Below are 72,089 nucleotides of genomic sequence, written 5' to 3' on the forward strand. Positions count from 1 at the left end.
CCAGGCATATCCAGTTATAGCAAGAAATTCTTTTTGTTCTGGCTTAAAAGCACCACACACCACCGCATGGAAGACGAGGGGTTCTCTGTCTTAGTGAGGAGCCGGGTGGGGGTAACCCCCATGTTTCCTCAGCACATGCTGGATCCCTTGGCGCTTTTTCTATCAAGGCCTTTGGGTTCTGTTGAGTTGCTTTATGTTGGCGTGGAGGACCGTTGGGCTCCACTGCTTAAAGGGAAAAGAAACTTAGATAAAAATACCTTAAGAAATGAGGCCCTGGGGTGGGGGAAGCAGGGAGGCTACAGCGCTCAGGGTGAGCTGTATAGTGGAACTCCTAAGGAGTCTGGGATTTGGGAGAGAGGGAAGGTCACAAGCTAGTTTTCCATTCTCGAATGCAGAGGCCATTTTGCACATCTCAAACCAGACACCTTGTTTCAGCATAGACGAGAGCATTTATCTATCAGGAGGGAGTTGGGAAGAGAGTGTGCGTTACCAGAGCTGCTGTGTAAAAGTGCTAAATGGACTCTGCACGAGATGTGCTCATCGAGACAGTTCAGAGCTTTGCTAGGGTTGTGGCTTGGACATAGTCTTCGAATTTCCCCTTTACTTTACGACCATTTGCTGGTATCTGTGCCAATAACTGAGACGTTTGAAGCTATGATTAGAAATAAAAGAACGGTGTTTTACCTTGGGTTCTCTCCTGCCCAGAGCCATTCTTCAAGAAGCATTCTTCATGGCAGCATCTCCTTCCTTTTCCTCAGGAGCCTGCAGGGACCATATTTTCACATTGCCTCTCACACGGCCTCTTGTTCTTCATGAGCCGAGAAAGAAGGTACGAATCGGTAGACTTCTTGCGATTTTGTAACGTGTGCTATGGTTGGCTCTTTAGTCACTAGCCTGAGGTGTCACTGGCCATGGTGGGCAGAGCCTTGGAGAGCAGAGCCTTGTGGGAGGAAGTGAGGTCATTAGAGTGTATCTTGGCATGAAATACTGGAAACCTGGGCCTTCCTTTTTTGTCTCTTGGTGTCCTGGTGCCTCTCTATACTTCAATCACAGTGTGATGTCTTGTTAGCAGCCCAAAGACTGTAAGATCAACTGACCATGTGCTGAAACCTATAAGGTAAAGTGAATCTTTTATTCTTCAGTTTTCAATACTCTCTCTCTCTCTCTCTCTCTCTCTCTCTCTCTCTCTCTGTGTTATGTTCACATGTGTGAATGCAGTCGTATTCATGCCACAGTGCATATGTAGATGTTAAAGAAAAACCTCCAGCATTGGCCCCTATCTTCTATCTTGGCTTGAGATAGGGTGTCATCCATGCTGCATATACCAGGCTAGCTAGCCCACAAGCATTTAAGGATTCTCCTGCCTCTGCCTCCTGTTCATTTAGGAGTGCTGGGATGATAGGTGCGTGCTATCAATCTAGGTTTTATGTGGGTTCTGGAGGTCCAACTTCAGTTCTTCATTACTTCTGAGGTAATGCTTTACCCACTGAGACATCTCCCAATCTCCTTTAAATTTTTTTTAAAGTGTATGTGTGTATGCCTGAATGTATGTGCACCACACATGCAGTGCCCAATCAGGCCAGAAGAGGGCGCCATATACCCTGGAACTGGAGGAGCAGGCTATTGCGAGACACCTGTCGTGGGTGCTAAGCTCTTACTCCAGATCCTCTGCAAGGAGACCAATCGTCTGAACCTCTGAGACATTTCTCCAGCCCTAGTTTCTTATTTTTTTCATAAGTCCATGTGTTTCAGGTGTTTTTTTACAACATCAGAAAACCAACACCATGTTTCAGCACGGATAAGAACATTTATCTATCAGGAGGGAGTTGTGAAGAAAGGGTGCCATAACAGGGCTGCTGTGTAAAGTATTAAATATCATGAACGTATACTTTTAAAAAATTAATTTTCCTCCTCCTCTACTTTGTGTGTGTGAAGGGGCTGGACCAGCAGCTGTGAGTCACTGGATGTGAGGTGTTGGGAGCTACATTTGTGTCATCTGTGAGAGAAGTGGCCATTGTTTCTCCAGCCCCATGGTGATGCCTTTTAAATATCCGTTAAAGTCCGCCAAGAAGCGCCAATAGTGGGGAGCATCTTCAGTTAGGGTAGCCTTTGGCAGCTTCGAGCTGGGAAGTCGTCCATGGTGGACCCAGAACTACCTTAGAAAGTATTTCTGCAAAGGGTCACATTTTGCCTCTTCTGTTTATTGCATCTGAAAGGCATTTTCGGCATAAAACTATTATATGGGTTTGGATTTAGCATCACAGTGACAAGGAAGCCATGATGCTCACCCCATCACCAAGTCTGCCAGGAACTGGAGAGATTCTAAGGTCATGGATTGGCCCCCAGATGCTGAGGGGAATCACAGGCTAGCCTAACCTTTAATAATCATCTGTGAAGGAAAGCTGCTTTCAAAAAATAATTTATTCAAATACTTTATGCCAAAATAACTCTAAAAAGCATTCGTTTCTGAGATGCTCCCGAGCAAATACGCACTTAACTACATGAGCGCATCCATTACGTCATAGCTTTTTTTTATTATAGACTTTTTATCCACATGAATGTTAAAGAAACTACAACAGAGTTAAATACCATTTTTGATAACATGATTATATTCTTAATTACACTCAATATTAAACTGTAAAATATTTCCAGAGGAATACAGTCTTCATACAGCAGGCAAAGTACCAGAGAGGAAGGGGCTTTGTGTGTCTGTCCAGCTTGCTATGAAAAAGCAGGTTTGTCTAACCGTAAGTCCCCATTCCCAGGATTGCTCTTGTGTCTTCTTTCCACTACGAATCACTTCTGGAAAAGCAAAGGACAATTGTATGGCGCTGCAGAGACCACATGAACATTCGTTCCTCACCTAGCACCTCTTACCCTCTGGGATCAGCTATGCTTTAAAAACACAAATACTCCAACTTTGGTTCCACCAAAAAGATGTGACAAGCATCGACCGCTCTGGTTGGCTCCCCCCTCCCCCCTCCTAATGAATGACCACCACAGTCTATTTTACATGGTCGCCCATGCTGCCGCGAGGTCACTTGTCCTTGGCTTCTCTCGAACCTGGTTCTGAGGCCCAGGCCCCGTCAGTTTGCAGCTCCTCTTTCTGCTAGGTCCGAAGTGCTCAGTGGTGGGTCGTATCTTACAGAACATAGGTAAGTGGGTGTGTCGCCTGGGAGAAAGCAAAAGCACATGACAACCTAAGCGTAACACGGCCAGATAGTGAGAGCAGCTAAAATGATGGAGGAGATATTTTTATTAGTTTCAATACATTTCAAATAAGTGTGTGTGTGTGGGGGGATGTTGTATATGTACACGTATAGATTGTTGTGTATGTATGCACACAAGAGTACATGCATGCTTTTGAGTATGTATGTGGAAGTCACAGGTTGATGTTGGTCCCTTCCTACCTCACTCTCCACCCTAATTTTTGAGGCAGGGTGAACCTGGGGTCTCTGATTTAGCTAGGCTGGATGACTAAGCAAGCTCTGCTTACCAGTCCCTTGTCTCTGCTTTACCAGTGCTGGGGGGTTCAGAAACACAGGGCTGTATGATTGAGAGGCATCCCAACTCAGGCCCTTATGTTTGTGAAGCAAGCACTTTGCTGACCTGGATACATTTTTTAAAGGTAAGTGTGCTCCTTATCTCTGGTCTTTGTACGCTGTTAGATTATGTATCTCTGCTGATTCTGAAACAAACTAGAACAGTTAGTGTTCTGCTTTGCCTTGCCTGCTTCCAAGCAAAGGCTTCTGGCTGGATTTAGAAACCCCAGTTTGTGGTCGGGCGAGAATTAAACCAGCCTTCCATGACGGAACAGGCGCAATGCGTGCCCCATCGCCTGCTGGTTTTGGTTGGATGCTCTAAGACATTCCATTTTGATTATTTATATTATTATCTTGTCTTGTGACATCAGCAAAGCTGTAGAAGAAGCCTGAAGGATTTGTAATTCAAAATCAGCAGGGGCATCAGATTGGCCCCTTCAGAACTGATGACAAGAGGTGGGGCAGCTTCGGGCCAGAGATCAGAGAAGCGCATATAAGGTTCAGTTCTCAGGCCACACAGAAATAGTGTGCTCAGGTCTCTGCTCATCATGAAGGGTGGAGAAGCTGCTGGCTCTGTCTCAGTGACTCGGATTAGATAAGACAACTGACACAAGGTGCCAGGACAACGGGGAACCATGGCTTTTCTCAGTATAGGTTCTAGGAAGACCTTTGTCCTCTACCATCTGACAAGCCGTACAAAAGGAAGGCATAGCATCCAGCAATATCCCATCCTCTGCAACGTTTTTCTCATTGTTTTAAATTTTTTTTTTATTTTTTTACCTTTACAAGCAAAGTAGAAATACTAGGAATTTAGCAGAGAGACAGATATTCTCAACATGGGGGTAGAAGTCACATTTTCAGACCCTCTAGAACTGTCTCAAGGAGCAGTTGGTGACAGAAAGAATGCAAACAACGGGCAAAAATAGGTGGGTCACCTTCTGCGCCTCGGTGACACACGCTTGAGATTTGGTTTTAATAAAAGTAACTTCAGGGGCTGGAGAGACCGCTGAGTGGCAAACATGCACCGCTCTTGTGGAGGACCGGAGTTTGGTTCCCAGCAGGCTTGCTTGATTACACCTGCTTGTGACTGCAGCTCCCGGGCTCTGACACCTACCTCTCGGTTCTGTGGGCACCTGCACTCATGTGTACCTGTCCCCTCCTTGCATAATTCAAAATAAAGTAAAACTTAAAAACAAACAAACAAACAAAAAAAAACAACCAAAAAGCAGCCTTTTAGAGTAGGAGAAAGAATTCAGCAGAAGCCTGGGATGCAAGAGTGACCTTCAGGACTGCAGACCGAGAAGAGACCCCGCCCTTCTATGATGTGTAGACAACAGCAAAGCCGAAGCCATTGTGCGGGATTACACTGCGTAATATTTAGAGTCCTGTCTGTTCCTCAGCAGTTCTAGTATCCAAGGAAGTCAAACAGACAAGGACTGTGGATCCTGGCACTTTCAGTTGCCAGCTATGCGACCTTCCTAAGCTTCAATGTTTGAATCTGTGAAATGGGGGCTGAAATGGGATCTACCTTACAGACTTAACAGCATCTACCTTACCGAGCTGTGAGCCACAAAGGTAATAGAGCCAAATCCATTTGGTTCTGGATCTGGTACAGTCACTACTAAAGTAACGGTAGATGTTATCGTTACAGCTCGGAGAGCGGTGTGCCACTGTGAATGAGCTGTCCTGTGACACATTTCCCACTTACGCAAAACAATTTAATTATTTCCTGGTGTCGAATGACAACTTGCAAAAGTATGAAGGTAATTAAAAAAATAAACAGTGATAATTACATCAATGCTGACATTGTAACACTTTCTATTTGGGGTAGAGATCCAGGCAGGTTATACTGAGGTCTACACAGCAGCTGGTCGGAGCAATAGTTACAGACAAAGAAGAATACCAGGAGTGATTCTGAAGTGAAAGATGGGCCCAGAGGCTAGAGAGGTGGGCTCAGGAGCTGAGAGCACTTAACTGCTCTTCCAGAGGACAGGGTTCACTTTCCAGCAGTGAAAAGACTCACAGCCATCTTTAACTTCAGGATGACACTTTTGACCTCTGTGAACTCCTGCCCATGCATGGTGCAAATACATATAGGATGCAAGCACACACACACACACAGACACACACAGATACACACACAGACACACACAGATACACACACACAAAACAGAAATGTTTAGAAGCACACATCCACATGTAACCCTTGGACACACACACACACACACACACACACACACACACACACACACAGAGGGAGATGGGGAGGAAGAGAGACAGACACAAATATAAAGATAAAGAGAGCGCCCAGCTAAGTATCCACATGTAACCCTTGGAGACACACACACACACACACACACACACACACACACACACACACACCAGGAAATGTTTAGAAGCGCCCAGCTAAGTATCCACATGTAACTCTTGGACACACACACACACACACACACACACACACACACACACACCAGGAAATGTTTAGAAGTGCCCAGCTAAGTATCCACATGTAACTCTTGGACACACACACACACACACACACACACACACACACACACACACACGCAACGCACATAAAATAGGAAATGTTTAGAAGGGCCCAGGACACACACACACACACACACACACACACACACACACACACACACACACACACACACACGCACATAACACAGGAAATGTTTAGAAGGGCCCAGCTAAGAATCTACACGTAACCCTTGGACATGTTTCTCTCTCCTTGCTTTCCTGAGCTCTCAATACAACAGACTAGCCAAGCAGAACAGTGCCTAATCTAATGGGGCTTGTTTTAGTAGATGTTTTAGAGATAAATAAACTAAACTACCCTCCACACAGCTGGCTTCTAAGCACATAGAATTCATTGCCCCAAAGGGGACAGGCGCCTAGGTTGAAGAAAGGCTTTAAATAAATCCACTGATAATGAATATATTAACGGTGAGTTAAGAGTGTTCCGTGCCTGTGCCTCAACTGTGAGGTCGATGCTAATATGGCTAACTTGGCTCTTCTGCTGGAATTACAGCTACTGTGCCGGCCTGGGTAGACGCTTTAATTTGACACACCATGGAATTTCCTATGTTCTCACAGAGGGCCAAAGAAGATTTGTGGAGCAGCGATATGTTGCTGGGCTTATTAAATGGATTGCCTGTGGTTTTGAAAAGCTTCCTCCCCTTAATATTCATATTGGAATCCACTGGTTGGCATGAACACTGCCTTAAGGGTCACTCTTGCATAAGATGCTAATGCATTAGGCCCTAATTTGGAAACCTGTGGTCACTCAGGAAGACAGAACCATCTCTCTCCCCCGGTGTAATGATTTTTATCCTGTAATCTCTCTTGGGGTAACTCCTCGCAGGCTCTACACACCGAAAGTCTGAGACCAACAACATGGTCGTCATTCTCTGCTTGGCTGGGTTAGCGAAGCAGTTAAGTAACCGCTAATCTTCCCAAAGCACCAGGGTCTACTTAGAGAGATCCCTGTTGTCTGCAAGGATGGAGACAAAAACAGCAAGGGGGGGAAGCATTAGTTACTAAGCATAAATCAATCTCTCTCCCCGCCGCTGGCAGAGATTTCACAACTGTGAGAGTCACTGTGTAGGTGCAAGACCGGCTTTTGGGACAAGCAGGGAAGTAGGATGGGAGGGAAAGGAAGAAAGACTCACTGAAGTTCCTACACATGCATCAAGCCACCCTCTGATGGATGAGTCTCGCAAACACTGAGTCAAACATCCAATACAATATCTTTTATGTCAGGCTCACAAATATGCAAAATCAACTCATGTTGGGGGCAGGACATGGGAGAAACTGGCTGGGAGCAAGGCAAGATTATCATCATCGAATGCTTGAAACTTAAAGCAAATGTATCTTGTAAACCCTGACTCCATTTTGACGGCAGACTTCGCCATTTATTGGACGTCATAATTGCCAAATGAGTGTCATAGGAAGGTTATTTTTAAACACTAACTAATATAATTAATATACTAATATAATTATATAATATATAAAATATAATTAATAACTAAATAATGCTAATATTTTTTCCATGATTCAAAGAAAATTAGTTTGGCATTTTCAGTACCTATTACCACTCATTTGGGTTGTTGTTCTCTTGATTACCTTGATATCCTGATTTAAGATGGACTCAACACTATAAAACAATTCTCATTCACTTTAGTAGTACCGACTCTCTCTACCACAGACTGGAAAGAAACCCAACAAGTCAACATCAGGCTTAGTAAAAATATTTCAGTTGAGAGTCAAACTCACAGGAACCTTTGAGTTTCGCTTTATGGAGATTGGATAGGATACTTTAATCTCTGCTGAGAACAAAGCGACCAGGATGGAGTAGACAACATTGTATCTATCTAAGGCCGTGTGCCTTGGCACCTGCTCCTAGCTTGGTAACACAGATAGAAAATGTTACGTCTCCCCTCCCTGTGTTCCCTGTGTATGGAATGAAGAGACAGCCTAGGAGTGTTTCACGGGATTTGGAGAGACAGATGAAATGTGACGTTATCATTATTAAAGCAAATACTGGAATATACTCCTGAAAGAGTTGGCGGCGGGGCCGGCCATCCGCCCCTGGTAGATGCACAGTGGGGAGAAGAGAAGGGCTCACGGGCAAGAGGAAGAACAATGGACCTCCTTTGTCAGGATTTTCCTCCCTTATAGACTCTAGCGAGTTAAAAACATATGTCTCACCCCTTCTGAAGGGAGTGGATAAAATGCACATCTTGCCCAGAGCAGGAGGAAACGCTACCCTTACCCTTGGGAGGTGGCTCAGTGAATACAAGAATACAGAATACAAGGACTTGAGCTCTGATCCTCCTGTACTTAAGAGAGAAAACCTGGGTCTGGTGGCCCATATCTGTAACTCAAGCGCTGGAGCGAGGGGATGGGTAGAGACTGGTGGATCGGGGTAGCTTGCTGCTGCTAGTCTAGCTGAAGTGGTGACTTCCGGTTTCAGTGAAGATACTGAATCAAAAAGTAAGATAGGGAGCAATATAGGAAGACAGCCCAGCATTGACTTCAGGCCTCCACATTCTGCATGGACAGGTGGTCATGCATAGTTACGTACATGTGCACACATACATCCACACGTGCGCACTCACGCACGAACTTCCACATGCACGCACATGCATGTACATGCACACATACCCTGGACTTGCCCTGACTCAGAATTCTGATCCCTTAGGTCATCCTATTTTCACAGAAACAATCGTGCTTTAGGTTTTTTTTTTTTTTTTTGCAGGCTTACAATTCTAATTAACAAGTGTGTCTTCCTCAAAAGTCTTCAAAGGCTGTTTCTGAAATTCTTGGGCATGCTTTGACTGTAATCAGAGAATTCTCACTGCCTGCTTTCCCTTACGTTTAGATTTTTGTCTTTTTAAATTGTTGCCAGGAATGTGACCTTGAAGCTGGTTTCATTTGAGAGAATTGTTTTGGTGTAGGGAGAGGCCGACTCACTATTCCCTGGACAGAAAGTCTCCCTAGTCTATTTTACTCCTCAGTTTGTGTCACCATGGCTAGTGACTCACGGAGAGTCAGACTCGGGGAGACTTTGGCGACATTGGTGAGAGATGACACACTGCCATTGTTTCAGGGGGGCAGATAGACTCCCACTGAGAAAGACACATCAGAACAGAATGACTATTGTTTCTGAAGACCGGAATAGAGACGTTTTCACATTTAGGAGTTTGTCAGGTCATTTCTGGGAAGTCCTTAGCCGTTCATTTCGGAAGTCAGAGCCTGGGATGACAAACACATTTGCTACATTGACTTAAACACTCCATACAACTTCCTCAACCCCTAGGGCGGGCTATTACCAACACCTCAATAAACGAACACCCCAGCACTGGCAGGAAGGATTATTGAGAAAACCTGCCTCTGCTGGCAATCTCACCTTTTAGCTTTTGCTGAGATGGGCGCCAAGCTTCTCTTTCCTGATCAAGCTCGCTGCATAGGGGATCTGTAAGACAGAAACAAGCAAGGCCTTCAAGCTGGAGACAGAAGCTGAGGGGAGACCCTTCACCCCCCCTTAACAATGCCAGTGGATCTTTCCTGCAGAGAGGAGAGCTCCTTCTGCTCAGCAGTGTGAGGATGCTGGGGTGCAGCATCGGAAAAGCTACTCACAGGCAACGACGAACCGGATTGCTGCTACAGATCTCTGAGGTTCATACGAGGCATTTTCTTTTTAAAGGGTATTAATGGTTGGTATTATTAGCATTTGACAAGTGAGTTACAGTGTTGAAATAGGTCCAACGTCACAAAAGATGAATGTGATTACAAACTAGTTCAAGGCGATCGGTTTAATTAGAGTGTTTTCTTTATAAAAACATGCTACCGTTGTGAATCGCGAAGAAGGCTAAACATAAATTATTACTGCGGGTGAATTCTCAATTACTGATAAGAAGAGCTAGAAATAACCGCACTGAATGGGAGACGTGGTTCATTCTATCTGGAGGGACTTGGGGGTGAGCCTCAAGAGTGGGTTGTGAATGGAAGCCTATCACATTTGATATGCGACTTGTCATTAGAAAATCCAAATGGCCGAGAGCGGACACATACATTATTTACACCTGCTTTTATACTGACCCCGGTCAGGCAACTCTGCCATTGTGCTACCTGCCCTCATCATTATGAGGTTAAATTTAGGACTCTAAATTTGCATCTCTGTTACATTTGAGGAAACAAATGCCCAGCCCCCTCTTTTGATATTTTATTTATTTTTATTTTGTGTGCATGATTGTTTTGCCTGCACGTGTGTGTGTGTGTGTGTGTGTGTGTGTGTGTGCACGCGCGAGCGCGTGTGTGTGCACATAGACTTCATGCAGTGCTGTGGAAGGCAGATGGAGGTGTCAGATTCCCTGGTAATAGTTATAGACCGTTGTGAGCTACCATGTAGGTGCTGGGAATTGAACCTGGGTCCTTTGGAAGAGCAGCCAGTGATCTTAACAGCTGAGTGAACTCTCCAACCTCAATACTCAGTCTTTCAGAATGTAACCCAAAAGATGGCTGTTACATACAAGTAGTAAGAGGAAAAATACAATCATTTTCCTTCACTTAGATAATACTTCCCTCCCTCTTCCTCTCTCTCCTTCCCTCCCTCATCTTTCTTCCTTCTTTTCTTTACAGCTCAGGCTGAATTGAACTTGTGATCCCTCAGCCTCCCAAGTACTAGAATTCTATGTGTGCACCACTGTGCTTGGCTGTGGAATATTTTAACATGTCATTAATGGATCTCGTCACTCCCAGCCTTTTACTGGGTGTTGGCTTTATTCTCTCCACTCATGGGTCCACACATGGACCTTTATCAATAGAAAGAGACCGTGAGATGACAATGCTGCCTGCGGTGACTAAGATAAGCAGGGCCATTTTGCTATAAAACTGGTCACTTGAGTCGGGCAGTGTCCTAATGGACAAAAAGAAGATAAAAATAAGCAACTTGACATTTTGAATCAGGAGCACATCTGATAACTCACAGGCAGCAGTGCTGAAATTAGCAAAACACACAACAGCATAAAGTGTTCAGTGTTCCTCTCATAATGTAGGATGTGGGCCGAGACCATCTAGGTGGCTATGACAAGGGCAGTTAGATAGAGGCACTAGTCACCTCTTCTCATGGGAGGTTATCTTATACCTGTCATTCAGAGACACCCTTGAATGGAGGTTTTCCATTCTGGTGTAGGCTGTAGATAACAAAGGGTCTGGGTGACCTCTCTTGTAAGTTACACAGTATGAGAGTCTTGAATGGAGTTTTATTATTTAGGATAGCAAGATCTGATATCAACCTCTGGGTAAGCTAAGTTAACAGTAAGACATACTCACTTCACTTTCTTGTTTATGAAGGGTATTTAAAATGAGAATCAGATACTGCAGGACTTTATAGGGGCAAGTTACGTGCTGGGCAGTGTAGGAGAGAAAGTCACAGCATCCTGGACTACTCACCGAAGTGAGTAAACCACATGCTAACCCAGAGAAAACTGCAGGAATGACGCTACTGTCAGCCAAGTCTCCCCTCTCCCCTTTCACGGCTCCTCCCCTCCACTCTCCTTCTTCCCCTCCCTTGCTCACATTCCTCTAGCTAGGAAAGACGGGGGCTATCTCCAGACGACAGCACCAGAATCTCAGAGCTCCGGGTTAGACTTTAGATGGCCATGGGGAGTTGTCCTCAAACAAATGCAGGTTCCATGTGAGCATCTTAGGAACAAGGATAAAATAAAGCCAGGCAAGGGGAGGACAAAGAGCGAGCACGTCTGGCCCTGAATCAGAAATGATAAATAAAGATTATCACACAGCCCGCTTGTTCCTTAAATCTATACTAGTTAACGGAGTCCAAGGCACACTTTCCCCAGAACATTTTTACATCTCTGAAATTGGGCGTGTGGTGATCGATGGTGCATTAGAATTACAGTCGGAAGCTTTTTTCCCTCTGTGAATTATTAGGCAACAGTAACTTGTTCAATTGATGGTTTCTCAGACTCTATAGAACACAATACTGGATTTACAGACGTCGGCAAACACTCCTGACTCGGGAACTTCGTATTCTAGGGGAGCTGTTGAACTCCTTAGGCCCATGGAAGCCTACTGCAGGACGTACGAAAGCTCCCTTTTCATTTTGACCAGTGTGGAAATCACAAGGTCTAGATAGAGAACTTAGGTCTTCTCCGATGACCCTAAGAGGTCAAAAGCATTGGTGTCGCACCATAAAAGATATCTTTCTAGTTTGTGCCAAAGGACAGTTGGTTCGAGTTCAGACACTCAGGAGAGTCAATATCTGGAAGCTGGAAACATGAGCAGAATGCCCCACAATGGGGGGACAATGGAGTCATTGTTAAGACACAGGGCACTTGAACACCAGTGGGAAAAGGTCAGAGTCTGTCTATATGGAAGAGTCTGACAGAAGCTTCTATGGAAGTTTAAATTTTCATCGAGGCTTGCAAGGACCTCCCTAACACATATACTTAGCCACAAAAGCAAAGCCACTCAATGTCTCTGAGAATCATTTTGTAAAAATACAAGACGGGAACAGTTCTGTCTTTTATGGAAATTTGGTCCAGTTCTCCTCCCAAGGAACACTAGACAACATCCAAGGAAGGATGGCTGTCACACAGAGGCTGTGTTCTCACTTAGGCGCTGGCTCAGAAGTGCTTGCAGTTCCTCAGGAAAGAGCTGCCATGTTCCCATCACAGGGAAGCGGTAAGCTGATGTTACAAGTTTATTATGAATGAAACGTCAATACTAAATTTATCGCGTGAATGTAATTTTAATTGAAGGCTTTTGGTGGGGTACGTCCGTTTCCCCAGCTGCGTGTGACTGCAGCTTTCTATGACAACAGCAGAGGGCACTTCAAGACTGGCGCATTTGTGGCTTCTCTTCTAAGCCTTGCTGTCAGACAGGTTCAGGGGCTAAGTCTGGGTCTAGCCCTGGATGGATGGGGTGCTCTGTACTGGCAACTGACAGCATTCTTGAAGATCTTGGGGTTTGAAGAGTGTACCTCAGGCAAACCTACAATAATTGCTTTTACAGATGTACTTTCTTAAAGAATGATTGCCAAATTAACAATGAAAAAGAAATCAAGTTTCTGCTATAAATCATTACATTTTTCCAGGACTTAAGTCTATTTCAGTTAAAAGGTTACATACTGAGTAGAACACCTTCACTTTCTTTCCAACCCTAATAGACAATATATTTTACATTTTAAAACTGAACACACTCTCCTGGAGATCCTGTCTCTTATTGTGCTAAACCCTTAATGTTTTCACAAACTTGCTAAATTTTAAGGGTTTTGCATTTGGCTCATAAGTAGAGAAATGCCTGCTCTTTTGTAGAAATAAATCTAGCTTCATGAAGAAACACTTTAAGCATTTGAAAACTCAGAACAGGGATGGCAGAGTTTATTTTTTTTTTCCACACAAGTAGTAGAAAATTCAAATTTTCAGTATTATTTTAAGAGTTAGCTTGTGGCCATTTATAAGTGTTAAGTAAGCTAATTCTGCATGTGCTTTAACGCTAACATCCCGATATATACACACTCGTTTATAAATGCACAAGGAGACTCCATCATTTGACTGTATATCCATTACAAGTTTGTATTCAACAAACTGGAATAAGAAGGCACAGGAATTACAGTCAGCAGAGGATCTAAAAATGTAGGAACCAAAGAAATTCATAATTTTCTTTTTATGGCAATGACACCCGAGATGCTTTCCATGGAAGTGTTTTGAATAGGAACGCCGTGTAACAATGCAGAAGAAATGTGCTGTGCGTGTACAGGAACCATTACCCAAATATGATGGTTTTAATTTATTTTTAATTCTCCAGGATTGCAAGTTAGGCTAGGTTTTTACTTCATCTGAGAAAAGAGTGTATTCTGTGACTCTGCAGCACATAGACTTTGAGTATGAAATGGCCACAGAGGTTTACTTCGTTACCAGGAGGCAAAGTTTGCAACCACATTTATGTAAAGAGAGACTAAAAGCCGGGAGAGCAAATGAGAGAGTGACACTTTGTCACTCCTTGATAATCTTCCTGGATTCTCTGAAGACATCCCCTCGGCTGCTTTACAGATACAGAGAGCTGAATAAGGAACCCGATTGTGCAAACAACATCAAGCCTGTTGTTTCTAAAGTTAGGTAGAAGAATTCCATAATGGGTCCTTCCTGCCCCAAATCAACTCTGACACCGGGCCTATTTGGTTCCAGCAGACATTATTTTGGGAAGGGCCATACCATTCTCTTGGTCACTCATACTGGTGACACACCTCATGGTTTCCAGGTGCATATTCTTATGTGACTTTGGATTATAATATTATCCCCACCAGGTTTGGCCTTACAGAAGCTCCTTTTGGAGAGAATGACACTCAGGGGATGGACCTTGAGTCCAAGTTGGTAGACCTTACGGCGTGTCTGCTAGTTGCAGGGAAATAATAGCACGGGAACTCTCTGGAATTCACTAGTGCGCCTTCCTTTACTGGAGTGAGAGAACACCTGGGACATCAAGACCGACCAGGGAAAAACTGAGAACGAATGGAAAGGAATGGGTGTATTGTGTGGGGTTTGGGAGGGTGATTGGTGCAACAATGTTTCAGGTGTTGAAGGCTATACATGGGGCTGGGTTCTGGAGACAGCCTGGTTTTCTTATTGTAGGGGACCCAAAAAAGAGGAAGAAGGAAAAATAAGCCATGTTTGTTTTATTAATTTTTATGTTGTTTGCCTGTGTCTTAACTTTCCAAAACTGTTTCATTCACCCCAGGAACACTTTACTGCCTAGTGGGGCAAGACGTAATAACATTTGCTGTGTTTAGTAATACCAACTTGTATCCTGCATGTATCTAGAAAGACACTAGACATTTTTTTCTTCTAGCAACACTGCATGATATTATATGAATACACCAGTCTTTCCCCTGTTACTAAAGAAACTGTCAAAGGAAATTAAGACGTTAAAATTAAGCAACTAGCTTTAAAGGCCACCCTGAAATGTACACCCAACTCCTTTCCTATAGCTCATTTTGCTCTATTTATGGTCATCCGGAAATCCCAATTCTTGTTTGTTTCTTGGACTGCAATTTCCGTTTTAAAAACCAGGAAAAAAAAAAAGACACCTTATGTTAATTAAGTCAGGTCTTAACATTCTGTCCCCCTTGCCTCCAACCCCATATTTATATTCTTCCTTGAGGGGGAAAACAATAAGCCTATTCACTGTAAGGAATTTTAGCTCTTACCATCAGAAATCAAAGGCTGAGAAGAGTCAATAACTTTGTTTTCACTCTCTGTGTACAATGTCTTATCGATTAATTAAGACTATCCTCAGGTGCCCAGTGAATTTAAGTATAAACAAAAACAACACACACACACACACACACACACACACACACGCACGCACCAGCACCAACAATAATGATACCACTACCACCACCACCAACCAAAACCCACAAGAACAACACTCTGAGCAAAATCTGGTATAAAGGCTTTCCAATCTTGGAGTTATTAATGAACATCTGAGACCAGAGAAGCCACAGTGGGAATGTCACAATTCTTATAAATTCCACTTTTAGCTGAGACCCCTAAGCAGAAGATGTAATGAATCTTCGATTGCTTTAACCACTCTCAGGAATCTCTGTGAACACGGGCATGCCTCCTCCTTCCATACAAAGAAAGAACTAGCAACCATCTTTCTCAAACAATCCTGACAGAACGACATATTTGATCTTAAGACACTTCAGACATGCTCAGTGGTCTGAGGGTAGAAACAGATCAACTAAAAACATCAAATGACCAAAATTACGACAACCGTGCTTCCAAAAATCGGCACAAATCTTTATCCAGATGCTTTTAAAACAATCTCAAAAATACCGAGTATAAATTATGTTTCCTATTGTTTGCTCTTTGGAAAATGAAGACGCTTGGGGGGCTGATTTAAAACCCTAGGGCTTATACCAAATGTGTCTGCCTGGGGTAGGTTCAGAAAACAAAACCTCAAAACAAGAGCCTTCTGTCTCTCTGTGTCCTCCTGACTACTGCTTCCGTTTAAAGAGATCACTTTTGAGACTAGGATAGAGAAGAATGCTTCCTGTGGAAATGATTTGTTTCTTTTCATCAACCCTAGAGTGCCCGTAATTGGTTAATTGTGTGTATACTCCGCTCTATTGACTAGGGAGGGCCCGGCTGGTGAGGGGTGCAGAGAGCAGGAGCTAGTATCCCTTCTGTGAATTCCCATCACATCCCCACATGGTGCCTGCGAATTTGTGCAGGGAAAGAATGCTGGGTACCTCTAGTTTGCCCACAGAGGCGATGCACACATCTGTGTATTCACACATGGGAGGTAGTTACAGCTAGAAGAAACACACTGACACATCTGTTTACTCTGAGCCTACGTAAATCCCTTGGCAATTAGCATCTCAACCAGCTGAGAAGTAAGTGGACCAAAGGATTGTCGAGCAAAACAGTGCAGCATGCATTGAGGGCTTTGAACGCAAATCAGGGATGTCGCAGACATTTATAAACAGAAAGGCATCTTACGATTTGTAACTGCTGCACCATTTCTTCTCGGTAAGCCAGTTCCCTTTTCATCTGGTCCTGGAAGTTATCTGGGGAAGAGAGAAACACAAGGGAACTCATGAAGATGTAAGATCCAGGTTCAGTGCACATTTGGCGCTCCAAATCCTACACTCCTGGTTTGAGGATTGGACCAACCTTGGAACATCAACAACATGACCCTGAACTCGTAGTAAACAAAATGGAGTATCTTCCGCCCACACAGCGTCGTCTCGGTGTGTCAGAGATAGAGACCCCAAGAGCAGAGCTTCTGAAATTCTTTCTACTCAGGAAGCCGTTTCATCTGAGAAACATTTGTGTGACCCAGGTACGTAGGTGTGAGAAATAGGTCTACGGGAGTTTGTTTTATTCTCTAGCATCCTCAGGTGGCTATGCCTCATCTAGCTTGATGTTATGAGTGAAATGTTGGCAGACTCTTTGATACGCCAGGATATCTTTAGCATTTGTCGGAGTTGATCGATATTCTGATCTTGTAATTATCAATACCGAGAATGTGGTTTTGCATAGATGGGTACCACAAAATGGCAGAAGCAGGCTCAGAGCCATTTCAGAAACTGTTGGGAATTTTATCCTTAATCCAAAACCAAAATTCTTTTATTGATTCTTTTAGGAAAACTCAAGTCAGCAGCTCAAACAGCGATTAAACGAACAAACAAAACAAGCAGTTCTAATACAATATAGTTAAAAGACAAATTAAATTGATGTTTTTTTCCTTTGAGACAGGGTTTCTGTGAGTAATAGCCCAGGGTGTCATGGACTTGCTTTGTAGACCAGGCAGGCCTCGAACTCACAGGGATCCTCCTGACTCTGCCTTCCTAGTGATGAAGTTAAAGGCATGTGCCACCACACCCAGCAAAATTGATCCTGATATGCTGAAGAACAATGACAGGGAAATATAAAAAAATACATGTTTGGGGTTCTTGAGAGATGTCACAAGGACTAGCTGTTCTAGAGGCCCCTGGGGACCCTCATGGCAGCTCACAACTGTCTGTAATTCCAGGGTCCTATATCGTCCTACCCTCTCCATTGGCACTTGACATGTAGTGCACAGACAGATATACAGGCAGAACACCCATATACATAAACATAAAATAAAATAATTAAAAATGATCTTCTGTAACTAAATCATTGCATTTAGAGAGCACAGAACTTAGTTTAGTGATTACGAAATCGAAAACACACAGTTCTTAAGCCTGTTCCTGTAGCGTTTATTGGCTCTGCCTGGCTTGTTCAACAAGCCGGTGGTGGTCAGTGGGGAAATAGCAAAGCACAAGGAGGCAAGCCCTGCCCACATGCCTTGATTCACCATGCGTCTGATTTTCAGCCAACTTTTGGTCATTTAATGTTCAGAAACCTTTTACTGTTGTCCCAGTTTGCCTGATTCCTATGTTCTCTTATGTGACCCCACGTGGGGGTTGTGCCCTGTGGTGTATTAAATTGTAGTCTAAAGTATGTAGGAAGACTTACATGGGTTAAATGAAATCACTAGGCAATGCTATACGAGACTGGCATATTCATGAAAGTTTGTTATGTGCAGAGGGTCCTGGAGTTAATCCCCAGGGATACTGAAGGGTGACTACATTTGAAAAATATGGCTGACAGCACCCTAGAGTCTCCTACCCCTTTAGGCCTCTTCTCCCCTCCCCTCCTCTCCTCTCTTCTCTTTTTCTCTCTCCTCTCCCCTCCTCTCCTCTCCTCTCCTCTCCCCTCCTCTCCTCTCCTCTCCTCTCCTCTCCTCCTTCACCTCTAAATGTGGGGAGGAAGACAGTAGAGGGCCCAGGGTGGGTCAATGAGGGGGTGTGGGGGTGCTGAGCAGGGAAGTAAACAGTATCCTAGGGAGGAAGGAGGAAGGGGCATCTCAGGTGACCTGGCAGCTGTGGCAGAGGGCAAGGGGCAAATGCTGGGAACACTGCAAACCATCCACCCACTCTCCAGCTTTCAAACAGGCATTATGTTCCTTGTCTCTGGACCCTTGTTCCGGCTGTGGTCTACTCTTGCAGCCAGCACCTTCATCTTCCTAAATCCCAGTTCTAACACTCTTCCCTGTAAAAAGTCTTCCAGTTCCCTTGACTCTCCTGCCAGCATCAGCTATCTTTCTTTTGGACTCTTCCAGCCAGCTGCCCATATCCTTGCTAACACATCCATAGTATCTGTTACTAGCTGGAATCCACCTGTCTTCCAGCGAGCTATATACTGAGTTCCCAGGTCAGGAAGGAGATTGAGAAAAACACATCAGTATCATCAAAGGGCCAGGGCTGTGTTGCCATTGATAAGAGCCCTGCCCTGGGTTCCTGAGCCTTCACAGCAAGGAACCAGTGTGGATGATGCCCCAGAGAAAGATTCTTGCTCTAGCATTTTATGATTTGATGACAGAGCAAACTGATTTGGTCAGGGACAAACACCCTTTCTGCTTTCCCATGCCAGGAACAAAGTGCCTTATTCTGCTATGCTCTGATACTGATTAGAAGTTAGGTACTGGGTTGAGGATTTAGCTCAGTGGTAGAGCGCTTGCCTAGCAAGCACAAGGCCCTGGGTTCGGTCCCCAGCTCCCCCCCCCAAAAAAAAAGAAAAGAAAAAAAAAAAGAAGTTAGGTACTGTGTGACAAGTTGGCAGCCATCCCACAGTGGGAGGCTCTGGAGTGGGTCAGAGTCCACAGTGGGCACAGAGCAACAAGAGAAGCACCCACCACAAACTGCCCTGGTATTCACACCTTCTCCCATGGCCTGCCCCCAGAATTTCCATATAGCTACCATATTCCCGGACAAGAGTCCTTCCTTCCTTCCTTCCTTCCTTCCTCCCTCCCTTCCTTCCTTCCTTCCTTCCTTCCTTCTTCCCCTATGAGAAGAGAACTTTCCTCACAGCAGATTCCTCTGTTCATCCAGTGATCTACCCAGAGTGGCAACTGAGGGGTGGCGGGAGGGTGAGGATAAAGGGCAGCCAGGAGCTGGTGACCTAGCTGGCCTATTTGCCTGGAATAATCCCTAGGGATTCTAGGGATTCTAGGGAAGAAGGTTCTAGGGGGAAGGGTGGAACAGCAAAGGGCAATTTAAAGAGGCAACTAGACATTCCCTAACTGATGCTCAATGCCCTGCTGAAATGCAGTGAATACAGTTCCTTAAGAGGCCGAACATCAAGGGTTGGAGAAATGGTGTTTTTCTTAAAATGGAGTGGGAAAGGGCGTCAATGGCAAAAGGCCAAGAGCAAAGCATTTATGAATCTTTTGTTTTATTTTGTTTGAAACCAAGTTTAGCAGTTTAGGCTAGCCTCAAACTCATTATGTAGCTGAGGTTGACCCTGATCTCCTAATCCTCCTGCTTCTATGTTCCCAGTGCTGGAATTACAAGCTTGCAGTAATACACCCAAGACTAATGGATTTGATGGGAGAAACAGAAATTTTCAGTATGAAAACAATTATACAGTCATCTTCCCACAAAACAGCACAGCTAACATTTAAAAGTAAATTTAAGGACTACTGGTTACACGTCAAACAACTGATACTTTACTATTTAAGGAGATTCTGCCTGGGGGAACTCTATCTCAGGGTAGAATGCTTATTTAACATGCTTAAGGTCCTACAAACCAGTAACAAAGTAACACATCAATTGTGGGGGAGAGTATACAATGAGGCTCATCAGATATTTGAAGGCTGATAAACAAAATGTCAAAGTGCCAGTCGGGAAAGAAAGAAAATAGAAACGCATGTGTTGCCAAGGACAGGAGTGCACACTGGTGCGTCCTTTCTAGAAAAGGGCTTGAAGTTCTTGAAGTTAGATATTAAGAGATTTTCAAGTTCACACCCTTCCACAGAGCAGTTCATTTAGGAACAACAAAAAGAGACAATAGTAGTCCTATGCAAAGACTTAGCTGCAATGGCACCCTTGTCTGGAACTCTGGACAGGACTTGGTGTCCACTGTGTTTATTTTCCACTCTTTGTAAAAAAAAATGAACTTTTTAAAAATGTCATATGTGTGTAATGTTCTTATATCTTCTCTAACTCCTTCCACACAGCCCCATTTCCTCTCCAGTCCTTTAATATGTTCTTAAATATTTTCCTTAATATGTATGTATTTTTCTTTATGAATATTTAATATGTATACACACTCTCTTTAATATATATTTAATACACACATAAATGATGGATACAGGAAAACAATCTGCTGAGTCTATTTTGTGTTTCTCATATGTATTTGTTTTTAGAGCTGACCATTTGGTATTAGCTAATTAGTGGGCTCATCTTTAAAAGATGTACTATATTTTTAGTAGAAAGACTAAAATATTAAAATGTTAATTGTCTTTTTTTGGGGGGGGTGGCTGTGTCACAAGATTATGAGTGACTTCCTCTCTCTACCCTTTGCATTTCTGTCTGAATTTTTCTGTGATAAATATGCGTACGATTTTTGAGATGAAAAGACTGCCAATTCAAAAGTGAAAAAGTCTTTTTAAATTCCGCTATATCCAATCACTGATGAAGGTTTAACTGGAGATGAAAGCTCGCCAGGCTCATTCCTCTAACGAGAGGCTGCTGAGAAAGGTGCTGCAGAGAAGGATGCCAGCCAGCAAGGCAGTAGGGCTCATCATTGCAGCAGAGAATACTCTGAAAGCGCTCTTTTCCAAATAGCAACTGTGTAGGGCATGCGTTCCTGGGACCACGAGTAAGAACACCCACCTGGCACGCCTGGCTCATGGAGGCCCTACTCACAGAGCAGTAGTCATGTGTTTCACCATTACCTTCCTATCACTGACTGTGAGCAACTCTGGGGGCCTTAGAATCGTCAGTGTTTGGGAATTTCCTCCCACTCTCAGCTCCAGAGGAGGACACAAAAATATTCTAGGAATGGAGAGAGAGCCACCAAGTATAAAATGAATCCTAATAGTCACAGATAGGTGACCCAGACACCTAGGTGACACTGAGTTTGCTTTCAATAAGAAGCACTCACGGGGCTGTGGGGCTCTGTGGGCAAAGGTTGCCCCGTGACCTGAATTCAGCCCCAAGAAACCATGTAAAAATGCTAGGCATGGCTTCACAGATATGTAACCCTGTGATAGGGAGGCAGAGGCAGGAGTGTCTCTGGCACTAGGTCTCCAGCCAGCCTAGTCTAATTGGCAAGGGCCAAGAAGAAAGACCCCGCCTCAAAGGAAAGAGGTTTCCTGAGGAATGAGCCCAGACTGTCTTCTGGCTTCCATGGTGTGTATCTATGTGCACGTGCTCTTGTAAACACATCTGTCCACCTCTGACAAATATACACATAAAAAAAAACCTAAAAATAAGTAACAAGAAAATAAAATACATCCAAAGAGAGATACTTTATAAGAATCTAGATTGGGGGCACTTTCGCGGGGTTGGGGATTAGCTCAGGGGTAGAGCGCTTGCCTAGGAAGCGCAAGGCCCTGGGTTTGGTGTTCCGCCCCAGGGATGCAGGCTCCTCCGCCCCCCCGGCCCCCCCCCCCCGGTCCTCCTTCACTTCTTTCTTCTTCCTCTTTATTCACCTTTTTCCTCTCTGTCCTCCCGTTTTTTATCCCTGTGTTCTTTTCCTCCCCCTCCTCTCCCCCCTTTCTCCTTCACCCTCATATCACACCTGCTCACTGTTTGTGCCCAGAACTCGTTTTTTGTGACTCCGCTCAGCCCTCAGAACCACAAAGACCCCACGGCCCAGTGTTTTAGCGATCCTCCCTTTGAGCAGCTCAGAGCTGAGTCTTCCCTCATCACCCTTCTTCCTAGTTACCACCTCGGACTACAGGTGACAGCTATTGAATACCTAACTTAAATGCACAGCGTTTTGCATGGATAGTGTCATTTGGTGCCTTCATCCCGAGAGACAGGAATCATCTGGCCCAGTTGGCAGTTTGGAGGTCAGGCAACTGGGGAGGAGAAGCTTGCTCAGGTCTGGCAGATTTTAGACCTTGGATTCCTAACGGCCACACCCGATAGCATCTCAGCTGCGTGTCAGCGAGTGCCCTAAAGTCCCTAGATTTTGTCTGTGACCGCGAAGGTCTCCCTACCTTTGTAAAAAGCTTTTCAGACCTCTTGAAGTCTCCTGCACTTCCTCCAGGTGTGGCCTTCCAGAGCTCAGGTTTTTCCTTCCCATTAGGGAAGCCTGAGACTGCATGCTGGCCTAGCACAGTCCTACTTAGATTACAAGAACAGAAAGTGTATTCACTAGTTTCATCCTGTGAAACTGTCTCTCTCTTTTTTGGGGGGGGGAATGTCTAAACCAGACATTATTCAAAGTTGGATATAAGTACATCACTTCCTTAGCAGGTAGAACAGGTTGCAGATTTCCAAAATGTTGTTTATAGCAATCCTTTGTATGTGTAGCATCACAGGCTGGCTCAGATCAAAATGACTGCTAGGTTTTGGTTTTGTTTGTTACAGTGATTTTTGTTGTTGTTGTTTGTTTGTTTGTTTTCTGTGTGGTGGTGGGGACTGAACTCAGGGCTGAGTTATGCCCTAGCCCAGTCTAATATCATTTTAATGTATATGATTTATGTTAGAGTAAGGACAATGTATAAGCATACACATTACTGTGCATTACTTAATCCCTTAAATGACTATTAACTAGCTGTTACTAATAGAACAAATGATGACCACACTGGCCCCACAGGGAATTGAGAGGACACTGGGACTTAAATGAACTAGAACCCCCACTCTGCTAGATCTAAAAGCAGCGATCCTCAAGTCCACAATCAGAACAGTTTAGATATGTGGAAACAAATCGTTTGTTCCTCTCTCTGCTCTGAGACCATAGCTTACATTCTTCCTGAAGCTGGAGCTTCATGCAGCCCAGGCTTTGTGACATCCACATTCCATAAGACAAGCCAGCATTCTAAAGTAGTGTCTCAGAGAAAAATTTAAATTTGCATAATTTAAAAAATACTGGGGTTGGAGAGATGGCTCAGCGGTTAAGCGTATGTTCTGCTCTTGCAGAGGACCTGAGTTTGTTTCCCAGCACCCATACTAGGTAGCTAATAACTGCCCATTAACTCCAGCTCAGGAGTGTCTGACATCTCTGGTTTCCTCTGGTACCTGCATTCAAGAGCACATCACACAAAGATAAATACACACACACACACACACATGCATATACACACACACATGCATACACACACTCACACATACACACTTCACACACACGCTCACACACGCATACACACATGCACACACATACACAACACTCAAACACACACTCACACAACTTAAAAGGAAATTAATCTTAAATAATTGTTTGCAGGCTATTTCCTTTCTCACTTTCATTTTTCTGAAGAGGAGAATACAACAAAATGAAACTCCTAGAAGCCTGACAGACACTCCCAAGATGCATTTGTTCCTGTGCCATCCCACCATGGCAGGGGAATTCTGCAATTTTACATGGACACCTACCATGAAGCCTTTCTGAAATTCTATGACCCTTGGATTACCTGATCAGTGATAACCTATGATCAGCGATAACCTATGATCAGCGATAACCTCATTTCCTGCTTCACACTGGAATGTCACATTAAAATAGATTGAGGGTATAAAACTATTGAAATTGAATTGATTTAATCATGGTTGTGTTCCTTTACTCTGAGTTTCACTTTCTTTGATTCTGTTTATACAAGGTCAAGTGTAGCCTAACAACATCAAGTGGAAAATTCTAGAAACAAGCAATTCATAAATTTTAATTAATAGTTGTTATAATATAGATGGTTATAATTGTTCCATTTTTGTCCTTGGTCCTTATTACTAATCTCTCAGATTAAACTTTATTGTACGAATGTGAGTAGAGAGGAAAAAGTTCAGGGAGGGCTCGAAACTATCTGCACGTTTCGTGCATCCACTGGGTGCTGCCTGCTTTCTCTCCTCAAGGTAAGGGGGAGCTACGGTAACCAAATGGATTCGTGGACAGCAGCCTCTTTAAATCTCCATGTTTACACATGTCTCCCACCTTGGCGGCTAACGAGAGCTATATAAGAATAGAGGGTCCGTGTCCCTTTGATTGTCTTACTTCAGAAACTAATAAGTACCAAGGAATTATTGTATATTAAAATAATCTGGACATAGTTCAATATGTGAACACGTTTCATACTGAATTGTATGTTTACATACATATTTTAAAATGCACAGACACTGACACTCATCTATCAGAACGTAAATAGTAAATGCTCTTGTGAGAAATTCTATCTTGGAGTTAATTTGGAGCACAGATGAGGGATTCACATGTATGGTTATTTCAGCTGAGCGTGGGAAGGCTGTGTGGGCCTCGTACTTAGCCGCTTCCGGCTTAAACTCACTCTTGAACCTAACGATGGAGATTCCGACAGACGCCACATACAGAATGAATGAAAAGGGCTCCTTACTGAAAACTGGGAAGGACGCGTTTCCTTTTAACACTTGGAATTCTTGCTCCAGTCGCCTCCGTAGATCTATTTGCTCAAATAAAACCTTCTGAAGTTCCTCTAATGGGGGTGGGTGGGGGGAAGAAAGAAGAGGCATTTTACTAATCTTTACAAATAACCCCTTAGAGAATCGTTACGTCTGGCAGTTTGTTATAAGACAAAATATTTTACCAGTTTAAAAAGTGTTGCATAGACATAGGATAGATTTTGTGCAGAAATCCATGAATATAAATCAATGTAATATATTATTTTAAAGTATTATATTACAGTGTCATGTATTGATTGATATGTATGCATTAATCTCAATTACATCCACCCAGTGGTCCATATATTATTCATATGTTGCTTGTCAAGCTTAAAATATGGTGCAGAACAAAAATATCTTCTTATCTCCGTACTCCTTAAAAGCTAAGAGAAGTACCCAGCTTCCAAACTTGTCTTTACCTTTTCCCATGTTTTCTACATCCTTTTTGAGCGAATGAGGTGAGTTGGTTTCTTGTGTGTGTTCACCTTAAAGAAAGAAAAAAAAAACAAATAAAGGAAAAATATTAGTTTGCATGGACTGTGCTCCCCAAAGTTTTTTTTTCATTTTCTTTTTCATATCTAGAAAAGGAGGTTGTTATTTAACATAAGGTGATGTTAGGAACCCACGGGACTCGGTGCTGGTCTGGAGAATGGGTACCACTCCTTCAAATCACAGAAGCACCCTAGACCACGAGGTTAGAGCCTGTCTGGCCCTAGAACAGCAGCGTCACTCACGAGAGGAGGCCCGCTCTCCCTGGAAGGCCCTTCAGACTGGCAGAGAGAGGAGTTCCCTGAACTTTTGGTATCCCCAAATCTGTAAGAGTAAAAAAGGAAGGAGGTCTCATCTTAGGGGAACAGTCACACCTGGGGGACCTCCTGGCCGTTGATAGCCAGCTGAAAGAGAGGAACACCCCAGCGGAGAGGTGAAATGGGCTATCTGTTAGTTTGTAAATATCTACTCACTCGGCCATAGCTCTTCAACTTCTCATCTGAAATAAGTCACCGTAACTCATCCCTACCCATAAACATGACCGTGGGAGCAGAGGTTGGAGCCCCAGGAGCTAAACACAGGCGTGACAAGCACCAGGCCTCTGCCTCAGCCCTAGCACCCAAACCCAACTAAATAAGCCAGCATTAAGAATAAAGGCTAGACTGTTGCTCCTGCTTTGCTACGTGCTGACTGGAACAATGGCGAGTGAAACGATACATTTATCTCCCGTAAATTGTGCCTTCACCGAAAGGGAGAGCCCAAATACACCAAAGATTTAACCCATTCATTCAGCCAACTAGATGATTGTGCTTTCAAATCTCGAGGTGATGTCTGTGGCAGCCACGCGGGGTGATTAAGCTTCCGCTTTTGTCTAACGAGATGAGGCAGTGCAGGCAATGGTTCTCTGAGAAGGTTTTACGGATTCCCTCCCGCATTGGTTCCCAGAGGTGGCCCAGGGCTTGGCCACCTCTTCACCCACTAGGTCAGGCACTGCTGGAGGCAAGGGCCCTGCCTCTTCTCTGCATCCAGCAGCGCCTCACGGGGCTGGACACACGACAAGCCCCAAGTGGAGTGTCTTCTGTTGTTCCTGCAGGAATCCCTGGAGGACATAAATCCCAAGTCATGGCTCCAGCCAGAATGTATCACTTTAATTCTCTGCCTACTCTTGGTTCATCCCCCTCAGAAGGACATGGAGTGTAATAGTCCCCAGGCACTAGGAGACCTCCCTGCCAAGCTAAAACTTCTATAAATAAACAAACAGGATCTCTTCCCAACTCGTCAACCTACAGTATCAACAGACGTCTGTATTCCACACGCTGGCTCTCTGGAGTGTGTGAGAGGTGCACATGAATGTACATTCTTCCCTTTAAAGATGTATATGTAACATACATACATTCAAATATCTCTAAACACACGCATACTTGGGGGCGGAGCCTCCCCTATCCTTCACCCTTCATGTTCCTTACCGACAGACAGACATTCTCTAACAAGTCGAGCGTATTCACACGACTTCACTTCCACACTCTTGAACCTGACCTCTCTCTATAGTCTCAAGTGTTCTCTCAGACCTGGAAAATGTGGGATTCTTTTCCTTATAGTGAGGACAATGCCTGTGAAGTATCCCAATGGTGGACCTCTATAGGACCCTGAAGGGATTTGATCCTCTACTAGGAAAGTAACAGGTTGGTAACCAATCGTTAATATGTAAGCCGTGCGTGGTGATGTCTTGAAATGAGGATGTGTGGTAGGTGCAGGTCTGACTATGTAGCATCAGCTGTCAAGCATGGAAGTTCTCAACTGACGCGATGCTGAATCCCAACAGAGAAGGGCAAGCAGGGAGGTCCATGCCTTGGAGCTTCCTCACAGGCGTTGAAAGTTTTTCTCAATCTAACGTGGATGACTTAGAGGAGAAGTAAGAGCGCTTCCAAGTCATGTTCTTACCATGCTGTAGACCAGACTTTTTGATTGATTAATATATTTTTAGAACTGTCTCTTGTGTTACATTTCAATTGGATGAATAAATTTAAAAATTAAGATATATGAAACTACTGTTTGGACTGGAGAGATGGCTTAGTGGTTAAGAGCACTGACTGCTCTTCTAGAGGTCCTGAGTTCAATTCCCAGCAGCCACATGGTGGCTCAAGACCATCTGTAATGGGATCCAATGTCTTTAAAGAAAACCTATAGTTCCTTTCTCCTTTGTAACTACTAACATTATATGCATAGAGTACCCCCTAAAACGATAGCTAATTAATGGAATCATACTGACTGCAGGAAAATCTACTGGTGACGTTAACAATGGGCTGTTCTATTCATCAGCTTTCGAGGTTTTATTAACATCTTTTGTTAGTCTCTACTACAAATAGACATTTCACTGCGATTTCTGAGCAAAAATGGCCAACGTAGAGCTTAGATAATACAAATGTCCCTTTCACACTGAGGGTTTTTTTTTTAAGTGTCTAGGTGTCAGGTAAATAAGGACACAGAGGCAGCCACAGCTGTGCTCCGTGCGCCTCTTACTGGACCGCTGCTTTCTGCATTCTTGCTAATCTGTGGGAACCAGATTGTTAATGGTGGTTAAAAATGACCTCTGGGAGCCTGGATGTTTGCTCACTACTACCGCTAATGTTTTCCATCTGGGTTTCTTTTCTTTTCTTTTTTTTTTTTAAGGCAGTCTAATACTAGATGAAATAAATGTGATTTAGTTGACAGCGAGCTTCCAGTTTTTATAAATATTCCATCAGGTTAGAGGCGTTTCACTTCTCAATGTGAGTGAATGGCTTTGGAGGCGTCCCAAAATTAAGATGCTCACCTTCTTCTTTACATTCTTCTTTAAAGAAAATATTTACAAGCAGAGAGGTGGAGGAAACTTAGAGATCTCGGTGGCTTAGAGGCAGAAAAGGACATTACGCAAGGGGGGAATGTTTTTCTTAGAGGCCTGGCCTCAAACACGTCAGACAGTAGAAGAAAACACCGTGGTTTGGAGTGGGAAAGGGATGAATGAAAAGTATAAATGCATCGGCGGAGGGGTGAGACGCAAAGCTGCTGCTTAGGGATGCGTCACCTTCTCATAGAGCCTTCACGATCCATGAGCCGTGCTCGCCCCAGTGGTAGAGGCAGCAGCATGCTCATGGCAACCAGATACAACCAAAAGCCAAGGCCTGGGCACGTGCTTTCCCATTCTCGGGGTCCTCCGGCCCAGGTGGTCTCGTGTTCTAGGAGATGTTCTATCACACCCTCAGTTTTGCCCATGCTCAGCCATCAGAAAACAGACAAGATGGATGGATGTGAGATTGTACCATGTTACATGTGGCATGCATAAACAGTAAATACCAAACAAGCAGGGACTAAAACTCACAAACTGGCCGAGAATCAGTCAGTGAGTTCCTTACAGGCTTAAGACAGATCACTTTCTCTTAACGACTGTGGCATGCCCTTGTTCAAGAACCTGGGATGGAACCCCCGGCCCTCCCAGGGAAAAGAATCCATTCTATGTTCCTTTGGAGTTCCCAGGTCTTCTAACCTGGGTTCCTGCTGCCTTGCCCCCCAGCTCATCTGTCTTTATTGCTAGCATGAATCCTTCACTGTATTCAGGCCTGTGTTTCTCACTGTGGATTGCTTTGCCTTGTATTGTCTGCCTTGCCTGGGGTACCTGGCCCTCTCCTCAGTTTCTATTCCATTCGAGACATCCAATGGCATTCCAAGATGCCATTTAAGTCTCCTTTGGCATGGACTGAGCATTCCACACTCTCCAACCTTTGTGTATTAAAGCCCTAATCTTTGCGGTGATGGTTTGAGGCAGTTCAACCAATGGGGTTGATTGGGTCTTTTTTTCCTTGCTTGAGATTTTTCAAAGTTTTTATGTAAAAACACTTAGTCTAAATTCTAGCTAAAGCATGGAAAATATTAATTAATAAATAGGTCTGCCATGGGTCCCAGTAAAAATATCACATGTATTAGGGATCATTTATTTTATTACAATAATAATTTTATCATAAGATGTTCATCTTTCAGTATATGTTAATGACTTATTTCTGTTTTACTTGCTAGAGATGAAACTTAGGGCCACACACAGGTCAGGCACGCTCGTTTCCCCAGGTTCAGTGACATGAGCCACACAAACAGATGAGATACCATGTTCTGTTGGTGGTCATAGGACGGGGAGAGAAGCTAATAAAATAAACGTCCCTGTTCCTGTCCCTGGCAGCCAGCTTTCACAGTGTTGAAAGGCAGAAAGTTCATCAGGGGTCTTATCCACACTGGACTCACATGCCCACACTGGCCAAGAGGTGCAGTAGGGACAAGACTTTACAGAGGCAGCAGACTGAGCTCTCTGTTAGATCGAGGCCTGCCTCACAGGCGAGGATTCAAGCTTGGTGTTGCAAAGTTGGTCTAAACCTATGCCTGGGGAACTCGGTGGCTCCCTAGGGGAAGAACTTGTCTAGGCTGTCATGTTGTCAGCTCTCTTCTAAACACTCATGCTGATATCCATAGATCCGTGCTGCTTCCAGCCGTGGTTGGAGAAACTTCTTACTGAAGTGGGCAGTGGGCACTGCAGAGACTTAACACCTGCTCAAAGTGCTGGGAGTAAGCGATGGTGCTCACCCATAGACGGGGCACTGCCCACCTCAAACACACTCATAGATGGGGCATTGCCTGCATCAAACACACCCGTAGGTGGGGCACTGCCCACCTCAAACACACCCGTAGGTGGGGCACAGCCTGCATCAAACACACCCATAGCTGGGGGGCACTGCCTGCCTCAAACACTCTCCCTACTCAAATCCCACCCAAGCTCCAAAGAACATGGAGGAATAGGAGCTGGGTAGAATACTGAGAGCTGGAGGACACGGCAGGAGTGCTGTCTCCTGGAGGTGACTTGCCAATTGTGCACACAAGCTCATAGTAGCTGTGGTTATCTGAGCAAGATCGGTGCAAGATCAAGCCAGTTAAAAACTCCAGCATGGATTAGGGAAGGGATCCCAAGTTCACGCCCTGGTTGAGCAGATATTAGCGGTTAATGACTGTGAGTAAGGAAGAGTCACATTCCTTTAGGTTCCCCAGGCCCCAGTGGGTGATCCCATTGAACTCATTGGGTTGAAAATAGCAACAATAATCACAAAAGGAGGACGTGAAGTCGGAGGGGGCGCGGATGTGACGGAAGATACTGGAAGGGGGTTGTGAGGAGTGGATATATTCAAGGAACATTGTACACATGTATGGAAAAATTTCAAAGAGTAAGTGTAAACTTTTAAATTTTTACTTCAATAAATAAGATTTACACACTGCAACCTCAGTGTTCTAGTTATGTACCCTAGAACGTAGAGTGTCTTATCTGTATGGCGGCACAAATCTTAAAATAAGGAGTAAGAGATCTGGCTTTCACCTATCCGTTCTACAGAAAGGCCTCCTCCATGGTGTTCTATTTCTGGGCTTAGCTCTCTCCCCAGATTCTTCCTTGAGCCACACACAGCAGTGCTCACGGGTTCTGACAGGCAGCTGCCCCAGCAGCCAGCACATTGCTCCTCCCAAAACTGTTACTGAGAAGACTTGGCAGAAATCTTTTGGAGAACATGTTTGCTTGTCCAAGAAAAAAGCATGCATTCCCCCAGAAGGTCGCTTTCAAATAGATAAACATATTTTGATTTGGTTCAGTATCCGTATATGAGATCCACACGCATTCTCACATTTAGATGACTGTGTCTGGCAGACAAATGCTTCAACAGCCCTGGGGGGCAGATGCTCTCCTGAGTGGGTTCTGGTGCAGGGGAGCAGATATCTAACATAATCAGAAGGGCATAAACATCATGGGCCCTGCATGATGTTTCAAGCACACTGACACAGCCTCTCGGGCTGGATGAAGACTCCACCCTCTTGCCTCTTGGAACCCTAACAGGCCTGTTGAATTCTTAAAATAAACACTGTATTTTGATAACTGGCCTTAGCTTTGTAATCTAGCTTAGGCCCTTTTCTGCACCTTTTCTCTTTTCCTTATAATGTATCTCAGAGGTGCAAATTAGACTGAGTCAAAATTAATCTACATCTGGGATAATAGAAAATTTAGCACAATACCTGGCGTACAGGGTTTTCAAAGGACACTTTGAGTCCAGGCATTAGCAATTAATTACAGAGGCTAGGGAGATTGCTTAGCAGGTGAACTCTGAAGACTGGAGTTTGGGTCCCACGCACCCACTTAAACAGGCGGATGTCATGGCCTGCCTGTGTCCCAGAGACAAAGGCGAGATCCCCTGAACCCACTGGCTAGCTAGACTCACTGCTATAGAAGCCAGTTTGGGGTTCGAATGAGACCCTGCCTCTTTGTATAAGACAATAATTGAAGATGCTAGTGTTAATGTCTAGTCTACACATTCACGCATGTGGATCCACACGAGGACATAGATATTCACACACAAACTACACAACAAATACTACAAGATCAGTTGCATAGGAAGCAAAGTTAAACAATGTTCTCCTCTGTCAGTGCGTTACACTCCTGCTAGTTTCTTGGTGTTGCATCTACCCTAAGTGGCTTCTCTGTGATGCTTGACACTTTTGTAAGGTAACAAAAATAGAGACCAAAGAGGGACTGCGACAACACAGCCTAGATGAACACTCTCCCCATTAATGAAAACAAAGAGAAACTGTTGGAGTCTGTGGTGCCAGGGAGGTTACAATGAAAAGCAGTAACGGCACATTTCATGATTAATACCCAAAATGTATTATTTGAGCTGGGCATGGCTAAACATGCGTGTAGACCCCAGCACTCAGGAGGCAAAGTGAGGAGGACCAAGAGTTTGAGGACAGCCTGACTATCTCTATCTATCTATCTATCTATCTATCTATCTATCTATCTATCTATCTATCTCTATCTATCTATCTATCTATCTATCTATCTATCTATCTATCTATCTAATCATATATTTAATTAATGACTCGAGTCCATTCTAGGTTTCTTTTGAGTTTTAGAATTGCATCAATGCCATGTGAGTTAATGCTATGCAATGTTTTTTTATTTCTTTTACGTTTATTTATTTGTTTTCTGTGTGTGTGTGTGTGTGTGTGTGTGTGTGTGTGTGTGTGTGTGTGTGTGGTTGGGAGCATGTGTGAATGTGACACGTACATATGGAGGGTGGTGAACAACTTGCGGAAGTTAGTTTTCTCTTTCTACCATCTTGACAGCCCTAATTTTTTTTTCTAGAAAGATTTTCGTTATTTTCTATCTCGTTGAGTTTCATACAAAATTTTTTAAAAAATTATTAGCACAAAGAAGAGGTTTTCATAAATAGGAAGTAGATGACCGAAATACAGGGATAACTTAATTCTGGGTGCACGTATTGAACGGCTTCAAGATATGTTATCTAAAAGTAATGTTCGTAATAAATTAGAGGTTTTTATCAAGTTCTACAGGCAGATCAACTGGGATACAAACTTACCCAAAGTTCCCTTAAAGTGAGAGAATTAAAACGCAGACCCACTATTCTGGCTTTTAAGAATTTCTCTTCTTTTGCTTTTTTTTTTTTTTTAATCGTAAGCATGTTCTAAAATCGGATGGAATAATAAATCAGAGCCCCTCATCTGCTATATATTCATGAGAAGTGTAACTGCTTCTTACTGTTCTTGGAAATCCATCCACGGCATATTAAGTACACTAGAGAATCATACCCATGGAAATCAAATTGATTTTAAAACGTCCATACACCTAACAGGATGCAGCCGTGCCCAGAGTCCGCAGGTGCTGGCTGCGTTTTCCAGGAGAGGGATTGGAAGGCAGGTGACGCCTCTTTTCTCTCATTTCCTTGACCCGAGATGGCTCTGAGCTGCCTCACCAGCTTACCCCACCGCATTCAATTTCAAATCACTTAACTTCACTGAAGTTATTCAAGGCCGAGATGCGAAACCCACTCTGGGATTGCAAGTGAAATCCTGTCATCCACGGTCTCCAGTTGGTAATATTTTTACCAAGCCCCTGTCCATTGAATTCTAGGTGCCTTGGTGTACTTTTGAAGTTCTGCAGCTTTCTGGGGGAATTTTGGTTGGTGATGACTATCTTGTTCAGCCCCTCGAATTATACACAGTACGACATCTGCCGTGTACCATGCTTTTCCAGACAGGATTTTAAAACCTCGGTTATAAATGTCATCAAATAGCTTATCGATAAGGCTGACAGCTTGGAATAAAGGTGATACGGAACCAAGCAAGGAACAACTACTCCACAGACATGCTCGCCACGGAAAACCAGACTTCATATTAAGGACCAGTTAATGCAATAACTGCCCCCCAGGATAGACGTGTCTGTTTCTATACACAACCACTGAAACTTCCTGGTAATTACGTTGGTGATTACAACGCGAATGAAAAATTTATATAAAAGCCAAAAAAAAAAAAAAAAAGCCATATGATTTACCAGCGAGTTAAAAAAAAAAAGCTGTTTTATTCTCCTATGTTCTGCTTATGCGAAGGAATTAAATATTGTTCTGTTATTTTTCAAAAAAAATAAGAAATCATGATTGTGCTAAGTGCTGGCTGAAGCCAGCCCCACTAGGTGGTGTTATGTTTTCTACTGGGGTCTTGTTTTGAGGGAAGTTCTCACTATACAGCACGGGCTGGATTGAAATGTGTGATCCTCCTGCCTCAGCCTCCGAAGTACTAGGATTATGGGTGTGGCTTGTGGGGCAGGGTCAGAATGCTGACTTGTTCATGTGAGACACTGCCCTTTATTCTAGTCTGTCACTTGCATCTATTCTGCAAATATTTATCTCTATCTCCCTATCTATCTGTCCATACATACATACATACATACATACATACATACATACATACATACATACATATTCCAATCATTCGAGTGATGCAGTCTGGCTAGTTTGTCTCCCACTCTTAGTTGGCAGCAACTGAAGGGCAGAGACTGACTTTGCCTTTTATCTCAGAGCCTCCAGAGCTTAGCGAACTACCCAGGGCTCTCAGCTAAGAGTAAAGCACATGGACTCAGGCAGCCAGGGAAGCCAACAGTTCTTATCTGGAGAGGAATCTGTCCTAGGAGGAGGAGGAGAAGGGAGAGGAGGAGGAGGAGGAAGGGGAGGAGGAGGAGGAGGAGACACTGGGAGCTACCACAGCAGCAAGCCACACACGCTCATGATCTCCTGGACTTGTTTTAGCTTTTGATGTTGCAAAATGAATACAATCTGGTTATGATTAAATAAGTTATAAAACAATAAAACACAGGCGTCCATTCTGGGATTTTTCTCAATTGCGTTTTAAGTGCCACAAACCCCGACCTCTTCAACACTCTGCGGTTTTAAACCAGACATACAAAGTCAGGAGCAGCAGGGGGGTGGGAGGCGACTCCCTAGTAGTATCAGCTTTTCAGGAAGCTGAGGCAGGTGGCTTGCTTAAGCCCTTGGATTTGAGATCAGTCCGGGCAATATAGGGGAGACTCCATCTCAAAACAGATGAAGCGATAGATGGAATGAGGTAACTTTCAAAGGGGTCATGAAGACGAACTTCTTGGGCCCAATGTTCTGGCATCAACTCAACCACATTCATGGAACATTCTATAGCGTTTCCATCCTTGCCACATTCTTCCCATCCTCCCCATTCAGTACAAGGTGTCAGGTGACCTACCAACTACCTACACCCCTGAATAACGTGGGGGAGAGATTGAGACATGGAAAACTGATATGGAGCAAGCTTCTCTGGGAATCCGTATCAGATTGATTATTCTGAGAAAGGGAGTAGCACTGTGTCAACAGTGTGGATAGGTGTCATTACCACCGTAACTGTTGACCGCACGCCCTGAGCTCCTGTCACTACTGAATGCTCACGTGGACATGGATCCGGTCTGCACCTCGGAATGCTTACATGGACTTGGGTCCGGTCTGTGCTTTTACCTGTGTCCTTTTAGCATATGTATTTTGCATTTGCAAACTAAACAACAGTGGACCAAGGGTTTGTTTGTTTGTTTTTTCCACTCTGGGTATCATTCTCAGGAATCTGAGGGTGTATCAGGGTTTACTGGTCTGAGTGGATATGAGGACATGAGCACCCTTTCAGGTAACCCCAGAAACTTCTTTAGGACTTCCATCCAAGGCAAAGGAAGGGGAGAGATAGGAATTGCGTTTTTAAGAAATTCAGAGACTGCCGATGTGAGTAACGTGAAGATCTGTAACTCTAAGGGACTCACTTGGCCTTACATGTACACTCTGATCCATTAGCACTAACTGAATTCCTAACACACGACTTTATAAAAAACCATGCATGCAAGCTGTTAAGTGCAACATAAGAAGTTTAAGTTTCCTAGAGAGAAATAATCTCAGACTGTACGACTCGGATCCTCCCGTTAAATCTATGTAAACTACTTTAAACATCAAATTATTCCCCATAGTTTTATGCAAATCATTGCCACCTCTTGGAAAGTTATGCACGCTTTACGTTTTTATAGCACATGCAATCCCTTTTTATTTCCTTCAAAAATTATACCTAAAGCAGAGGAAGAACTGAGCAGAACAGACTTAGAATAATTAGTGCTTGGTTGCTAAAGCGTGCCATCTACCATGAATCATTCTCTAAATGATCACCTACGATGGCATTAAATACATGTATCTTGTCATTGTGTGTCACCGATGGCCAACCCCTGAGCCAAAACTCCCAAATCTAGGCAGTCGGAATAATCCGGTCAACGAATGCACACGCTTTAATGTATTAACTTTAGCAAGGGTCGCTAGGTTAAATCTGAACTACTTGAGAAAAAGAAATGGAAAATAGGGGCCCACATCCTGCCCCTGAAAGGGTTAAGTTGTTTATAAAGCACACAGCCCATGTCCCTTCCTCAGACCCAGGCTTCACAACGTGAGAGGTTTCACACAGAACAAGAGGAGCTGAATAGAAATCCTCCTAAATTTAAAAAAAAAAAAAGTCATTAATACCAGCACTAGGCTGTGACAGCAGCTTTTGGACTCTTTCTGAGTGTTCCCTGTTTGGGTAGAGAGAAGGGGGAACTCTTCAAGGGCTTCCTGCTCCTACAGCTTAGACCCAACAAGGCTCCTTTTTGGTTGAAACAGCCCCACTTAATTTGCATTCGACAGAGTCCACATAGACACGCCATGTGTGGGTCCCCTGGCATGGAAGAAATTGGGCTACTTTTAAATCTATTTTTAGCTGTACAGTGCTGCTAAATACCATTTGGTCTGGGGCTGAGGAATGTTACTGAGATCGCTTCATATCTGTGAATGGTGTTTCCAGTGGCTATTAATTTCTACACGTATCAGATATACAAAAGCAATTGACTGTCTAGCTATGTCTGGGAAATGGCAAGATATTACAGAATCGATGGAATAGAATTATAAATGCTTCTTGTGTGTGCGCACGAACCAATTAGAAATTCCTTCCTTGGTAGCAATTCTTTTCATTTCAAGCTTCAATGTTTGAGGAATATCACACTGGGGAGGAGGTAGTTCCCAGGCAAATATTCTTGCCTTTGTGACGTTAGGTTGTAACAGAAAAAATCCACACTTAACAATTTTGTCATACTAGACATTTAGAGAAAATTGTTAAAGATAGTTTTATACATTTTTCAAATAGCATGAGGTTTCAATGTTGGGAGCCAATAATAATAATTTAAAATGTGCTAACAGGTAAAGCCAGAATATATAAAATGACAGTAGTATGTATGCAGACCTAATATGGCCACTAACCAGTGATCTACTGTAGCACAAAATTATTCTTAGTAACTCTTTGGTATTGACAACCAAATTAGATGTTGAACAATATTTATAGAATATATTAATAATATAATTTGGAAGTATCTGCTAATTATAGGTGTTTCTTTCCATGTACACAAAACATTTTTTTCATTAAAACAGGAATGTCCCTTTTGCCATTTAGAACATTAAGAAGTTTCCTGTCTGTGGAAGCAAGAACAAAGATTCCAAGACCTTTTCCATTGTATTTTGCAGTTATATAAGATTCCTTCAAGATCCTATTTTCTTTATTTCCGCTCCCCACACCACTCTCTCTCCCTCTCCCTCACTTCCTAGCTTGCTCTCTCTGTCTCATTTGACAGGCAAATTTGCAGACATTGCCGCAGGATAACAACCTCGTTTGACAGTCAATTAACCGTGAATAGTCAAAGCCAAGGCAGTTTGCATTACATAAATGGAAAATTAGATTCCTTTTTCCCAAGAAACAAAACCCTCTCCTTAAGACACAGCAATAGACAACTTAGTATCAAAACTTCTAATCACGTCTTCCCCAAACCCCTTGGAGACATTTAGCAATCAGTAAAAGGTGGTTTCATTTAATTTGTATAATGTAATTTTTGTAAATGTATTATACATTTTGTGTAGAGATCATTATCATGGAGATAATATAAATGTTGGCATAGATGTCATAAAACACCTTTAATGTCTTTCTGACAGATATTAAAAGCAATAAGCTGTGATCCTTTTTAATGGAAGGTTTCTAAGAGAACATTTCAATTATTGTCATTTTATGCTTTTGCAGCCTGTTTCATTGTGTAACCTGATATATTTCTGAATTTTCTTCTGAAATATGCCCAGCAATTAATAATCTTATTGCTATTAATGTCACTGCTTTCCTATTTGTGTTTTTCTTAGTTATATCTACTGGGAATTGTTTTTTTTTCCCTTTCTCCTAGCTTTAGCCTTGTACTAAATATCCAGTCTTTTGATTATGAATATCCACCCCGTCTGTCATCTGACTGCTCGCTCCCCCTGTGCGCTCCCAGCCTACCTGATCTTTCTCTCCAAAAGTCTCCAGAAGAATCAGAGTCTGTGATGAAAAAGCTGTGTTCCTTGTTCTTATCTAGGACCAAAAGAGAGCGTGAAATCTACAAGTGACCAAACTGACAAGCAGAACGGAAAGACAGAGGGAAGGAACATTGTATCTACTGTGCCTAAGGTTGAGTGATACCTCTAAGGAGAAAGAATCTGGGGGCTCTGTTTAGAATCCCAAACCTTGGTGACTATTGAGAGAGGGCAAAGACATCCAAGAATGTCGATATATGGTATATACTTGTGTATGCTGAGAGAGCTGATGTCACTGAGACCCTGAGAGCCATCCTGAGCTTGGGGGACATTGGTACAATTATTTAAAAACTTGCCATGGCTTGGAAACTACAGAATTGCTGCCTCTGTATATATAAACTGTGCTAAGACAACAACAGAGCAGCCCACCAGTTACAAAACCTTACGGAATGGTAGATATGGGGTTTGGGGGTGTGGGGAGTGGGGGGAAGGGGCTAGGGAGGCTTGGAATGAACCACAGGAGTGGATGAATGTAAGAGAGACAAATGGCGGCTCACTTGTGCTTTACCTGGGAAGTTGTCATCCTTTGCTGATAGAATAACTTGGTTGTTTTCCTTAGGTTTCTGATTCTGTGTGGACAAGAATTACACACACAAATCAATGCCTGGATTAAACCATATGCTAATGTCAATAGTCAGCAGGAAGAGGCATCAATAAAAGTGACTCCATGGAGCCTCAGGAGACTTTTTTTTTTTTTTTGTGATGATCATCTTGTCTGAATAGCTTTTATTCTTAAATCCGTGCATATGCCTACATGTACCTCCACTAGGCCTTAAGAGGTAACACAGATTAATTAAATGCATGCTAGGTTAGCCCCTGTAAATAAACACACCGTGCTATTTGTCAAGTCTACACTGTATCAGAACAGCTTTACCTCTGTCTGAGGCCTTGGAAAATGTTCCCTTTGCAAGCTTGAGTGAACACAGCATGCAGAGCCATTTAAATGTAACTTTGGTTTCTCAGGAGTCCTGGGTAGCACTTTCCAGTCAGTGGAAATGGGGCTTGGAAAAGTCTCGCTAAGATTCTGTATTGATTTACAAGACACATATATATTTTTTTTACACACGCACCCATTCTGGCTTGATTTAAACAGTAAAAATAAAAGGGAATTTGACTTTCGAAATCAACGTATTTTCAATCACTTGAAAGGCAACTAGGCCATGGTAGAGAAGGCACTGAACTCTTTGGAAACAGTGGGTAGGGTTATTCCGCCAGTTTCGAGGTCTCTCTGGTGAGCTTGGATTGTGGAGGGACTTGGATTATGGAGTCTGTTAAATCTAAGAGGTGAAGGGAGGCCCGAAGCCTCAAAAGGCTTTAGGACCGGGAACCATATTTTTATAGAGGACCCTGGCAGGAAATAAGTGCTCCCAGACACATTGAATATTTCATTTCTATGGGAAATGTGGTGATTCATCTTTCCTGCGCATATGTAACTGATTCAGCCTAAAGGTGCATTTAAATAATAATAATTAGCTTGAAGGGGCCTAAAGAGAATATTTACATCTTTGTACGAGGGCTCCTCCTCCAGTGATGGATGGTGGACCGGGCTGCCTGGCCTGCTGCCTCCACCGCCGCTTGCTTTCTGGGGGGCCAGAGGTGGGGGCGGGGGCGCCGGCAGGTCCGAGCCTCCGGGGTCCCCCAGCTTCCCATCCTCCTGTAGCAGCCTGGAGGAGTTCAGCGCTAGAGGGAAAGCACCCACGGCGGGCGTCGTGCGGTCCCGACCGCTCCCCTTCTCCGACAGCCCTCGGCCCTGGAGGAACCGGCCACCGCCAACCAGGGAGTCTCCGAGAAGGACCCGGGTCTCCTCTTCTTCCTCCTCATCCTCTGGATCTCGACCGTCCTCCTCTTCCTCGCCTTCGAGCGGCTTGTGGCCCTCCACATCCACCTCCTGCTCTTCCTCCTCGTCCTCCTCGTCTTCAGAGCTGTCCTCGCTGGGGTAGCTGCAGCTGGTGCCCTCGGGGGACAGAAGGCCTCGGTGGTGCGGCTGGGGGGCCAGAGGGGGCGGCGGCGGTGGGGGTGGCGGGGCTGGGTGGTGGCGCTCCGACCCCGGTTCGTCGGGCTGTGGCTGCAGCAGCAGCAGCGGCGACGGCGGCTGCGGAGGGTGGTGGTGGTGATGGTGCGGGTGATGGTGGTGGTGATGGTGGTGCGCTGGGGCCGAGTGGGGAGCGCCCGCCGACGCCCCGTGCAGCTTGGCCAGGCTCTCTGCGTCGTCCTTGCCGCCCACCGGCCGGAAGGCGCTGGAATGGTGGTAGCTGCCGCCGCCCGCCTTGCGCCCTTCCAGGAGATGCGGGTGATGGGGGGCCGGCACCCGGGTGCCCACAGAGCCGGCTCCGGAGGATGTAGCCGCGTTCCCGGACGTCACTCCGGGCTCTGCGGGTGGCGTGGACCCGGCGCTGCAGTCCCCGCCGCTGCCGCCCGGGGGCGACTCAAAGAGCGTGTCGCGTGCTCCGGTGCCCCCAGTAGCTGGAGGACCCGAGCCAGGGCCATTGGCCACCACAGGGGGAGGCTGGCCCGGAGGGGGCGCTGCCTCGGCGCTGCCACCTGCACCGCCCGGCTCGGCCAGGTCCAGGAAGGCCTGGCGTAGCAGGGCCGGGCTGTCACCCAGCGCGCAGCCGAGCGCAGAGGGCGGCTGCGGCGGGGGCTGTAGGTAGGTGGGCACGGGCAGCCCGCCGGGGGTCCGCGGTGGCCAGAACATGCAGAAGGGAGGATAGAAGGCGTCCTTGCGGCCCGCGGGCCAGAAGAGACCTGACAGCCCAGCCTTGGGCGCCGCACCTGCGCTCCCCGCGCCCGCTCCCCCTAGGGCCTCGGCCGCTGTCCCTGCGTCCTCCTTCTTGTGGCACAAGCCGAAGGCTGCGGCCGCGGCCGGGAAGGTGTAAGGATGCGGGAAGAGGCCCCCGCAGCCCGGGAACTTCTGTAGCACGCCCCCGAACGACCCCTTGCTGGGCACTGGGATGACTGGGTAGCTGCGTGGACCCTTGGTGCCAGCTGCTGCACCAGCCCCTGCAGTGGCACCCACGCCCACGCCGGCCACGCAGCCACCGCCGGGGCCACCTGCGCCCGGTCCGGCGCCGCCAGTGGCTGCGGCCACCGAGAGGCTGGCTGCCGCTGCCGAAAGGCTGGCTGCAGCCACCACGGCCGCCTCCTGAAGGGAATCGTCATCGTCGTCGAAGCGCGGCCGCTTGTGATGGGCGTGAGGTGCGCCCGCCAGCTCAGCCAAGGGTGGTGGTGGCGGCGGCGGGGGTGGAGCCCCCAGCAGGTGCGGGCCCAGCAGGCCCCCGCCCCCGGCCACTGCGGCTGCGGCCGCCACCGCAGCAGCCTTGACTGAACTGAGTGGGTGACAGGCCGGATGCGCGCTGGGTTGAGGTAGCGCGCGCTTGCGGCTGCCACCGTTGAACATGGCCTTGACGTCCTCCCAGGCGAAGACTAGCTCGTCCTGAGGGCTCTTGTCTGTGAGCTTGAGATGGCGGCGCCAGGAATTGAAGTTGGCTGCGTCTGGCTGCGTGTACTTGGCGTCCGGGGTGCGGTGGGAGTGGAAAATGAACTTGTTGGGTGAGAAGTACATGTTGCAGTAGCTACACTTGATGCACTTGGCGCGAGAGCTGTTGTAGCGCGCCGGGATGAAGCTGCCGCGGCAGCCCCAGGCACACTCGTGCGACACGTCGAAGGCGAAGTTGTCCGGCAGTTTGGGTGGCCGGTTTTCACCTAGGAACGACTTACAAAGGCGCTCGGCCTCGCGCTTGGTGATCATGCCACAACGTCGCGAAGAGATGGGCATGGCCCCAGCCCGCCGCAGGATCTCCAGTTGGACAGGTGTGCACTGCACGCACGTGATGCCCAGCGCCACTCGGCGGTTGTGGATCTCGTTGTAGCTAAAGTTCTTGAGAAGAGTGTTGGAGATCTGCGCCAGGCACAGGCGCTCCTGCCCGTCGATCACCAAGGACACGATGGGAATGCCATAGAGGATCACCTGGCCCACCTGGTTGGGTTTAAGGTTGGCGTGGCCCGGCCGCGGTTGGCTCAATGCGTCGGGCTGGAAGGCGCTCGACGGCGATGCAAGTAGGATGTCATTGGGCCCTGGCAGTGGGCTGGAAGCCATCTCCTCCACTGAAGAACAGCGGGCTTAGCGCTCCGGGTTTGCCTTGGAGACTGGAAAGGAAAAGAGAAAGGCGACTTGAACCTTTTCCGGTCTTGAGACAGGGGTGGGGAGCGAACTAAATGAAAATTACAATAGCTTGCTCACTTTGGTTAAGACCTGATTATTACTGGGCAACCGAGCAAGTTTCAGATGTGTAAAAATCATCTTTTAAAATTCCCTCCAAGATCGCTCTTGAGAAAGTTCAGCGTCTTGGAGTTGTCAATTTGTCTTGTGTCCTACTCGCCTCAAGCAAAGTCGGTCTACTGATCTATGTGTTTCAGCAAATTCCTAAGAAGCTCAAGACGTCCCAGATTTGTGGAATAAAATGGTTGTTGGAACGAGATATGTATGTGCTCAATAGGAATGGGAAGGCAATGACTGTTGTCATTAATGACTATACAAGTCACGAAGAACTTGAACTTGGCCATCAAAACCCAAATGAGAGAGAGAGAGAGAGAGAGAGAGAGAGAGAGAGAGAGAGAGAGAGAGAGAGAGAGAGAAGAGAAGAGAAGAGAAGAGAAGAGAAGAGAAGAGAAGAGAAGGAGGAAGAGGAAGAGGAGAATGAATTCAGGTGTGCTTGAAAAAAATTCGATTTTAGTTAAAAAAAAAACCAACTATTTTGGAAAGAGAATTTTTGTCTGTGGTTTCCTTGTGGGGGAAGATTCACTACTGGTTTAATGAGCATTAAAGCAAAACGAAATCTCTTCTTTCCCGTCCTTGCTTTTAGGTGTTATTTTATTTAATGTAATTAGAAAATTTGAGGGTCGGGATGAGGAAAATCTATTATGTATGGTTACCCCAAAATAAAGAGTATCATTTTCAAAATTTCAAAGACTCATTTCATGAGCTAAGGACTTCTAGTTCTAGGTAAGTGGATCAAAAAGAAGTTAGAAACGTAAGCATTTTTAAAAGTACTTTCTTGTCATTTTAACACAAGTGCATATGTCAGTACAGGCAAACATATTAAACCCAAAAGCGCGCAAAGAAACACTTCTTGGGAGTCACACCTGGCAGAGGTTAAATACCTTCAGTTTCACACAAGTCAACTTTCAAGACATTTCCACCCTTAACTATGTCGGTATTGTTACATATGTTGAGCGTGAGCCCAGCGGTAACTATCATTTCCAGACCAACAGTAGGTGCACTGATATTGAACGTATGGGTTCCGACTGAAATAAAATTCCTGATTTCACCTGGTGCCAGTTGCATGCCCCAATGCGGAAAAATAAGTAGTCACTAAGTTGAAGATATAGACACTACAGATGAAAGAAACCCATGCGACAATAACGCTAAGTCAAACAAGGTAAACGGCCCATTTCCCAGGGAAACAGGCGATGGCCTCCCAGTAGTTACTTGCACCATGCGTGGGCCAAAGCTGTCCTTTGGCCTGGAAAGTCACCAGAGGCCATCGCCAGGCCCACACACTGGATTTTGTTACATAGATCACAGAGAATACATTAACCAATCCCTTTAACTGGATGTTCCTTCTTTGGGTCCCCATGACATCTGGATGACCTCCTCTGACCTGCTGCTGTGGGGATCTTCAGCTCGCCTTACGCTCTGCGACCTCCAAACCTGGACTCCATCGAAGGAGCTAGGCGTGTCACTTCACAGATCAGAGGCCATATTTTCAGGAGTTAGGGCATTAAATGGCACTCAAGGCACGATGATACCTGAGCTTGACACAACCTGCTGTAGCTTTGCCGATGACCCTCCCAGTCTCATTTTTCTCTTAGAGAACACCGAATTATCTCGGCGAGACCCTGGGAGAATTCGAACTCTCACTTCTTAGAAACACGCGCCATGGATGCGTTAGGAATCGCAGCCTTCACATCGGAAGATCTGGCAGAAATGCCTGCTCTTTAGTGTCCCCACGTTTACCCCAAACCCTTCCAGAATCTCCTTCAGCAAAACAGAAATAAGACTAAGGTTGGGGTATATTTTTAGGGGTGAAAAAAAGAGACCACTAAAAGTTAGTTGAACGGAAAAGGGAATCTGACAAACTTCTCCATCTGCCTCACGAGGCAAACGACCCTCTTTCTCCTGACTCTGATACCATCATTTCCAAGGCCCGCCACCCCTCCACCTATCGCAGAAATTCCTCAGCTGGATTTCTCTAACCATCAGCTGGGTGCCGAGTCAGGACCAGCGGGTTTGGGCAGTACCTGGTAACCCCTTGATGTCTTTAGGCGCGTGGCTGACGGCCCATCTTCCGAGGGCGCTCGGAGGCGAAGCATCCAAGCGGGTCCTCGAATCCAGCGGGCGGGACTCAGGCGAGCTGAGCGAAGATCCCGGTACTGGCGCAAGCTAATGGCGCTCGAACCCCGGCAGGGGGGAGGGCAGAATGAGGGCCTGGATTGGGGCGGGGTGTCCCCACCACCGCAGAAAGTGTGGGTGCGCGGAAACCCGCGGCAAGCGAGCCCCAAGTGGAGCGAGTCTGACAGCGCCTTTCTCTGTCTCTGAACTCGTGTCCGATGGAGGGGACGCCACCCAGCGGGCAGGGTGACGTCACCGTCTCCCTGACACTCCACATTAAAGGGCTGGCATGTTACAGGGAGGGAGGGGGAGAGCGAAAGCGAGAAGGAGCTACATAGAGATCCTTTCCCAGCAGGCACAAACGCCACCACCTAGCCAACTGCAGCTGGGCAGCTTCTCAACCTGGGAACAAAACGCAGCAATGAGGCTGGATCCCCTGATCTGGTTTAGGAGTCCAAAGCTAAATCACTTGCGAGAATCCTAGGGAGATTCTACAACACCAGCAAACTAAGTGTCTGCCTGCCTGTATTGGCTCCTTCTTATTTCTCGAAGTCACCCTCCTTCCTGAACGGCTCCTCCGGAGCAGGAAGCACAGTAGCAGCCTCTGTGTCTCCGAAGGCGAGCAGATTAGTTTCAGCACTCGTTTGAAACACTGCAGAAGGAGAGAAGGGACGGAAGTTTCTCTGTTGGGTTCCCAATGCAAAAACAGGGAAAGCATCACTGACCCCCAGGTTCGCACTTACTTCTCAGGGCCAAGTAGCCACTTCCACTGAGCCTTGTCCGGTGGGTCAACTGTGGGTACAACTGGGTGAAGACATCGATGGCTGCCAGAGTGCATTCATCCACCAGTGACAGCTAGAACACCCCTCTAACTCATTTTATAAGATCTATGCAGGCCATGTCCGCATAAGGAAAAAGTAGGATGGTCTATTACAGAGGCCCTTGGACAAATTGCCAATTCCCCTGGAGAAATAAATTTCTACAGACTCCTGTAAGAGCATGCAGACCCTTCCCCCAAAAGGAGCCAGCCAGGATGAGAAAGATTTTTCTTCATAGTTCCCCAAACGGAGGCACACTCTGGGATTTTAATGAAGTTTGCAATGTTATCTCCTAATTGGCTGGCTCTTAGGAGACAAAGCAGCCACTGGCCAGTTTATCAGAAAGTAAGAAGCCATCTGTTTGGAGGATATTCTAAAGATCACACTTGCTGCGACAGGAGCAGCAAGTTATGCTCTTCCAGCACCACCTCAGATGAAGCTCAGGTGAGACAGGCTGAGGGATTTCTGCTGTGGAAAGAGTGGAACTCTCTCTACTAAGACCAAAGCCCAACCAGATCCCATTACAACAAAGACAAGTATCAAAGTGCGAAACCTTAACAGCTCTCCATAGGTCAACAGAGAGCCAAGGAGAACCAAGAAAGTCAGGGCCTTTGCTCGGGACTTGTGGGCATCCTGAAAACGGTCTCGGGGCCATGAAAATGGTGACATTTGTTGAAGGCAGAAATGTTTCAAGTGACAGTGAAAGAATTTTTCACTGATCTGAAAACAAAAACTAGACCCTGTCTTACGGGGCTGAAAACAGCCCAGGTTGTCCTGTCTATGTTCTTTCCTAGATAACCTTTGCAAGAAGGAAAACTTGGGTTTGGGGGGGCTGTCTCTTTCATTTGCCCAAAGGGCACCACTGGGAGGGGGGCAAGCATATCATCGGGAAGACAAACAAGGGTAGTCTTCCTGTCCAATTGTCCATCCCTAAGCCTGTTTCCAATGTTCCAGGGCCTGGCTCAAATCTTCCTTCTTGGCCTGCCTTCTTTGTGGAGTCAGGGGCTCCCACAAAACAGGTTCAGACTTGCTCTGTCCATCCCCAGAGCCCAGGACACTGTAAGGAAAGCTCCAGCCTCACAGAAGCCACACTCAGAGCAGGCTAGGGTGACAGAAGTAGATTATCTCTCAGTGAGGTACCTCTGGGAAGTGCTGGGGGAGCGCTGTGAGAAGGAAGTGCCCTGGGTTTATACTTTCACGGCTACTACTAGAGCCCATTTACCAGAGAGGCTGAGTCCTACCCTTTAAAAATGTACCTTCAAAATCTTTCTTTGAAAAGTAATCAATCCCTCTGATGGGGTGTTTGCTTTCTATCCTTCTGTCCCTTCAGTGACTCCACACCCCAGTTGGCATCACCAACTCCTTATCTGTCACAGTGCTTCGGAGCTTTACTGAATAAAAGCCCCAATTTTTTTTTAAAAAAAGTTTCACTAGGAAGAGAAATGTATAGTGTAAGGCTAAATATTTTATTTAAATGATCATAAGAGGAGCCAGTTTTTCATTTCCCCAGTGAGTCTGGATGTCCTGTTTGGGGTGGAGAGTCACCGGAGGAGGGGGCAGGCCAGTTGTAGATACAAAATAGTTTCCTTTCCAAAGTGGATTCTGTTCTCAGAGAATCTGGTCTGAACTCCGTGCATGGCAGCCCCTCTGTGTTCTGTGAACAACTGTACTATTCACTGCTTCAAACCCTTTGTTTGCTTTGCACAAGTTCCATACTGCTGCTCCTTGGGGGCGATGCCAGTCCATGCCCTGGCATCTGGGGCCCTGACAGGCCCTGGGAGGAGTCGGCCCAGGCAGGAGGAGGCTGTTTCGGATGAGTTAATCAATGCTTTCCTATTCGAGCGGACATGCATTTTACACGTCGGGACTCTCCTCAGCCTGCTAATTGATTCAAATAGTTTTATTGGTTAAACTGGTGTCACCCGTTTGCATGATCTATCACCGCACAAAGGAGAGCATTTCCACTCTCCTCTCCATTCCGGGCGGCTGCGGTTCACCCAGGCTAAGGACAGGTAAAGGAGCCCAGACGCCCGGACCCAAAGGAAAACCACAAACCAAGCTGGCCCCCTCGGAACTGAAGAGGCGAGGCCTCCATGCAAGAGTACGCGGCCAGCACTCCAGCGGTGATGGAGTCTTATAGCTGAGAATATTATTAACTGTTTGAAGGGAACCCAAACCTATCCAGTCCAGCATTTTCCACTTTGAAAGGGGTTTGATTCGGAGCTCGCAGTGACTGGGACTGAGAAAGACGCTCTTGTGGCAGAGAAGGGAGGAGCTGTCCGCGGTGCTGACGCAATGTGATGCTCCGAGGCATAACCGATCCTGGACGAACTCGCCCAGCTGGTCGCTATGAGAGCATTGATTCAGCTTTGGGTAGAGGCAGGGCCCATTACATTTAAGATGCAGACAAGAGGTGGTGCAGAAATCGCAGCTCTGACTTGTCATAACTGCTCCGTTTAGGAGATAAAGACCTTAATATAATAACTTGATTACAACCAGAAACACCACTTATCCCTTCTAACCTACCCTTCTGTTCTCCAGGTTGCATATCGAAGGTTCACCCCGCTATCCCTCCCTCTAACTCCTGTTCCCCTTTTGTTTCTATTCAGGACGTATCTCTGCTCCTGTCCCTGACTTAGATGCTCCTGGTGTGATATTTCTATATCAGGTAAAGGAAAGATGATTTCCCAGTCACTCCCAGAAGTGCAAAAGGAGATTCATCAGGAAACTTGACTCCTGGTGGACAGATGGAGTCACCAAACCAAGGGGAGTCACACGAAGCTGGTACCAATCCCTCTGTAACCACTTCTCAGCTGTGCAAACCTGCCTGGACACCTACATTTCACAAGCCTCCCTTGCAAAGCGGGAAGGTTGCGAGGTAGTGCACCGGGTTGAAGTGAGAATTAAATTATATGTGTATACCTGCTATATGCATGTAAACACATATAGTGTGCTTGGCATGTTTAATATATGACACTCTCAACTGCCCTTCCCTGGAGAATGAGAACGAGGACTCAATCTGTTGGAAGATATTCCCAACAGCATAAAAGGCTCCATGATAAACGGCATCCACCATGCTTTGACTTAGAAAGCAGAAGTGAAACAAACTTGCTCCTAGGGGTATCGGCTTTTCTCTCTCAAATTATATTTTGTCCTTAACTGATGGAGTATTTTAAAAAAGATTTATTTTGTTTTTTTAACACACACACACGGGGCGGGGGGAGACAGACAGACAGACACACACACACACAACACAGAGAGAGAGAGAGAGAGAGAGAGAGAGAGAGAGAGAGAGAGAGAGGTGCACATGAGTATAGATGGCTGAGGAGGCCTGAGGTGTTAGATTCCCTTAAAATGGGAGTTAACAAGCTTGGTGAGCCAACCAATGTAGGTACTGGGAATTGAACTCCAGTCATCTACAAGTCACATCAAGCCATCTTTCCAGTCCCAGTATAGCTTGCTTTGTTTGTTTGTTTGTTTGTTTATTTAAAGATGGGGTCTTGAACTTTAAGTTCTCATGTGGCATTATACCAAGTTTTAGTGTTTCTCTTCCATACAGGTAGCCCAAAATTCCAACAAGTGTTTGCTCATCCTACTTTAAAGAAATTAATAATAAAGATCACCAAGGATACTGGCCACAACAATATTAATTGCTGACTGCTCTCAGTTCCCAGTGGCCATCCTTTCCACAGCTTGGCCAGCAAGCTCAGCTGGAACTCCTTGATTTCCACATCATTGGCTCATTCCGAGTCATGTGAAATAAAACAAGGACCAGAAGGCCACCAAAGGTTCATTCAGGATGGAAATCAGAAGACCTGGTATAAAGACCCTTGGACTTTTTGGAGGCAGAGACGATCTTTGAACCTTCTCTAAACACTGTCCATTAAAAAGGACCCTTTCTCCAGCTGCTCATGAGAAGGAGGGAGAACACAAACTTTCTTGGGTAAGGGAAGAGAAAATGCACCCCAGAACTATGTACCCTTAAATTCCTCATGGGAATTAATGATTCCTTTTTAAATTTCAAGCACATACCTTTATAAGAAATAAAAACTCAGGGGTAAGAATCAAGTCTTAAATTTTCTTTATCAAAGGAAGCCATTAGTTCAAGAAAACCTGAACTTGGGTACATGGCAGAGAGGGCTCTTTATCAGTTTGCAGAGACCAGGAACAATTAAGACATTTACTGCGGGATTTTTTTTTTCTTTTTCAAACAGAGAATGAACATCTATTTTCCCACAGTTCCCACATGCCTATGAATACAGCAAGACATCATTTATAGGCGCTAATAAATCCATATTGGAGCATGAAGTTAGCATATGTGATGCTCACTTAACAAATTTTCGCTGATCGGGATGAAATTCAAAGCTAACAAAAACACCGAAGAGTATTCGCGGATGCACGCGCTCCCTAAATGCACCTGCGAACGTGTATGGGGACGAAGAGTGATACAGGCAATAAGCCTGTACACTAGGCTCTCCTCCCTTCCCTCTCTCCTTTCTCCCTCTCCGGGAGCATGCATACACACATGACCCACCCCCTCCACCTCCCCTTCTCTGCACACGGAGAAGGAGGGGGTCCTTTGAAATGGAGGTGGTCCCAGCTGGAAAACCCCGGAGCTCATTTAGATCACATCACTTCAGGCTTTTGTCTCTGCTCCTGAATAACCTAGGCTGCTGCAACAAAAGGAAAGGCATCTACGTGGAGCTTTCATTGGTAAAGACGCATCTCAAAGATGCTGCTGGAATAATGAATAACAAGAACGATGCCTGCCTCTTCCCTTCCCTCCTTCCCTCCTTCCCTCCTTCCTTCCTTCCTTTCTTTCTCTCTTTCTCTTTTTTTTGATTGCCATTCCTAAAGAAGGGAAAAGGAGAAAAGGGGAGAGAGAGAGAGAGAGAGAGAGAGAGAGAGAGAGAGAGAGAGAGAGAGAGAGATTTACAAGAAGCAGAGATTCGAAAAGAGGGAAACCAAGGCAAGTATTTGGGTGGATTTCCCACGAGAGTCTTTAATTGTATGAAGATGAGATGAGGTGTTCCGGCTTACTTTGTTTTACAAGTGGCTCTTTTTATTTCTCGGAACTAGTTTAAGAAGCGACTGACACAGAGCTGTAGAACAGGACCTTTTAAAGCTTGGAAAAGAGAGGGGAGGTGGGGGAGGGGTTATAGGTTGTCTGTTGTCACTGGAGGAAAAAAAATGACACAGATACACATTTAACATCTCCCTAGCTGACCCTGCTAGCTAGAACATTGGATTTTATTTTCTGGGGAAAAGGAAGGAATTCCTTGTTTTTCTCCCCCTCCCCCCAATACCGCCCACATGAAAAATCTGCTTTGCCCCCAAGCTTGATCCAATTTGCCACTACACTAAAAACCACCGTGTGCTCCCTAGGGGCCCAGCAAGCAGCACACGTTTTTTCTGCGTGCAAACTTTAACTTTGTGTCAGCAAAAGGTGACATGACTCATTAGTCAGACAAATCTCACCGATGAACTACCCCAACTTTGAAGCCTTTCAACACGAAGGCCGAAAGAGGGGTTTTATTTTCGCTGTTGCCATTAAAGAGAAATATCTTGAAGTGCACGAAAATGAAAAGTCCTTTCAGTAGTCTAACTGGATATTTGCTAGATGCCATAGTTTCAGGAATATCCCCAGATCAAAGGCATCGCGTCTCAACTTTTTTTCCCCCCAAAACATGTTATGATATCACCGACAAACTCTTAATGTGGGCAAATAATTAAATTTTCCATCTTTTAGAACTATGTAACCTTGGGTGTCTTAGAAACAAATTGCACAAACAAACCATGGAGATGAGCACGGGGGCTTTCAGAGGAGATATAATGAACCAACTTTAATTACTAACTTGAAATTAAAAATGTAATATACAGATTTAAATTTATTTTCACCTAAATTGTGTATAAAATTATATGGCTTTTGCAGGCTAGAAAACGCTTTGTAACCAGCCATGCTGCTAAAAAGTCTGAAGTAGTTTCCAAAAGCGAGTTCCCAGACTCACACAGTAATAATGACACATTTGTCATTACTGATGACCACCTACTGGGTAATTATTGCTTTGTTACTTCTATTACAATCAAGAGATTTCTTTATTTACTGTTAACATTCACTTAAAACTGAATGTTAATGACTGTTCTGAATTCACCAAAGAGAGTTTTCTGTTATATTTCAGAAGTACTTATGTTCTGGTTCAGAGATGGAGAACCATATCATAGCAGAAGAGAAGGAGAATACTTCATCCTCACCTTCTCTTGAGAACACGAATGGCGTTCTGAGGATTTCTGGAGCAAAATTCTCCAGCTCAGAATTCCCAAAAGGTCAACCTAATGCAACCACTTGACTTGTGCTAATTATCCAAGTATTTTATTACAGGAGACGCATTCATTATTGATACTTGTTTACAGTAACTTCCTATTTGGGAGAGTTGTGTTTTTCATGAGAACTAAACCATCCACTGCTCTAGGGCTAGCCTCTCGAATCTCATTTCTTCTTACCCCTCTGTCTAGTTTCACATCCCTCAGACGTTTTGTCCCTACTGGTGCATATACAACCCCAGAAGACCCCCAACTCCATCTCCCTTTCCCTTTCAGAACTCCCAGTTCTTCAAAGTAAGCTCTCGGTTTGCAGAGTTGAGTGGAGTTGGTATGGATGGGAAAATATAACAGACTGCAGGCTTTCACACACAGTCTAAACTCTTTGAGGCTTGGGCAACAATTTCCATCTTCACTCAGAGATCAGGAGATGAGCATTACAGAAAAGGGCTTGATGGAAACTCTTAAGCAGTGGTGGGACCAACTCAGAGGAAGGCTCCTGGAGTCCCTGGCAGGTCTGAGTTTCATAGTCAGTGGTGGTAGTGCAATCTACAATAACTTGTTCCAAACGCTGGTGCCAGGTTTCACTAGTAAGACACGTGCTTTTGCTTGTGGGGTGGCCTCAGAGAGTCTCCGTGCATGGTGGAGACCCTGGAGAGTTTCATTCTGGAAACTTGTGTGGATGGCTGTCTCCGTGCTTCCCAGAGAAGCCAGAGGCCTTCAGCCTAAACACAAGAGCTTCTTCTTGGGGTTTCATCCAGGATTGAGACCTTTGCCAGTTTGGACAGTCAAAAGTCAGTATGTTAGGACTGGAGGGTATCTTGCAGTGGAGAAGCTTATGGGTAGACAGAAACATGGGGGTAGCTGGAAATGGCCCCTTCCTTCAAGCTGCGGTGGATGCAGATGGAAAAGAACCAGCTAGAAGCTGTCGGTTCTAGGAGTTTGGATCTTTTGAGAAGGATGAAAAGGGGAAGTCTGGAGTAAGGTAGAAGGAACTTTGTGGGAAGTGCTTACAAGTTAGCTGAGATTGATCTGTTCTGGTCAAAACCCCAAGCAGAACTACAGAGCTCAAATCCCAGGTTCAATCCCCCCACCCTCCCAGTCCTTAGTCTGTAGCCTAGAACTTCCACACTTTTGGGGTCTTAGCACAGAGAAGAAGGGGATACTCAGGTCCCCAGGGCTCTGTGATGACTCGTGGTGAGGGAAATGGAGTGACAGGGAGAGTACTGATATTAGGTTCCAAGTGGGTGTTTCAGGTTTGGTCAGCTCACCTCCGCCCCAAACCCCTACTCAGCTAGGCTCCTCGCCTCCTGCTTTTACCCCGTGCCAGGGTGAAACAGCACCCTGTGATCTACGGAGGAATGCCGTTCCCAGCAAGGCTTCTTTAATGGTCCTTTAACAAACTCTTCGATCTCTCTTTAGCCGCTCTGGCTCTCACTCACCGCTTCCCTCTTCCCTTCTCTACTGCCTTTATCAATTATTTATGACAAGCATTAATTATTCAGGAAAAGAGAAAACTCCAGCTTTGGGAACTTTACGAAAGGGAGTTGGGGGTTCCTTTCCTTGTACCCGCGGTAGTTTTGAGGGTTGGGACTGCATTTGGCAAGATTCTGCTTTGAAGCACAAGAGAACTCAGTAGTTGGAAAGGAGATGAGGTGTGTGTGTGTGTGTGTGTGTGTGTGTGTGTGTGTGTGTGTGTGTGTGTGTGTGTGTGTGTTATACTTTTCATCTTGGTCCGCTCTGGCCACTGACTGCTTTGTGTAACCTCCAGGGACCAGAAGTTATGAAGCTCATCCGCAGGAGTCGCTGTCCGGACCTGATGGTGCTGAAACCGCCAGCCCGAGTCCCGGGGCTGCGGGTTGCGGGTTGCAGGGTGGCACCAGAGGGTGGGTGGTGGTGTAGTTGGGGGGAAGATCTGGATTCGGCCCCTGGCGGGAGGTTCCTTTCTAAAAAGTCTTGTTTGGCTTCTCTCCCTTCAACCGCCCCCCACCCCCGCCTCGTGACACTAGGAACGCTGTAACCAAAGATTAATTGCCTTAATCAAATCGACCCACCCTCTGCAATTAATCTTTTACCAACAAATTAGAAACAATTTACCTCAACCTCCTGGGTCAGAAGGAGAGAAGAGGTAGGATGGTGCAGGGGAATGGACAAGATGGGAGACTTTGACAAAACCTGCAAAAGGTGTGAGGCAGGCACTTGGGAACCCGTGTGCACTTAACGCCAGAGGGGAGGGGGGAGGTCGGGGTCAGCGGTGGGATTCCACTGGGGCCGGAAATTCCTGGAGTGCCTTTCAGCTCGAGATTTTCAAAAGGGGTGGAGGCCGAGCGCAAAGGAAGAGGCCACTTACCTGTCCGCACCGCCCGCGCGGTCTTCGGCCCTCAGCGCTCGGTCCTCCCGCCTGCCTGGCGCTCCGCCGCTGCTCCGGCTCTGTCTCCAGCGGCGACCGCCGCCTTTCTCGCGCGGGATCCGCCGCTGCCTGCAGCCCGCGCTCCTCTCTGCGAGCCTGCTGGCGGGCTGGTACTCCTCGGGTCCCCGTCCGGTCCCGCACCTCCCCTGCTCTCCGTCCCTCTTAGCCCCTTAGCTCTTCCTACTCCCCTTCACCGCAAGTTTGTAAGTTTGGGGTGAGGGTCGATCTTCTCGCACCCAGCTTCTCAGTTTAGCTTGCTCAGATCCGCACCCCCCACTTCCCAGCTCAGACCTGGGTCTCTGACGCCGCCTGTTGGTCAGGCAGAGCAGGGCAGAGCCACAGCGCAGAAACAGTCCTTCACCCCTCACCCTCTCAGTGCCCAGTAGTTCAAACAGCACCCAAAGAAGGCGAAGTTGAGGGCCAGGTAACTACAGTAAGGTCTAGGGCAAAAGGTTAGCAGTGTACCTCGGGTGTACATAGCCTGGGCTGAACGTGAGATTCTCTCGGGAAAGGTTGTCTCAAGGCCTGCAGGTCTCCTGTGCCACCTATAGACTGACAGTTGATTAGCAGTTGTATCCTCCAGGTTTTGAGAACAACCACTCGAGGGGAGGCTGGACCTAGAGGCTGGTGTCTTTTGGGAGCATTGATTGTGAACATCAATTGAGTATCTATGGAACCGAGGGAAGGTTAAAGTCCTGAGAGTGACTCCCGTCAAGGGGGATGGGGAGCTTTGGGGATGGGGATGTTAATCATGCTCACTAGGGATTTCAAACCTGGGCGGTGGGAGGGGCAAGTGTGGGCCAGGGGGTTCCAGGTGGAGCTCAGGGCTCTGGGGAGGGATTTTAGCAAGGTGAACAGAACCCAAGAGGACCAGATGTCCTTACCTAGGGAGGTTTTCTGCGCTGACCTGGTTCCTAGGTGACTACCCTGCTGCTGGTCTCACCCAGGGATCAGCCTTCCTTTCGCACTTCTTGGGAAGTCTTGGCTTGGCCCCGACCCACCAAGGCCTCACATCTTGTCTTTTTCATTCAAAGAATTGACATACTGGTTCTCACTACCCCTTCCTTCTCTAATAAACGACTCCCATAGATTATTCGATGCAGAGAAGGAAGGCGGCTGCTTAAAAAACAAAAAGCCATAGCCCTAATGAGTTCAATTACAATGTGGTAAACACATTGCCTCTACGCTTTAATTAAGCCTGCTGCCCAATTTTAACTCATTAGTAATTCATTAAGAGAACAGCCCCGTGCTGGCGGGTGGGAGGCACCGTAGACAGAATGTGCTGGGCGGAGTCCACACAGGGCTGGCCAACTGCGAGCCCCTGCGTTGGGCCTCAGCGAACCAGGTATGCGACCCATTGGCTTCACTATCCTTTAAGGCCAGACGCACCAGATCTAGCAACTCTGAGCGACCCATTCTACGCTCAGTCCCTTTGGTTTGTAAGTTTGCAAACCTGTTAGGTAGGTAAAGGTGGTGTGGGGTGGAGTCTCAGCAGGGGGGAAATGTCCTCAGATTAAATGGGGTGGCCTAGTTAGGCGTGCTCATGCTCCTTTCAGTACCTATTAGACGGAAAGAAAAAAAAAAGCTAGGTTTTCCTTTAGCTTTCAGTGCTACTACAGTCTGCACGCTTGCAGAGAAGTCAGACCATGTGTTATGAGCCAGGGATGAGGATGGTTGTGGGAGAACACTGTTGGCTGCGGAGGGGAGATCTGGAGGAAGGAGCCACGCATCTCCTTTATCTATTCCTCTCTCTTCTGAGTGGTTAAGGCTGGGGTCCTGCATCTGTAACTATGCCGGTTGAGACCAGCACTTGAGACCATCCCGTTGTGGACAGGAAGGGTAAGAGCTTGGTAGAGCGAATCATGACCTGACAACCCGTCAGCAAACAAGATAGTGACTCTTCCTAATGGAGAGAGCTCTAAGCCAGCCCCTTCCCCTCCCCTGGCCTTGGTAGGTTCTAGAAAGCACCAGCAAGCTTGCTATATGAGCTTCACAGTTTGGATAGGCCTGAACTCATGGGTCTTACAAGTTCCCACGTGGAGTGTCCAAAGCAAAGGGCATACAGAGAAAGGATTACAGAGGGGAGCTTTGGTTAAGAAAAGGACTTGGAGCGGCTTCCTTCCCCAATTCTGGGGCTTTCTTGGGTCTGAAGGATCCTTGGGCGCCCGGGCTGCTCACCGCGCCCCCTAGGTGCGGCGGGAACTTGTCCAGGAGTAGAGGGTCGGCTCCGCCTTCCGAGGGCGGGTTGGGGCTCCCCGCGGTCAGTGCAGAGCCCGCGGGCTGGGGTTGTTTGTGCTCCTTCCACCCCCGAGCTCTTGTCAGTCGCGGATTGCGCCTGTTCAAGCCCGGACGCTCCCTTCCCTAGTCCGAGCTACTGCTGCTTCTGGAAGCGAGTGCACGACTGGATTTCCTCTCTGCGGAGGGTAAAGGTCCGGCGGCCAGGTGGCCCAGGAGGAGGGCTGGGCGCCCGGAGGACACTCCGGTGCTTGGCTAGGATGCTCCAGAGGGGTGTCTTGAATTTCGGCCTACCCGCTTACCGGGAGGCAAGAAATGTTGCGGGTTCAGACTGGGTACCCCGCGGACGGGGATCCAGTCTGGTTTTGCACTCTGGATTCTCTGGAGAGGGTTCCGGAGAAGTCTGTTTCCCCCACTCCACTCCACTACTGCGTCTGAGTCTCAGCCCGGGGTGGTAGATCCCACCCTAGACGGTGGGCGGGCGGTGGGAGGGGTCTCCTATCAGGTGAAGCACAGAGTGCTCAGACCCTGGTCCCTGATAAGAGGCAGCCCTGGGTCTGGTGAGTGTTGCTTCTGGTTGCTTTTTCCAGAGTCCTGCGCTGGCCTGATCGGTCTTCCTCCCAAGGTTTTGGCCTCATCGCAGCAGCGCCTTCCCGCGAGCCGGGGATTGGCCTTCCGGAGCCCGCTAGGGAAAAGGCCCCTCTCCTGCGCCGCCGGGTGCAATCAGAGCAGAAAATGGGACCGGCTCCGCAGGCAATCTGGGACAGCGAGGGATCAGCAATGCGAACAAGTGGGCAACCTTGCAGCAAACCCGCCTCTTTCTAAGAGTTTCCGGGTTTGCAATCCAGTTAGTTGTCTGTGGGGGAACTCAGAGGCAAGAGGGCATTTATCTACTCTAGGGAAAAAGTTACCGGGAACAACATTTCAGAGAAGTCCCTCGGTCCTGATGTTAACTGCAACTGAAATAGATAAGTCTTCCTTATTTTTTTCCTTCTTTAATTCAAGGACTGGGGTGGTAGAATATATTCTCTTCCTTTTGACAGAATAATTAAGTACTTTGTGTGTATGTAAGTTTTTTGGGAGGGGAGAACTCACTTTTCTAAGCTGTTAGGTGAAAACTTTAGAACTACCCCTTCCCCCCACCTCTGCAAAAGGAGGTGCTCTCACTTGCTAAGTACTTCTATTCAAACCCCATGCCAATTCCAGCCTGTTTTTTGTTTGTTTGTTTGGGGCTGCGGGTGGGGGTTAGATGATAAGAACAGGACCGGAAGCCAATGTAAAGCTTAGAGAGGCCAGGGTTTTCCCAAGGTGGGCCTAAGTCAATCTGTGGGTTTCATACAATTTGCTTGACTTTTCTTTCTTTTGTGACCTCTCACCCCTCAGGACTGGCAGTCGTGGCAACAGACCCTTAGAAACCAGCCTTTAATATACTAACAATGTTGTTTGCTGTTTTGAAGGGTGTCTCTGGGGACAATTCCATAGTTTAGTACCCTAAAAGATGCGGAGGATGCTGGAGAGAATCCCATCTTTGGGAAGGCACAGAAAGTAAAAACCCCAATTTATTCGTCCTAAATAAGCAGGCTAGTAAACGTTTACAAGCCTGTCTTAACAGGGCTGGCAAAACCTGGATAATAACTTATGACAGGCAAGCAGGGGACAAGTGGGAGGCTCTGCTGGCTTGAGACTCACTGTAGAAGAAAAACAGGAAGTGCCTGTTGACTCAGTCCCGAGGCTACTTTTTTTTTTTTTTTTTTTGGAAAGAAGGAAAACCACAATTAAAATACTTATATGTTAGCTATAAGCAGGTCCTTGCATTTAGTCATCACGTGACTCCTTTGAATTAGAGGTCATTGTGTATGTTTTACAGGTTTGGAAAACCAAAGCTCAGAGCGGGCACCTTTTTCTCAAGACCACACAGTTAAGTACCAAAACCCCGTTTCACATTGTTTTCTGTCTAGATTTCGAAACACACTTTGAACCAATAAACCATACTGCAGACCACTTTAAATTCATTATGGCATTTTATTCTTCTTATTAAGTCGATGTGGCCTACATTAGCTGCATTTGAGCTACGGTTCTCAGTTGGAAACTGATATTTGGGGGAGTGTATTTGGAGAGACACTACTGCTCTGGTTTGGTTGTGGAATGCAACCAAAGGATTCTGTGTTGCATGTTTGGTCCCTAATATAACATTTTTTAAAAAATTTTTATTATATATTTCTTTACTTATATTTCAAAGATTATTCCCCTTCCTGGTTTCCTGTCCATAAGCACCCATTCCCTCCCCTCTCCCTCCCCCATATGGGTATTCCCTCCTATACATTCCCCTTATTGCCCTCCCCCATATTCTCCTACACTGGGCGTCCAACCTTGGCAAGACCAAGGGCTTTCCCTTCCACTGGTGCCCCAACAAGGCTATTCTCTGCTACGTATGCAGTTGGAGTCCTGGGTCAGTCCATGTATAGTCTTTGGGAAGTGGTTTAGTCCCTGGAAGCTCTGGTTGGTTGGCATTGTTGTTCTTATGGGGTTGCATAAAGGGGTTGCAACCCTTTGAATCCTTCCTCTAATTTCCCCTAAGGGGGTCCTATTCTCAGTTCAATGGTTTGCTGCTAGCACTGACCTCTGTATTGGACATGCTCTGGATGTGTCTCTCAGGAGAGATCTATATCCAGTCCCTTTCTGCTTGCATTTTTTAGCTTCATCAATCTTATCTAGTTTTGGTGGCTGTATATATATGGGCCACATGTGTGTCAGGCTCTGAATGGCCATTCTTTGATTCACTGCTCTAAACTTTGCTTCCATATCCTCTCCTATGAATATTTCCCCCCTTTTAAGAAGCAGTGGGAGCATCTGCATTTTGGTCATCCTTCTTCTTGAGCTTCTGTGGTCTGTAGATTGCATCTTGGGTAACGAGCTTTTTGGCTAATATCCACTTATCAATGAGTGCATACCAAGTGTGTTTTTCTGTGATTGAGTAACCTCACTCAGGATGATATTTTTTAGTTCAATCCATTTGTTTTTGATAGCTGAGTAATACTCCATTGTGTAGATATACCACATTTTCTGTATCCATTCCTCTGTTGAAGGGCATCTGGGTTCTTTCCAGCTTCTAGCTATTATAAATAAGGCTGCTATGAACATAGTGGAGCATGTGTCTTTGTTATATGTTGGGGCATCTTTTGGGTATATGCCCAAGAGAGGTATAGCTGGGTCCTCAGGTACTGTAATGTCCAGTTTTCTGAGGAACAGCCAGACTGATTTCCAGAGTGGTTGTACCAGTCTGCAATCCCACCAACAATGGAGGACTGTTCCTCTTTCTCCACAGCCTCGCCAGCATCTGCTGTCACCTGAGTTTTTGATCTTAGCCTTTCTGACTGGTGTGAGGTGGAATCTCAGGGCTGTTTTGATTTGCATTTCCCTGACGACTAAGGATGTTGAACATTTCTTTAGGTGCTTTTTGGCCATTCGATATTCCTCAGCTGAGAATGTTTTGTTTAGTTCTATACCCCATTTTTTTTAATAGGGTTATTTGCCTCCCTGCGGTCTAACTTCTTGAGTTCTTTGTATATTTTGGATATAAGCCCTCTATCTGTTGTAAGATTGGTAAAGATCTTTCCCCAATCTGTTAGTTGCCGTTTTGTCCTAATTACAATGTCTTTTGCTTTACCAAAGCTTTGCAGTTTTATGAGGTCCCATTTGTCGATTCTTGATCTTAGAGCATAAGCCATTGGTGTTTTGTTCAGGAAATTTTCCCCAGTGTCCATGTGTTCGAGACTCTTCCCCACTTTTTCTTCTATTAGTTTGAGTGTATCTGGTTTAATGTGGAGGTCCTTGATCCACTTGGACTTAAACTTTGTACATGGTGATAAGAATGGATTGATTTGCATTCTTCTACATGCTGACCTCCAGTTGAACCAGCACCATTTGTTGAAAATGCTATCTTTCTTCCATTGGATGGTTTTAGCTCCTTTGTCAAAGATCAAGTGGCTATAGGTGTGTGGGTTCATTTCTGGGTCTTCAATTCTGTTCCACTGATCTACCTGCCTGTCTCTGTACCAATACAGTTTTTTTTTATGACTATTGCTCTGTAATACTGCTTGAAGTCAGGGATGGTGATTCCCCCAAAAGTTCTTTTATTGTTGAGTATAGTTTTCACTATCCTGGGTTTTTTGTTATTCCAAATGAATTTGCAAATTGCTCTTTCTATCTCCATAAAGAATTGAGTAGGAATTTTGATGGGCATTGCATTGAATCTGTAGATTGCTTTTGGCAAAATGGACATCTTTACTATATTAATCCTGCCAATCCATGAGCATGGAAGATCTTTCCATCTTCTGAGATCTTCCTCAATTTCTTTCTTCAGAGATTTGAAGTTCATATCATACAGATCTTTCACTTATTTGGTTAAAGTCACACCAAGGTATTTTATGATATTTGGGACTATTGTGAAGGGTGTCATTTCCTTAATTTCTTTCTCAACCTGTTTAACCTTGGAGTAGAGGAAGGCTACTGATTTGTTTGAGTTAATTTTATATCCCGACACTTTGCTGAAGTTGTTTATCAGGTTAAGTAGTTCTCTGATGGAACTTTTGGGGTCACTTAAGTACACTATCATATCATCTGCAAATAGTATTTTGACTTCTTCCCTTCCAATTTATATCCCTTTGACTTCCTTTCTGATTGCTCTGGCTAGGACTTCAAGTACTATATTGAATAAGTAGGGAGAGAGTGGGCAGTCTTGTCTACTCCCTGATTTTAGTGGGATTGCCTCAAGTTTCTCTCCATTTAGTTTGATGTTAGCTACTGGTTTGCTGTATATGGCTTCTACTATGTTTAGATATGGGCCTTGAATTCCTATTCTTTCCAGGACTTTTATCATGAAGGGGTGTTAAATTTTGTCAAATGCTTTCTCAGCATGTAATGAAATGACCATGTGGTTCTTATCTTTGAGTTTGTTTATATAGTGGATTACATTGATGGATTTTCATATATTAAACCATCCCTGCAGTCACTGGGATGAAGCCTACTTGCTTATGATGGATGATCGTTTTGATGTGTTCTTGGATTCGGTTTGCAAGAATTTTATTGAGTATTTTTGCGTCAATATTCATAATGGAAATTGGTCTGAAGTTCTCTTTCTTTGTTGGGTCTTTGTGTGGTTTTGGTATAAGAGTAATTGTGGCTTCATAGAAGGAATTTTGTAGTCTTTCTATTTTGTGGAATAGTTTGGACAGTATTGGTATGAGGTCTTCTATGAAGGTCTGATAGAATTCTGCACTGACTCCATCTGGACATAGGCTTTTTGGTTGGGAGACTTTTAATGACTGCTTCTATTTCTTTAGGAGTTATGAGGTTGTTTAAATGGTTTATCTGTTCCTGATTTAACTTCAGTACCTGGTATCTGTCTAGGAAATTGTCCATTTCCTGCAGATTTTCAAGTTTTGTTGAATATAGGCTTTTGTAGTAGGATCTGATGATTTTTTGAATTTTCTCTGATTCTGTAGTTATGTCTCCCTTTTCATTTCTGATTTTTTTAATTTGGACACACTCTCTGTTTCCTCTCGTTAGTCTGGCTAAGGTTTTATCTATCTTGTTGATTTTCTCAAAGAGCCAGCTCCTGCTTTTGTTGATTCTTTGTATAGTTCTTTTCATTTCTACTTGGTTGATTTCAGCTCTGAGTTTGATTATTTCCTGCCTTCTACTCCTCTTGGGTTTATTTATTTCTTTTTGTTCTAGAGCTTTAAGGTGTGCTGTCAAGCTGCTGACATATGCTCTCTCCTGTTTCTTTTTGCAGGCACTCAGAGCTATGAGTTTTCCTCTTAGCACAGCTTTCATTGTGTCCAATAAGTTTGGGTATGTTGTTTCTTCATTTTCATTAAATTCTAAGAAGTCTTTAATTTCTTTCTTTATTTCTTCCTTGACCAAATTGTCACTCAGTAGAGCATTGTTCAACTTCCATGTATATGTGGGCTTTCTGTCCTTTTTGTTGTTATTGATCAGCAGCCTTAGTCCATGGTTTTTTGAAAGGATGCATGGGATTATTTCTATCTTCCTGTACCTGTTGAGGCTTGTTTTGTGACCGATTATATGGTCAGTTTTGGAGAAGGTTCCATGAGGTGCTGAGAAGAAGTTATATCCTTCTGTTTTTAAGATGGAATGTTCTGTAAATATCTGTTAAATTCAATTGGTTCATAACCTCTGTTAGTTTCTCTACGTCTCTGTTTAATTTCTGTTTCCATGATCTGTCCAGTGATGAGAGTGGGGTGTTGAAATCTCCTACTATTATTGTGTGAGGTGTAATGTGTGCTTTGAGCTTCAGTAAGGTTTCTTTTATGAATGCAGGTGCCCTTGCATTTGGCGTATAGATATTTAGGACTGAGAGTTCATCTTGGTGGATTTTTTCCTTTGATGAATATGAAGTGCCCTTCCTTATCTTTTTTAATGACTCTCGTTTGAAAGTCAATTTTATTTGATATTAGAATGGCATCTCCAGCTTATTTCTTTGGGCCATTTGTTTAGAAAATTGTTTTCCAGCCAGCCATTTACTCTGAGGTAGTGTCTGTCTTTGTCTCTGAGGTGTGTTTCCTGCATGCAGCAAAATGCTGGGTACTCTTTATGTATCCAGTCTGTTAGTCTATGTCTTTTTATTGGGGAATTGAGTCCATTGATGTTGAGAGATATTAAGAAATAGTGATTGTCACTTCCTGTTATTTTCATTGTTAGAGGTGAAATTATGTTTGTTTGTCTCTTTTTTGGTTTCATTGCAAGGAAATTATATTCTTGCTTTCTGTATGGTGTAGTTTCTCTCCTTGTGTTGGTGTTTTCCATCTATTATCCTTTGTAGGGCTGGATTTGTAGAATGATATTGTGTAAATTTGGTTTTGTCATGGAATATCTTGGTTTCTCCATCAATCTTAATTGAGAGTTTTGCTGGATACAGTAACTTGGGCTGGCATTTGTTTTCTCTTAGGGTTTGTATGACATCTATCCAGGATCTTCTGGCTTTCATAGTCTATGGTGAGAAGTCTGGTGTAATTATTATTGGTCTGCCTTTATATGTCTCTTAACTTTTTTCCCTTACAGCTTTTAATATTCTTTCTTTGTTTTGTGCATTTGGTGTTTTAACTATTATGTGATGGGAGGAATTTCTCTTCTGGTCCAATCTATTTGGAGTTCTGTAGGCTTCTTGTATGTTTATGGGCATCTCTTTCTTTAGGTTAGGGAAGTTTTCTTCTATAGTTTTGTTGAATATATTTACTGGCCCCTTAAGTTGGGAGTCTTCACTTTCTTCTATACCTATTATCCTTAGGTTTGATCTTCTCATTGTGTCCTGGATTTCCTGTATGTTTTGGGCTAGGAGCTTTTTGCATTTTATATTATCTTTGACAGTTATGTCCATGTTTTCTATGGTATCTTCTGCTCCTGAGATTCTCTCTTCTATCTCTTGTATTCTATTGGTGATGCTTGTATCTATGGCTCCTTGTCTCTTCCTTTGGTTTTCTATATACAGGGTTGTCTCCCTTTGTGCTTTCTTTATTGTTTCTATTTCCATTTTCAATTCCTCCACCTGTTTGGTTGTGTTTTCCTGTAATTCTTTCAGTGATTTCTGTGTTTCCTCTCTAAGGGCTTCTACTTGTTTACTTGTGCTTTCCTGCATTTCTCTAAGGGAGTTCTTTATGTCTTTCTTAAAGTCCTCCATCATTATCAAAAAATGTGATTTCAAATCTAAATCTTGTTTTTCTGGTGTGTTTGGATAGCCAGTATTTTCTTTGGTGGGAGTACTGGGCTCTGATGATGCCAAGTAGTCTTGGTTTCTGTTTGATTAGGTTCCTGAGCTTGCTTCTAGCCATTGGGTTGTCTCGGGTGTTTGCTTGTCTTTCTATTTCTGGTAGTGACTTGGCCCTGTGTCAGTACTCCTGTAGAACTGTTTTCCTGTTTTCTTTCAGCCTTTCCTGAGAACAGGTGCTCTGCTCTCAGCTGTGGCGGAGCTCCTGGAGACTGTCTTCCAGCTCAAGGTGTGGTCAGGAATCAAAGGGTCCTGCCCCTGATTGCTCGTGTGGGTCCTTGTACCCAGCGGGCACAGTTGGCACTATGTGATTCCCTCTTGGGTCTGAACTGTGGGCAGAGGGTATTCTCCTCTGACTTCTCAGGAGTATCCACACTTCTGAGGTTCCAGCCCTCTCCCCCACGGGATTTGGGTGCAGGGAGCTGATTTGCCGGATCAGTTCCATCCTGGGCACAGACCAGAACCGTGGGTCCCAGTGGCTGTCTGTTCCTATATCCCTCTATCCAGAGGTACTGTGCAGTTTCCCCTTGGACCAGGGATGTGGGCCGAGGTGTGCAGAGGTGGCAGTCTGTCCTGGGGCCTCGGGATGTCTGCACTCCTGGGTGGCCTGCTCTCTTCCCTACCCTCATGTAACATTATTAAGAAGTAGCGGAGTCTTTAAGAGGTGGCACCTAATGGGGGACAGTTAGGTCTCATGACCTCAGAATTGATTACTGTGATTTTCTGGGGACTCCAGTTAGTTTTCTAAGAACAAGTTGCTTTGAATGAGTAGACCTCAAGGCTGGACTTGTAGCTCAGTGGTAAGGCTTTGATTCCTGGCAACACACACACGCACACACACAGGAAAGGAAGAAAGGAAGAAAGGAAGAAAGGAAGAAAGGAAGAAAGGAAGCCAAGACACTATGGCTGACCCCTCAGCCTTTCTCTTCCTTCCTCTCTTGCTGTGATACACTCTAGTGTTAGGCTCTTGCTGGAGGCCTTCAGACGGAGTTGTTGAGTCTTGAACTCTCTGCCTGAAGAAACCATTGTTCTTCTTTAATGTGTCCGTCCATCTCTCTGTGTATTTGTTTGAGACAGGGTCTGCCTAGGAATTCTTGGCTGACCTCAAAGTCAGAGATCCACCTGCCTCTGCCTCCTAAGTGTTGGAATTAAAGGCATGCACCACTGCATCCCAGTTACTCTTTGTTTTTATCAACAGGATCTCCATGTAGCCCAGGCTGGCCTCGAAGCCACAATAATTGTGAGATTGACCTTAAAATCTTGATCTTATTTTCTAAGTACTGGGTTACAGGGGTACACCACCACATCTGATGAAGAAACTTTTTCCTTCCTTCCTTCCTTCCTTCCTTCCTTCCTTCCTCCTTTCATTCCTTCCTTTCCTTTCTTCCTTCCTTCCTTCCTTTCTTTTTTATATATTGCCTAATTTCTGGGAATTTTATTATGTCAATAGAAGTGGATTAAAACACTCCAACAGAAGATGATAATGCTCTCAAGGCCTTTGGGTTAGGCACAGATCCTTGTCCTTTTCCAATGTTAAAGTCTTGGTGGAGGTCGATGATGTCTTTATTTCAATTCATGTAGTTGAAACCCAGAAACTTGGAATGGGGTGGGGTACTTTGACCTCTTAGGGGGGTTATAACATTCTTCAGTTCTTAGAAGCCATTAACTTGGTGGCAGTCAGGACCCTGAAGTTTCTTAAGTTTTATCTGGCTGTCCTAGAGAGCAAACCCAGGCACTCCAAAGAACAAAGGCCAGCCAGTTTCTGGGACTCAGCCACGGAAATACTGAACAGATCACCATGACCACAGGCATGGACTCCTAGTCTATAAAGGACATAGTTTGAAAAGAGTAGGATCTGTATTCAAAGCATACAAACATCCATAGCCAATGGGCACATGCAAGCTAAGAGAACTTGCTTAGAACTGAACTGTGCCTAGAGCTGTGTTCCGGTAAACAGACAGACGCTGGCCCCAGTTGGATGATAATAAATCTAATGGTTAATGGCTTTCTTTTTGCTTCAATCACATTAAACTCTAAATATTTTAACAAAAGGGTTTCCTAGGAGCAATTCATTTTCTTTTTCTATTTGTAGGCCAAATGCACAAGATCCTCCACTCATTCTGCTGACCCTGAAACATGGGCTTATGAAAGCAGAGAGAGAGAGAGAGTCATCCTGGGAAGAAATGGCAAAATCAGGAACATTTTAGACCCATCTATGGTTTGGCCCTTTGGCATTTTAAACAATCTTCACTGTGAAAGATCATGTTAGAAGTAGTTTTAATAGCAATTATTAACTGAATGGTATACTTTTTTTGCTTGGTTTTTTTTTTTTGGAAGGTATATATTCTGTATTTCTCTGGCTGGTCAGCAGCAGAAATGTATTTAATAGCTGGAGAAAGCCAGGTTTGTCAATACCCTATCACTATGACATATATGGAAATAGCTTATTTCAAAGTCCAGCTGTTCCATCGACTTGAAAGAAAGCCTGTCCTGTCTCTTTCTCTTTTTGGTTACCCAGGAAAAAAAATAATCATTCCACAGAATTTTTCCTTTTAAAGCTTGTTACAAGTAGGGAGCAAGAAGTAAGAAGAAGAATCTGTAGGTAAGAGATGGAGAGATGGCTGTGCAGTTAGGAGCACAGACTTCCAGAGGACCCAAGTTTGATTCCTGGTACCCAGGTTAGGTGAACACAAGTGCATGTACCTTCAGCTCCAAGAGATCCAACACCATCTTATGGCTTTTGAGGGCATTGCATTCATGTGTACAAACCCACTCAGACAGACAGACAGACAGACATACACACATACACACACACAGTTAAAAATAATAAAACAAAAAAATTTGAAAGAAAAGGAGAAACCTCTTAAGAAATGCTATAGGAGTTTGAACAGACCAGCGTTCAGTAGGCATTCTGGAGTCCCAGAGAATTTGGTATGACCTTTGGATATCTCTTTTAGCTCCACTTACGATACCGTGAATTAGTTTGGCAAACTTCCCCTTGAGATTGTATTTTAGCTGGCTTGAAAATACAAAAAGTGTGAAAATTTCCTAGACTAGAGAGAGAGAGTGGCATGAACTAGCAGGGGAGGCAGTGAAAGGAAGGGATCTAGAGCTCTGGTAGAAGTCTAGCTCGTGCCTTGAAAACTTTGTTATGACTTCTGGCTAGCTTATTTAGATTAGCTTTCTAATTTAATGTCTTCCTTTAACTGCATTTAAACTATTACTTTAGAACTTTCAGTTATTTACATATATAAATATACATATGTACATATATAAAGATACACACACACACACACACACACACACACACACACACACACACACACACAATCTGGGATCTCTCTTGTATTCTTCCAAACATGTGCAGATGTATTTAGTGTCTTACATTGTTGCAGAAATTTCTAAACATCTCTTTTGTGCTATGATGAACATAGTTAGGATACAGCTACTGTCTGCTAAATGATGCTTGTCAGCTGATGACATTCCTGGATGGTGATTGGCTATTAGTCTGATAGTTCTTTTCTGGAGTATTTTGTGATTTTTGACTGAAAGGTCGACATCGTATTTGAAATTTTATCTGTGGGAATTCTTTGCAAAGTCATAATCCTCTGCGAGGGGCTTGCGTAAGTACTTTTTTGTTAAAATTAGCATTTATTAACTGCATAAAGTAATAGGTTTTGTTTTGATACTTCCATGCACGACTAACGTGCTTGCTATTTGTCCCAGTTTGCTCGTGTTTACCTCAACTATGACCCTTTCTCCTCTTCTCCCTTTTAGGGCTCACATGTTTGTTGCTAGTCACCTGACCATGCTATTAACCAAGATCATTTAAAAACAGCTTTATTGAAGTGCCGTGCACAGGTCATAAATCCAATGCATTGAAAGTGTGTAACTCAATCCTCAGTGTTGGGCAACCACCATCACGGTCGGTCTTCAAGCTCTTCTGTAACTTCCGAAGGTCCCTTGTCTGTCTGTGGTTATCAAGTGTTTGCACCCCGCAGCTCCGAGAACTCAACACTCACTTCTCACATAGATTTATCGTTTTGGATATCTTACACAAATAAAAATCCTACAATATATACTTTAACATTTTAATGTTTTTACCTTTCGCCCCAGAGTAGGGGAGGGAGTGGTGTTACTCTAACTGCTCTGGAGAGAAGATTTCTGGGGTTGGACATAAATTGACCCCATTCCTACTCCATACCAGTTCCTCCACGGTTCCTTGGTCCCATAGTCCAAATCAATGGAGATAATGAGCTCTGTGACTCTGCCAACCACTGGCCCAGATTCTCCTTCTCACCGTGCAGGTCAGACAATAGCCACTGAAGGTGCAACTCTCAGTCTCCTCAGATCCTGAACAGGGTCTGAGCTCTCTGAGGAAGTGCATAAATCTTGCTGCCTTGGGTGCTGGGATATTAAAGATGGAGACTGTTTCGACCTCCTTGGGCTTTCCTTGATCAAGTGTGAATGTCTTGTTTATAGCCACCTACAGGGAAGAGTTTCCCCATAGTCTGGACAAGTTCTAGAATGCGATGCTTAAGCGATGCCTGGTGGGACAGGTGTGCCCTGCTTCCTCACGAGTCTCTTCCTTGTCTTCTTGCCTGCAACCTTGGGTGTGGGATCCTCTTTAAAAGCAAAAAATCCACCAAGATTCTTGATTTCACCATATCTTTTTAAATTAAAAAAAAATTTTATGTGCATTGCCTGCATGTGTGAGTGAGAAGGACAGATCCCCTGGGAGTTGTGAGCTCCCGTGTGGGTGCTGAGAATTGAACTTGGGGCCTCTGGAAGAGCAGCCAGAGCTCTTAACCACTGAGCCATCTCTCCAGCCCTCACCATGTCTTTCGCCTTTGTTTATTTTTTGATTGCGCCAGTTCAGTAATGCATGCCGGGCATGGAGGCACACCTTGCAATTCCAGCCAGTATTCCGGAAGTCAGTGCGGCAAGATTTCCAGTTTAAAGTCAGCCTTGGCTGTACAGCAAGACCCTGCTATTTGATAAAGAGGTTACGTTCCCAATGTTTTATAGGAAGACGTTCTCTAGAGTGTGTTCTATACATTGCATACTGCCAGAAAGAGAAGGCTGACACGTGCTTCTTATAAGGACCACGTGCTCACTTGTTTAGATGAGGGAACCCCTTCTGTTGCGTGCAGGAGGCCACGCCAGTCTCTGCTGCTACATCTTTCCCAGTTGCACATTCCAAGCTGGGTGCTGCTTGTGAGCCACTCCGTTCAGTGGTAGCTTGCTGTATGCCTGCCCTAACTCTTTTGTACAATTTTACCAACTCCTTTTCATACCTAGTGGGTCAGTGAAGCCAGCCACTGGGAATCGCCAAGTCATGTCAGGATTTATACATGGAGTGGAAAGGGATCAAACTCAGTAGGAAACTGGGGCCCACAGAGACCCAGTGACTGCTGACTGTCTCTGAGAGCAGTAACTTGAACTGAGGCATTCATTGGTCTCTCTGGGATGCTGTGCTCCCTCAAGCCATTCTGCACCCCGTTAGTGACTAGGAACCTGGAGTGAGAGGGGGTGGCTTTGGTGTCTCCTTGACGTGGGAAGAAGGTTCTGGAGGGTCTGTGGATTTCCTCATCTTTGGTGTCTCCGTCTCTCCTGCTTGTTGTGCCGTGAGAGTCAAACAAACCAAACCAACAAAACCTCACCGCCTAGTGTTTCTGCTTTTAACCAACACAAATCACTTTTCAGGAAGTGCCCCTTCTCAGCCTGTTAGAGATGGCCTGCTGGTTGATTGTTTAGCTGGAAGAAAGGGAGTGGGGAGCCCATTCTCAACCCTCCTGCCTTAGCTGCTTGTCAATGAATTTCTTATCCCATTTTTGGGGACAGGTAAGTCACTAATGTACTGTCTAGCAGTTTGAAAAAAAAAATCACACCAGCACTGTTTAGTGTGAAACTCTTGGTGACCCAGCATACTGTTAGATGCATGTTCCGGTGTTCGCTCTGACGGGTTCCAGGTCCTCAGAACTTATTATATTTGAGTCCTCTGCGTATGAAGTTGGCAGGGTCCTCAGTGGCGCTTGCAGAAGCTTGTGGAGAAGGAGGCTGGGGCAGAGAGGTGTGACTCAGTCACTTGCGTTTGAAATTGAGAGGGTTCCAGACAGTGCTTGCAGCCCCCCTTCTGGTGCTTTTCAGGCCTCGCTTAGGAACTGTTGCAGCCTCATCTGTGTTGGTGTCCGTGTGTCCTCCTGCTGAGGACAAAGAGACAGTCTTAGGAACCCCAGAGAGAATGGGTGGGGAAAAAAGCCACAACCGAAGAGCCAGCTGTCAGACTGAACACACGAGCTAGACCGTTTATTAGAAGTGCAGTGACGTTGGTTGTGGCGGCTCCCACCTTTAGCTGCAGCACTGGGGAGGCAGGGACAGGCTGAGGAGATCAAGCCTGGTTTAGAGAGCGAATTCCAGGCTCTACGGACCCCATCTTAAAAGCAATGCAATGAAAGTTACGTGCCTGTTTCTGATTTTGTTTTCTAGAAATACCTTCAGGGAAAGAAAATCTTATTTTTTTTTGTTGGTATGTATGCATATATGTGCACATATATGAACACACAACATGTATGTCAGCACGGGTTAAAAAATATTCAAAGCAATACCCACACCCTTCCTTTATCCTAAGGAAGGCACTCCCCAGGGGATGTTTGCATGCAGATGAGTCCCTAACTGAGAAGTTCTGCAAGTGTAATTGGGTGAAGCTTGCCTGACTCTTTTCTTGAAGCTGTCGAAAAGAGGAGGGCCCAGAAACATGATGGAGGGTTCCTCAGGCCACAGAGATTTGGAACGGCTGAGCATCCCCAGGAGTTTTCTGCAGCCTTCAAGGCCACCTTACCTAAAGGAAGTGGGAGGAAAGTCTCCCTTGATGGCCAGCCCCAGGTTGTTAGCAGAGTCATGGGCGACTTGCTCAAACTGCATCCACACTTACTGCTCAGGACACGCATGCATGCACGCATGCACACACATGCACACACACACATATATACATGCACACACACATACACACACACACATACATGCACACACACGCACGCACGCACAAACACACACACTTATCCATTGCAGGCACCTAAGAGCTCCTTGCAGGTAGGAGGTGCTGAGGGCTTCAGGCCCTGGGGAGTAGGTCTGGCTAATGGTTGATAGTAGGAGGTGTGGGAATATCTGTCTCCTCATCCCTTGCACAGCTGGCTCTGGTGTTCTGCCGCCCCCCCTTCCCCCATGCTGGAGTTTAACTGTCTGTAGAGCTTATCTGGTCCACCACTTGCTATCTTGACTTTACTTCCCTTCCTCCCCTGCCCAGTTCCCTGGACCTCTTCCTTTCTTCCTGGAGAACTATCGGCTCTCAAGCTCTGTTTCGGGGAGAATCCCAAAGCACGCAAAGCTGCATTCGCTTAATTGAGCATTCTTTAGAAGAACTACAGCAACATTTATTTTTCATTTTAAGTGTATGGGTATTTTGCTTGCATGTACGTATCTACCTTTGGAAGCCAGAAGAGGGCAATGGATCCCCTGAGACTGGACTTATAGGCAGTTGTGGGCTGCTATGTAAATCCTGGGGCTTGAACCTGGGTCCTGTGGAAGAGCAACCAGTCCTCTTAACCAGTGAGCCATCTCTCTGGGCCATGAATTGAACATTCTTCATGACATCTGATTCCTATGGATTTGACCAAGATTCAAACCATATCGAAGCTAAGAGAACAGAAACCACCACCCAGTGGTACAATTCCCAGAAGGCAACGGGTGGTGGTTGTGGTTGGGCCACACAGCCAAGTGGTTAGAGATAGGCATTCAGTCAAGCTGG

The 72,089-nt window shown here is 45.2% G+C and overlaps 1 protein-coding gene across 1 annotated transcript; it reads right to left on the reverse strand.

Annotated features, from left to right (window-relative positions):
• Nucleotides 1-9,452: 9,452 nt before the first annotated feature.
• On the reverse strand, nucleotides 9,453-42,420 carry Skor2 (SKI family transcriptional corepressor 2). The gene is made up of 7 exons (XM_032885863.1): nucleotides 39,826-42,420; nucleotides 38,833-38,893; nucleotides 38,251-38,322; nucleotides 25,434-25,499; nucleotides 24,951-25,049; nucleotides 16,577-16,644; nucleotides 9,453-9,525 (listed from the first exon to the last, which is right to left on the reverse strand). Exons 1-7 carry the CDS (start codon nucleotides 42,418-42,420, stop codon nucleotides 9,463-9,465), a joined length of 3,024 nt encoding a protein of 1,007 aa, XP_032741754.1. The 3' UTR covers nucleotides 9,453-9,462.
• Nucleotides 42,421-72,089: the final 29,669 nt, after the last annotated feature.

Source organism: Rattus rattus, chromosome 15, assembly GCF_011064425.1.
Source record: "Rattus rattus isolate New Zealand chromosome 15, Rrattus_CSIRO_v1, whole genome shotgun sequence".
In the NCBI taxonomy this organism is placed as follows: Eukaryota; Metazoa; Chordata; class Mammalia; order Rodentia; family Muridae; genus Rattus; species Rattus rattus.

Bases quoted from the DNA above. Each gene is read 5' to 3' on its own strand.
- Skor2 (XM_032885863.1), bottom strand. From the start codon at position 42,420: ATGGCTTCCAGCCCACTGCCAGGGCCCAATGACATCCTACTTGCATCG. The intron at 38,323-38,832 runs GTAAAGCACAAG...TTTTGGTCCTAG, and splicing joins AAAGGATGACAACTTCCCAG to ATAAGAACAAGGAACACAGC. The intron at 25,050-25,433 runs GTAAAGACAAGT...CACCCCCATTAG, and splicing joins TGTAGAAAACATGGGAAAAG to AGGAACTTCAGAAGGTTTTA.